Below are 65,554 nucleotides of genomic sequence, written 5' to 3'. Positions count from 1 at the left end.
AATGTTTACACTTCATTTCCTCAGTAGTCACAGTGAGTTGCATAATGCACCAACAATTTCATCCAAACTGAGTTTACCAAGTTTTACCAATTCCGAAAACAAGCTTGCTGGCTCCAAATGAAAAGAGTACGTACAATGAGAAAGACAAAATGCTTGCCTTGCAGTTAATATGTTATATGTGACATTGCTTTTTATCTGACCCTGAGTGGAAAAACTTACATGAGATTTCCTACTTTTACATGATTATCCTGCCAAGAACAACACTACGTGCATCTACTTCAATCATATTGAACACATATTGCACCATTTAGCAGAATACATTGAATAGTTTTAAAACAATGAAAGGTATGATTTTAAATGAAAATAGTGTAGTCGTGCCAAACAGCAGTGATGAATCATATGGTGGAAATAGTTGTATAAAGTACTGAAAACCACACTGAGCTTGCACCTCTGCAGATCTGAATGTCCAGTCATTTAAATGTGAGTGGCTGAGGAGCAAACGACCTCACAAACAGATGAGGGGGAAGAGAGGGTGAATGGAGAAAAAAGTAAAACGCAGCTCACATAGACAATGTCACAACTCAAGTGGAAAGAGCCAGAAAAATCAATGACGCCTGCTGCCATACAAGCCACTCTGCATGTGGCAAGTTCGAGTAAGTGTGTGTGTGTGTGTGTGTGTGTGTGTGTGTAAAAGAGAGAGGGGGGGATATGTGAGTCAGTTTTGAATGTGTGTGTGTGTGTGTGTGTGTGTGTGTGTGTGTGTGTGTGTGTGTATGTGTGTGTGTGTGTGTGTGTGTGTGTGTGTGTGTGTGTGTGTGTGTGTGTGTGTGTGTGTGTGTGTGTGTGTGTGTGTGTGTGTCTTTGACATTCATTCAGTGGAACCCCCTTCAGCGATGGCCTGATGGCATGAGACCTGGGGCGAGGGGCGGGTGAGAGTGAGTGTGTGTGCTGCGCGAGCTGGTGCAGGCGGCTGTGTTATTGATTCCAGTCAACAAATGAGAGAGAGAGAGAGAAAGAGAGAGAGCGAGTGAGAGAGAGAAAAAGCGAACTAATGAGAACAAGAGGAAGAGAGAGAGAGAGAAAGCAAGAGAGTGGAAAGAAAGAGAGTAAACAAATGAAAGCAAGAGAGAGAGACAATGAGAGACCGAGAGTGAATGATAAAGAGAGAAAGCCAGAGAGACTGAGAGAGAATGAGTGGACGGGCGAGCGAGCCTGGGAGGGAGAGAGAGCGAGCGGAGCGTAATCCGTCTGCCTCTGTTCCGTTCGCCCGGCGGCAGGCACTCATTAGCCTCCCAGTGAACGGTCAAGCTGTCAGCGGATTGGCCCGCCGCTCTGCTCACCCCTGACTCCGAACCATTCCTGGACAAATTAAATCTCGCAAGATGACAAATCCCGGGCATGCGTTGCGCCCAGTCGCGTTAGCGCCAGTGCCCATTAAGTCAGGGAGGCAGAAAGGAACCCCCCCCCCCCCCCCATTCACACCCCACCCCACCCAACCCCAATTCAACCTCAAATCAACCCCCACCACCATCACCCCCAGCCCACTCCACCTCACCTCCTTTATCAGGGTGGGGGTAGCGGGAGGGTGGTGTGTAAGTCTGCTGGCAGCACCACAGCGCCTGTTCTCTTAATGCTCATTCCTCCTGACAGCAAGCAGAGGTCCCTGGCCAAACGGATGCCTGAGCCACAGCGTTTCAGTCCTGCCTGCTTTGTTTCGGCCCCAATGAGGGTGCCATGCAGTGAGGGGAGAATGGCCGGTGCCCAGGAGGCCTACATCTGGCTTTTTACACTTCACCTGATACAGCCACATGTGGATTCACATCACAATGGGTTACCTTGGGTTTGTGAAGCCATTTATCGTTTATCAGAAATACACTGCCTTGGCAATAGTTGCTTTGGCAACAGGTGCAGGTGGAGAACAAAGGATTTGAGAGCAAACAATATGTTTTCCATCCAACCCTACATGCTGAAATGAACTGTACAAGCCATACAGTCACACAAAAAGATAACCTGGATAAATGGTAGTGAAGCAGAACTAAAAAACTGATATACTTAAGTCTTAGGTTCTATCAGGTTCAAGCCTAACTTTGTATCAGTAAAGGTTTGAAATGCACTGCTTGGGAACTGGTGTAGTAAGAACTGATCCTCCTCTTAATTCCACACAGTTTCAGCGGCTGTGTGTGGCACGTGGAGCTTTCTCTTGACACCTCTACTAATCACACAAAGATGGCCATCAGTGATACTGAACTATTGTATGGCTTTGTCTTGTCAGAAAGGCTTGATTGAGAATACAGGCGAGGCGGTAATCTCCTAATCCAAGTAGAAATCTGGCCCTTGTTTTCCCTCTATCCTGGGGCTTGAGGGAGGAAACAGACATGGTTTCCTGCCTCGGTCTCACAGCCAGTCTGCGATCCCTTTTCAGCGGGCCCTTTCTTAATCAGCAGGTCTCTGTTATTCCACCGACACAGGAAGTATTGCTGTTTGCCTGAAAGGTTGTTCTGTCACCCTTGTTCAGGGGAGGCACTCTTGGTTTTTGAACAGCATTGTGGACCTTTTTTTTTCAAAAGCATAGAGGTTGCATAGATACAAATGGATTTTCCAAAGCCGGTGCTGGGTTACTCCTGTCTCTTGCAGTCCAAAGGGGAGAGCAAATATTTAGTTTCATGTTTAAAGACTTATGATCTTTTAACCCCAAGGGGGGGAAGGCATTGTTATGGTAAATGTAGTTTTAATTACCTTAATTAGCCTTTGGTCAAAGTATGGCTTGGCCAGCTTGATATGTTTGGCATGTACGTGTTTCATTTTACAAATACCGACCCTTTTACATTCAAATGTTTTATGTTTTAGCACTGATAATATGATTACTTATTTCATTTTCACCTGTGTTACCTAATAGATCGATTCTGCTGTAGTGCAGATACACAGTTGCCGTTAGAGCACTGAGTGGGCCAATTAAATCGCAGTGCCACTGAGTCAGAGTGGGTGAGTAAGTATCGAGCAAGTCTTGGGCACCCACGAGTCATGTTGACAAACTGCACATGGGTTGCCCTTTCTGTTAGTGAGACAGTATCTGTCTGTGTCTCACTGATCAATACAGATTCACATGGAAAGAGCCTTGCAGCCTTCTGCCGACTTCTGTTAGATGTGGAGTTTGAGCTGTGAGATAAGACATGGCTCTCTACCAATTCTACAAACTCTAGTGAAATAGAAATGCTGAAACTACACAGTATCAGCTTGTGACACACAATATAATATCCTGTGGTTTTGGTGTTCTTGGCACAACTTAAAGGAACATGCAGATTTGGTAACACTTTACAATAAGGGTACACAATTAAGCATTAGTTAAGTATTAGTTAAACATTAACAAACACTTCATTCATCCGTATTCAGTATGTTTTCAACATCACTTAAGGATTAACAAATATCCTTTTTCTCAATAATAGAATCTTGCTTAATTGTGTACCTATTGTAAAGTGTTACCACAAATTTTGGGGAGAAATTAGCCTATTTGCTGTCTACCCTAGAGTTAGATAAGAGAATACCTTCTCCTGTCTGTGTGTGCAATAACCCAGTGTGACATTGTTAGCTCAGCATAATTCACTGGAAGCTCACTTTTAGCATACTGCATATCTGTAAGCATGGGTACCACTCTAGTCCCACTTTCTGCTCGAGGTAAATGACATGCTGTAGTCCGCCTGATTCCTGCTTTAGCGTTTTGGTAGCAACATCTTTATTTTTACAAGACAAGATAACAGATTGTTACAAAAGACTGAATGATAAATGCATTTCAAATCACCAAACTGAATGTCTGTTTTCTACTGCCTTTGTTTTGCTCACACCTTTTTGCTTAATAAAAAAAAAAACATTAATTTTCCCATAAAGATTTTTGCCAAGTTGCCTACTTCTATCTGATAAATCAGCCAAAACCAAGCATGTCAGAAAATCTAAATTGTATGGACAAATTATTTTGCTGTATAAATTACTGTAAAATAACACAAGGTATGTTGTCGCAGTTGCCTGGAATATGTCATCGATTTTTCTGGTACAAAATGAATCCTATTTTACCTGAACACACAGATATTGGGCAACCTAGTTTATCTTTAATAAGCCTAATGCATCCATCTAGCCCAGTATTTCTCAAACTTTTTCAGACCAAGGACCACTTAACCAATAAAAAAAAAATCAGAGACCACCTAGCTAAAAAAACAGTAGACCTACTTCAACGGTATATTACACAATAGGCCAGTGAATCACCTTGCTTATTGTTTGGCGTAGCTTACATAGTACATAGGCAATGTTGCAGAATTGTTTGGATTTACAGGTTGGTTCAGTATTGCAAAGAACTCATCTATATTATATTTTACCACGTCTGCTCACGGACCACTTAGGAAAGTTTGCGGACCACCAGTGATCCCGGACCACACTTTGAGAAACACTGATCTAGCCTGACATAGCCAGACTCAATTCTATTCAGAATTTGAGTCTGGTACAGTTCCCATAGAACATGATTATGGGGCATGTTGCAACCGATACTTGGGGACAAAAAGCATGCGATTGGATCAATATCATATACCCTGTCAATATCATATACCCTGCAGCGGACTTGATGGCGAAATCTAAACATCTAGTTCCTTTAGCAAAAGGCTTTTTCAAACAATATCAACTCAAGCGTGCTCAGGTGATGAATGATTAGGCAGTGTCACTCATCTGTGCATCATTTGTATGAAGCCCAAACCACTCTGGTGCGGGCATAGAGGCTTCTCAAATGAACAAGTCCAGACGGAATTTCACAACCCCAGATTTTGTGGGCTGGTTTCCAGGCTATCATCCATCATATTCTCACAACCAAACTGTTTTTATTTTTTCAAAAAGCTAGATAAATGGTCTCAGTAGTCAGTACAGTTTACAGTTTTACTTTCACAGTGAAGAATTACTCTTGTGTGTGTGTGTGTGTGTGTGTGTGTGTGTGTGTGTGTGTGTGTGTGTGTGTGTGTGTGTGTGTGTGTGGTGTGTGTGTTTGTGTGTGTGTGTGGTGTGTGTGTGTGTGTGTGGGTGTGTATGTGTGTGTGTGGTGTGTGTGTGTGTGTGTGTGTGTGTGTGTGTGTGTGTGTGTGTGTGTGTGTGTACCTTATGGGTTGGTTTGTGTATGTCCTAGGAGGAAACCTGTGGCATTTGTTTGTGTTCCACTAATCCATCTCCTGCTCTAACTGTCTGTTTCCTACGCTTGTCTGGGTTGACGCTTTTTGACCCTTTTGTCTCCATGTCAACTCACTAGGGTCAAGAGGGAAATCAGACTGGCATCTATCACTGACATGTGTTTGACGTTGCCACTTTTTATACCCGGCTCAAAACAACCATCCGACTGCCATTGGCATTAACATTCCTACAGATGCCGAATACTTCATCAGGGCACCGTCAAACCAGCCTTCAAATCAGGATCCCACTGGGTGAACTGTGTGCTATCAACAGCCAAAACAGCAATTATTATTTTTTCTCCTCCACCAAACAGAAAGGGGGAAAAGCCAGAGTGAAACAATAGAGGACATGTCATTGTTTTAATCGCCGCAATTGTGTCTGTCTTGTCTGAGTTTTGTTTTTATAATGAAGACTTTTGGGGCGAGGAGTGGGGGCGGGACAGGACGGGACGGGGGGGGGGGGCAGATGAGACAGGAGGGATGGGTGGGTTGGATACTCCCCCCCCCCTCAATCTCTCTCTCACCCATTTACCTTTCTTCCTTCTTCTTTTCCCCCCAGTTCAACTATCCTGCCTCCAATTCTCTCTCTCTCTCTCTCTCTCTCTCTCTTTTATGTTTCTTTTGTCTGTCTTTCTTTTTCTGTGCATTTATTTTTCTCTTTTCTCACTGTACCTCTCTCTCACCCTCTTCCACGCTCACTCACTCTCCCTCCTTCCCTCCCTCTCAGCCTCCTCCTCCTCCTCTTTCTCTATTCATATTCAGATGGGAAGCAGGCTCACTCTGTCTGCTTATTTGCATATTCAGGATAAGTTGTTTGTGTGTGTGTGTGTGTGTGTGTGTGTGTGTGTGTGTGTGTGTGTGTGTGTGTGTGTGTGTGTGTGTGTTAAAATGGGGAGGGGGTGAGTATGCATGTGCACATGTGCCTTTGTGTCAGTGTGTGTTCATCAGTATATCAGAATGGCTGAGTGTGTGTGTATGTGTGTGTGAGTGTGTGAGTGTGTGTGTGTGTGTGTGTGTGTGTGTGTGTGTGTGTATGTGTGTGTGTATGTACAAGGGAGGGTGTATGGGGTGTATATGTATGGTTGGTAATGGTCTATGGGAGTGTGTGTGTGTGTGTGTGTGTGTGTGTGTGTGTGTGTGTGTGTGTGTGTGTGTGTGTGTGTGTGTGTTTGTGTGTGTGCGTGCGCGTGTGTGTGTGGCTATGCTGGATGAGAGGATGCCAGCACAGGGCGGTTGTTACCAGGGCATGAGCTCAACTATGCAGGCTGGTCATTAAAGGCTGCTACTGGTGCTTGCCATCTGTTCGCCTGGGGCTACCGCTCGGCTAACCGACTCCTCTACTCCACTCTATGGGCCAGCCTGGAGCCTCACACACCATCTATCATATACAAACACACACACACACACACACACACACACACACACACACACACACACACACACACACACACAATCACATTAAACACACACACACACACACACACACACATACACACACAGAGACAAAAAAGAAGGACAATGTGGTTGGGGGAGGGGTGGGGGCTGAGGCCGGACACTGCTAATGTACACTTCCCTTTGAGTGACGGGGAAGCACACACTGGTGGAATTAGCAGTGGTCACGACACCCCAGCCCACGCGCGGCCTGTCACCTCTGGGCTGAAAGCACAACTGAAGCGGAGCGTACTCACAGTGCAAGTACTGCGCAAAAGAAAATAAAAAATTGAAATAGAAGATGGGTTGTTTTTCTTTGAATTTCCACAGCACTTACATGCCGCTATCACGTCTGGTGTCATTAGTTCCACTGAATACAGTGGAAGCTGATTGTTGCAGCATACCCTCCACAAACATTCTGTGTCATTTTCACGTCCGGTGTAGCCCCGCTGTCAGATGCTGGGTCATACACTCACAGCCAGAACCAGTCAGCAGAACCACACAGTAGAATCAGAAGCAGAATTTGGCTTACAGTGAACATGCATCAACATTCCAATTTAGAATAAAAAAATAGATTAATTGGGTACAACAAAGTTTCCCAAAAGTAACCACTTTTCAAAGACAACTAAGAAAATGATTCTACCTTCCCCTAAACCTATGACATATTTAACATAAAAAGATAATAATTATAGAGCTTAGTATTGCATGATAAAGAAGTGAATTAACATTTGTTGGTTAAAAGCTAATACCTCAATCAAGCATAAGAATCACTATAAGGAAAGATTTATTAGCAATGAAATCATCAGACAGAACAGTCGAGGGAAAGGAACAGAAAGGGGCAAGAAAAGGGTTAGAGAGAGACAGACAGGCAGATGATGCCATTGGAGAGACATGTTGTTATGTGCATTGGGAAATAATATTACTGAAAAGTGATGCAGTTGAGATGTTTAACCGAGCATTAGTCAGGGGCATATAACATCACATTCGCCAAATCCCAGAATGAGTCTCGTCATTGTCATCAGTCAGGACTTCCTCCTAGTGCCACTGTTCATGCCACTAAGTCCTGAGTTGATGGCCAAAGAAGGACTCCACAAAATGCCTGCTCCTCAGTGAGTGCAGGACAGTTCACTGACCCGGGCAAAAATGTCTCCTTCAAATGTTTTATCAAAGCATCATGTCAATATTTATTCTAGAACCCTGGTGGAATGCAAACACCCTCACATCACCGAAACAAGGACTGTGTTCTCTGTGTTTGTGCGAACAAGGGTCAGGATGGGATGTTGCAACACCATACACACGCTCACATAAACACACAAACACACACACACACACACACACACACACACACACACACACACACCCTCGGATGTTCATTCACAGGCTCTCGGTTTGGGCCCGAGTGCTGAACTCTTCCCCATCTGCTGTCAGGGTGGGGATTGGGGGGTGGCAGGGGAATTATCATGTGAACAGAATGGTGGCATTCAGTGCTGGCTGTCATTAATCAGGTGTCAGTGCTCTCGCTCATTCCCACACACACCCCACTAGACGACAAGTCACACAGCGGCCTGCACTCCAACCCAACCCAGTCAAACCAATGTTCTCGTTCTCACTCTTACCCCCTCTCTGTCCGTTTATCTGTCTGTCTGTATTTTGCTCTCAGTCCCTGTCTCTCTGGTTGTTGCACTGTCTCTCTCTATCTTTGGGTCTCTCTTGTGCCCTCACTGTCTAAGGTAGTTCATTTATTTCTATAGTTTCCTTATCTTTCCCACATTGTTTTCTCTCTCTTTCTTTATTAATTTCTTGACTCTTTCACTTTCTTTTTTCTCATGTTGTGTCATTGTCTTTGTCTTCTCTCTCTCTCTCTCTCTCTCTCTCTCTCTCTCTCTCTCTCTCTCTCTGTGTTTGTGTGTGTGTACTTTTATTCTTTTCTGAATCATCTTTCTGTCCCGTTTTTATTTCTCTGTAATTGACAGTGTCCGAAACAGAAGTGACTGGCATTTTGAGACACTGAGACAGTGAGTGATAGAGAAGTGGGGGACAAGAGCCGGCCAATGTGCCCCACATCCCCACGAGGGCTTTCAAGGGACCCTTTTCTGGGGGTGACCCGGCCAGCCTTTCATTTGCTGCGCAGTGCAGTCCTCTCTTTCTCTTCTCGTTCTTTTCCGCGGCGCTCTTGATTAAGGCTCGTGGGATCAAGGTCCGCTGTCCCGTGACCTCTCCAGGTCACCAAAGGGCCCCCGGCCCTTTCACACCGAGCCCAGGAGCTGCAGCTCACGTCAGAACCAGCAGCTGTTGGCTGTGGCCCCATCTCACCACCCAACCCCCCCCACCCCCCCCCCCACACACACACACACACACACACACACTCTCTCACATACACACACCCCTCCACCTCTGTGTCCAGCTGACCACAGTCACCACAGCCACGGGCCAGTGGGAACTAAAAGGGCCAAAACAAGAGGAGAGAAAGCACCATTGACCACTGCCTGTTGGTGGGTGGTGGTGGTGGTGGTGGGAGTGTGTGTGTGTGTGTGTGTGTGTGTGTGTGTGTGTGTGTGTGTGTGTGTGTGTGTGTGTGTGTGTGTGTGTGTGTGTGTCTGCATGTGTGTGTGTGTGTATGTGTGTGCAAGGGGGTTGGTTGGGTTATATAGAAGAACAGCAATTCATGGATAGGGCTAGTGTTATGCTTACAGAGCACTCTTTTTGGTGGGGGTGTGTGAGGTGGTGGGAATGGTGGGGACAGAAATTACGTTTTGGCATTGATGCAGCACAATGAGTGTTGAGACAACAATGCTTGTGAATGCATATTTACATTTTAAGCACTGGTGGACAGATTGATGTGATTCTGCCCCTGAAGTCATGGATGTCTGACACTGTGAGAGTTGCCCTATATCCCCGCCTTGATGCGTGACAGAACATTTGAAAAGCCTGCTTTTTGAGCGTCCGCTTCAAAATAACCTCTGCTAGAGAAGGATCAGTGGCTTGAAACTGTGTCTTTTTTTCTCTCCTAAACTTCTAAAACTTCCTTCTATTCTCAAAGGAAACACTTCAGGAGTCAAAGAAGTGCCTTTACATTTCTATTTTTTTGAGGGGGGGACTAAATAATCAGTGAAGTTGGTTAAGCTGCTCACACAAAACAGGAGTAAAGTCTAAATGACATTATTGTTTTGCTTCAGGAGAAAATCCAGCCCCCTACTCAACCTCAAAGAGGTTTTAGAGACCATTGAGAAAACGTGTGTGCGTTTGTGTGTGTGTGTGTGTATGTGTGTGTGTGTGTGTGTGTGTGTGTGTGTGAGGGAGGTGTTTTCTTTTTGTTTAGCTAACTTTTGTTTGTCCCCAAATGTTCACTGACAAAGTCCACGGCAAAGCTCCCTCCTCAATCAGCCCAGTCAGAGCATCAGCATGCACACACATCACGTCAAAATGTACAGCTCCCCTTTCTCTCTCTCTCTCTCTCTCTCTCTCTCTCTCTCTCTCTCTCTCTCTCTCTCTCTCACACACACACACACAAACACTCGCTCACTCCCTGCCTCCAACTTTTCTAACATTATTTGTGTGCTTCACAATCCTTTCTCAAACCCCCCTCCAACACTCCACCACGTCCCTCTACCCACCCTTTCTCCTCTTCCACTGCACTCCTTTTTGGCCAGGACTGACTGTGCGATCAGCTTGCCCCAGGCCTGAATGCTTTCGCTAGAAGGCATCTGTTGCTGATGGTTCTGACAACATCTGCTGCTATTGCGGCCCTTTCCCAGAATGCAGTGGGATATGGTTTCTCCCAAAGGTGGCCTTTGTGTGTGCCATTGTGAATTCAATCATTGTCTGCCACGGGCGGTTCCCACGATGTAGAGGAAGTTATTGCCATGCTAGAAGAGACCTGTTGCCATCACCCCATCTAAAAGAGATCCCCCCTTCTTTTCTCCTGCCTCTTATTCATGTACGTTACATCCGATAGGCTGGCTACGTCATGGCATCTGGGATCCAAAGACAAAAAAGGAAAAACAGATTTATTTCAAAAGTCACGGAGGGATTTCTGTACTGAGAAATTAGGGTGTGTGAGAATAAGTGAGAGTTAATTTATCTCAAGCAATTGTACAGTGAATATAAATAGTTATACTGGTGAGGCTGTATTGAAATTGCATGACAGTCAGATCCCTATTGCAGAAGCCATCAATAGGTGTCTATTTTGGGGTAATGAAGTAGACTTGGGACATCTCTTGGGGCATCTCTTGGGGAGCTTGTGTCATCCCTTGTGTGTTTATCTGTCAGCTGGTGGGATTTCCATGAGAGTGGGAGCCTCTCCTGGAAGTGAGGTGGAATAAGGGACGTGGACTAACTCATAAAGGGGAGGGGGCGGGCAGAGATATACTTTTAACTCCTGACAATGTCCACAGTGGGACAAGAGAAAAACCCACCATGGGGCTTGCAGGGAGGACCTGGCAGATGTTAATAATAAACTTTGTCTCTGAGTGTGTCCTCTTTTGCGATTGGTCTCTCCCTCAGATGGGCGGCAGTCTTGTAAGCAACCGTACCCCTCCCTTACACCCCCACACCCCAATCCTCCTACAACATAAAAGACTTTGCATAATATTTCTGTCACACCACAAAAGAATCCTGCCCAACCACACTTAAGAGCTGTGTTTGGCAAGGAGTCGAACGTTCGCTGTCAAACCCAATGAAATATGCCCCTTCAACCAAAAAAGTGTGACTGGAAGAAAAGGGCTTAAATCACAAAATCACAATGCAATACGGACCGACCGTCTGAGTTGCCTTGTAGAGGGTTAAAGTTTTTTTGTCATTATAAAGAAGCTTATAAATACCATATAACTTGGTTAGTTTTATTTTACTGCTGTGTAAACTTTTGACCTTTTGATGGAAGGCAGCATGCTCATCTGATGTTTAGGATCGAGGGCACTTTATTACTGAGAATAAAATGAAACAAGGAAAAAAAAAGAAGTGCTATAATTTTGTGTAAGAGTTGTGTAATGTTCAAAGTACTTAACCCCCACCCCCCTCAAAATATCAAACCTAAACTACACACTATTCATAAAAAGCTTATTCTTTATTTGCATATATGTACAGAATAACAGACAACAGTTCTTTGGAAAGCCTTTTTGAGAACAGGGCTGAGGGTTCTTCTTGAGTCACTGCACTGCCCATCACGGTGAAGACCTTATACTGTGTCTGTGTGTGTGGTGTGTGTGTGTGTGTGTGTGTGTGTGTGTGTGTGTGTGTGTGTGTGTGTGTATGTAGTTAGTGTACAGCTAGGCAGGGCTCACCCTAGACAGGAACGCTATGAGCTGTGTTCCGAATGGTACGCCAGGAGTGATTGATGAGTTTGGAGGTCTGAGGTGCACTGTCACCTCCCGACTGGGTGGTCCTTCCTTGGCAAGGTCAAGGGGCACTTCTGGGACAAAATGGGGAAGGTTAAGAAGTATTTCCCCTCTACCTGTGTGTGGCACAGAACACCAACCACCTCTCCACCTCTTGATTGGTCAAAGAAAAACATGGTGGCAGAAAACCTTTCATCTCTTCCAAACAAAGGGTTAATTTCCTTTTTCATTTGTGTACTCTTTGCTCTGTATTTCTTTGATGATCAGTCAATACTTCATCCCTAAAGTGTATAGAAAATGTAGACATGCATGACAAGTCTTGCTCTGAATGAAGGACATTTGCTTGTAAGTCTTAAACACGAGAATTATAATATTTTTTTTTTTTTTTTACATTTTACTTTACTACATTTTAGATCAAGGATGCCTTACTCACTTGAATACATTAAATCTAAAAGCCTGACCAGAGTGTGTGTGGCCAAACTGCTGAAGTAGGCTGGAGAGATCGTTAACATGACTTCCCCTCGCCTAGTGTTGTGTTGCAGCCCATTTGGCTAAGGTTGGTGTCGATTTAAAAGTCGTTCAGTGTCCAGATGGTGATGTCCACTTGGTAAAGTGTTTAATGGGAGAGCCACGTGTCTGATAGGAAGACTTTTCCATTCCTTTCTTCCCTATATCTAAGTGGTCTGCTGTCCCTGAAGTACAGCTCTGATTACAGAACAACAAGGTTTGCCACATTATACAGCAGATTGCCTGGTCATCACAAAACAAAGGGGAAATTTCCCTCCCAATTGGACTTGAAACTGTACAAAAGATAAAAGGTGAATCCTCATTTTTTGAGTTTGATGATTTACTATAATGCACCAGTATGTCTTCATGCCCTGAACTGTGTGAGTATTTTTTATGCTCTGAGCTTCCACACCAGAGGGAAGAAGGTGGTAGGCTAGTTCTCTCAACTGGGTATTCACTGGGGGATTGTCTGGAATCCTTTAGTTGAGTATCATATGGAGTGAGTCCCAGATATTTAATTCCAAAAGTGAGTGAGTAAAGGAGGGAAGAAGGTGATAACAGGGAAATGAGGAGCTGAGGTTTGATATCAGAAGCCAGAAGCCATAAGAGACTAATGCCAACACAGATTAAAGTCTGATTACATTTACATTTAAGCATTTACCAGAATATTTTTATCCAAAGATACTTACAATGTACCACTTGTACTTTTGTCATCAGCAAATCAGTGTCTGACCGTTGTATCCAAAATCTTTTTTGCTGTTAGCAAGTCGCATCCTGTCATTTCAAATATTAGACAGTCCATCCACATTAAAGGGCATCACACTCTAAATGACAGCCTTCAGACCACAGTGAATACAATGAAAGTCATTTTGGAGCAATGGCAGATTTCAGAGCAAAAACCCCATGAATGCCTCCCTAAGACACACCATCACTAAGTCTAATGGCTAAACCTATCATGAGAAAAAGAAATTGAGAATTCTTTCACATTTGTGTCTGTTTTGTGTTCAGTCACAAACAGAGCTGCCCTTTCAGACAACTTCTAAGGACCCCTTTTTTTCAGAAGGAGCATTTTTCGCCAGCAACATTTCTGAAAGCATCTGCCACCCTGATGCTCAGTCACAGCAGTTTTGTTTCAGTCCCGGCGTGCTCCCAGCGCAGTTGGGGGCATTGCTGCGCAAAGGCGCCAGTGTTTGCCACCAGTGGCTCCATGGCTGCGTTGATGGGCTGCTGCTTTTCACACTCTGAATGTCTTCCGCTGCCTGTCGAGCCTCGTGTGAATGTCGCTGCGCTCGTCCTGTTCAACGGCACACACAGTTAGGCCTGGCAGAGAGGGGAGCTGGTATTGTATCAATAGTATACCCCCTTTTGTGGGGGGTTAGGGTTAGGGGGGGCACTGTTTGTGTGTGTCTGTGTGTGTGTGTGTGTGTGTGTGTGTGTGAGAGAGAGATGGACAGAGAAGAGTGTGACGACATGTCAGCTTTTACACCCCTCTGTTCTCCCAACTTTTGTGTGTGTGTGTGTGTGTGTGTGTGTGTGTGTGTGTGTGTGTGTGTGTGTGTGTGTGTGTGTGTGTGTGTGTGTGTGTGTGTGTGTGTGTGTGTGCACTGCTGTAATTGTTCTGCCTGAAACAGTTTTGCTTTCCCAAGACTTCCCTGGCACGGCCCTAAATCCTATCTTTACCCTATGGAGGGAGATCTGAGGGCACAGGTTGCAGCGGTTGAAAAGGGGGCGGCCAGGGCATTGTGGGTAGTGACAGGTGACCACTATGGAGGAACAAAGGATGGGTCAGCGGCGGAGTGGGATCCCTTTTCTTCGCCCCGTGTTCTCCCCTCAACACAATCTGTCAAATTTTAACTCGCCATTGAAGGGCCTGGCAGCAGAAAACGGCTTTATAGCAACTAATCCATGCAGAAGTGAGGATGTGTGCATGCACAAAAACACACACACACAGACACACACACACAGACACACACACACACACCTAAGGCAAAGGGACTATTAGCTCTTTCCCCTTAGACAAAAAGAGGGGTAGAAAGAGAGGAAGAAAGAGGAGAAGGGGAGAAGGGTAACAATCTGTGACAAGATTAATAAGGCCATGAAGTTGAAACACTTAAACAAGCTATTTTTCTGTACCGCAATCGGGTCCCCGTCCTCCGTTGTCATGTTAATATGGATTAGAGCGAAGCTTATTGTATTGTCGTGGGGGATTGTAGTTTGGAACAAAACATGTAACCTAAACACAAGTCCTGTTCAAGTAGCCTCAACATTGTGACATTCAATCTTACAGGCAACAATGACAGCATGCAGAACACCAGAGTAACAATACTAGCATTATCTACAGGTGTGTGTTGTGTGTTGTGGGCTATGATGGACTTAGCATCTCACAATGACAGTCTTTTACAACTGAGAGGTTTATTTAAAAAAGAAATGCTATCTCAACACAGAAAAGGAAAGATGAGCCGTATACACAAATGGGCATAAAATGAAAAGAGAGCAAATTCAATTGGATTTCTATTTTTCAAAGAGGACAGACAAAAAGGAGATCTACATAAAGATCTTCTTCATTGAAAATGTTTTTACAACAGTGTTACAACAATGATTTTGGCTTTCTCCAGGGTTGGTAGTTTTCAAATGTTTACTGTCACTATCTGGTCTGTTTTATTCAGAAATGTAAAATAATGTTGATGGCATGTGAACCTTAACAAAAACAAAACTGAATGAGTTGGTCAGTATAGAGAATAGAGCCTATTCCCGTATCATCCTCTCAAATGAAGTGGCAGTGGTTAAAATGATAAAATGCATACAAAGCACCACAGTTCAGTGTTCGAGAGCTAATGCAACAGAGCTTTGAAACAAATGTCCATGTTTTTCCTTGACTATTCAAGATACATTCATTGATTTCTAATGTGTTCTGATTATGGTGTCATTAGATTCTTCTCTTGTAGTCTCTCTCTAAATTCCAAAGGTTACAAAGAACAAGGAACACAAGCAAACAGCTTCACATGTGGCTTTGGCCGAAATTGTATAAAAAATGTTTGTTATAATACTACAGCACTGTGTGGATTGAACAAACAACTCTCTATTATAAACATTCTCATGAAATGTATTATCTGGTGCATTTAAAGTTTGAGTCACCCATTCCTGATTTACTTTACAGTCATATAAAGAACTAGAGAAACACTGTACAATTAGTTTAGTCTGCAAACACATTTAACTGTTTTAAAATAGAAGCAATGTCTTTCCAAACTTCTACAAAGTTTTAAGAGACATCTGTCTTTACTGATCTGTGCCTATTGAAAATAGGTCTCAATACCAAATGAAATGCCAACGCCTACACATAATTATTTCACTGTTATCCAAAAGAGTTCAAAGAACATCCAAAACAGACACACATATTGAAATCAATTGCTTAGCTTTGTGCAATTACTGACAAATGACTGAAAAAAGAAGATATTCGCCATTGGATGCAGAGCAGTGCGACAGGCCTACGCCGAATCAAGAAACAAAAGGCAGCTCTAGGCCTGTCTCCTGATATTTTCCAACTCAGCGAAAATCTATTGTGTGAGTGAAAAAAGTTAAGTTAAAAGCTTAGCATGGTATGTGAAAACAACTGTCCAGCAGTTGTGTAATACAAGCAAATACTTTTCACTGTTGCCCATCGGACCTGTTATATTCTGTCTGCTTTCACGCACCACTTCTCTTGTGGCGAGAACTTCTGCGTTGCAAAAGCTGAGATCATTTTCAGCGTTTGCAAAAGAGCCTGCCGCCAGAGCTAAAGCTAAACTTGCCACGAGTTTCCCCGGTGCCTGTTCGAAAGATGCCACACATGTGTATAAAATGGCATCAAAAACAAATAATTGCATTTATTTTCTTTATTCTTGACTAAAAAACAATCAGTATTTATGTTGTTTTATTTTATTCATGTGAATTTGATTCTCTATTACTTTCAAATATATAATAGAACAAAAGATAAGATGACAACTTTTATGTAATCATTTGTCTTCATAGTGTGAAAGACATAGCAGATAATGGCTAACGATGAAAAGAGCATTCACGTTTTGTGTATGTCTGCTTTCAGCATGTCTGAAAAGAGTCTCTCCTCACATGTTACTTCAGTTGTTTGTTAACACGTTCACAGCTGCCATATAGGCTGGTCGGCATAAGGCACAGCTCTAAACACCACAGATCATTTGATACTCACAACATTGGAGAACCATGAACCACTGACATTAGTGTTGAGGGTGTGTGTGTGTGTGGGGGGGGGGGGGTCTCTAAGGGATTATTGACTAATGGCATTGGCATAGTGAGCGGGAGCATCATTGCAGGCTCTCTGCATCCCCTGTTTACAGTAAATAGTTTATGGTTAACACTTGAGTCATTCTCTGTCTGCCTGTATACTTTAATTGGTGTATTTATGAGTGAAAGAAAATGGCAAAACTGTAGTCTCTGGTCAGTTGCAGAGTCGGCATACTCTATGTCCACTAAGTCAGACTCAGAAAATCACATTTAGCAACATCCACATTGATTTCAAAACTGATGGGAATCAGTTATCCAGGTTATCCTCATTAGCACTTTCCGTCAATAGTGTGTGTGTGTGTGTGTAATGATGTGTGTGTACATGTGCATGTCTCTCATCACCATCCTGACAGCTGCAAATGAAAGTGTTAGCCAGGCCACCTCTCAGCTGTCTGACTCCATGCACAACAGACGTTTCCTCCACTGCTGAAGATTTGAGCGTAACTCGAGAGAGAGAGAAACAACTCTGGCAGCACGTTGAGGACCACAGCCATGACATCATCAGCCAGTCCAGCAACTGTTTCAGAGGGGAAGAAAAAACATTCCTCTCACATAAAATACACAGAGGATGCTTCCTTCCTGGATGCCTATATATTTGTTTGCTTAAATCCTATTTTTAACCTGTTGTTGACCCATCCAGTTTTTTGTGAATGGCTAAAGTCGTCAGAGAAGTCAAAAACAACAAGTGGAGTCTGCAAACTGCTTAACAATGCATTTTATTTAAAGGCACCTTTCATGATGCTTCACATACCACCTTATATCATCTGTCAACTAACTAGAGAAGAACATTATACTATGGGATAATAATATGGTGTACAGGAATCTCATCCAACAGCGTATGAGTTTGATTCCTACAAGTAATATACAAAACAATTGCATCTCTGTTCTCACAATCTTTGTCCAGACACAGACTGAGAAATAGACAACCATGACTCTCATCTCTCTATTTTGTAATGTAGTAATCATACACAGCCCTAAGGGATGATGGAGTGGGGCACTTTTGTGATCCTGTTATTATTTCTTAACAGAGGTTGTGCTCAAGAATGTTCTTCTGTCTATTGGCCCAGGGATTTCACCACAAATCTGCATTTGATAACTATGGTTGTCTATTTTCCTCCGGATCATCAGTGCTTGATGAGTTTGACCGTGGTTTTTAAACATCACGGGACCAACTTTGACCAACCCCCTTTCCACGGCGTGGTTTTCTTCTTCGTCTTTTTTTGACAGTGGGCCCTCGGGTCGCTAAAAATAAAGCTGCCATCAAGAGGAAGGTTGTAATTTGTGATTACCGGGTGTGTCTTTGTCTCACTTAGTGAGGTACTGAGGGGAGACAGTTCCCTGCTGCATCCGACCAAAACTACTTTGACATTGAGGAGTAGGCTACTAGCTGAGAGAATTGCAGCTACATACATGGAAACCTTGAAATGCTCACAGAATTAATTTACTGTCACTGAAGTGAGAATACTGTCAGACAGAGAACCAGGACAAGATGATTCCATTATTTCATACATTATTTATTTGGAAAAATATTTAGATGATTTCCTTCATGAGCAACAGTTATAAAACAATTCCCATAAGATCTGTACAATGCTTCTTAAATACATTTATGGAAAACAGTCACATTGACCCGAAGTGCCTTATATACATTATACATATTTGCAAGATGAGGGAGAAAATTAAATTATATCAAACTGAATTCCACAACACATTCACAAACATATAAAACACAAATAACAATTAAATAAAAAGTACAACTTCTTAAAAATAAAAAAACAACAAAAGCCTCAGTTGCTTTAGGATTCAAAGGCAGTGTCTTTTCTTCTCCGAACCAACACTCACTGATGTGAGGATATGAAACAGTACACACTGCAGTCAGTTTAAATACATTTTTGTCCTCTTTAACACAAAAAAGCCCTCTAGTGCAATGAGGTAACTCTTTTTCCAGGTCATGCAACAAGTCCATTTGCACCATATGCGCATTTCCTGGGCGACATGAACGGAAAGAAAACAAAAAAAACAATGCGGGGAGCAGGGAGCCAGTATGGCTCAACAACCAACTTCTGCAGTCACTGTGCTTACTTCAGTTGAGAACCAGCTCATTCTGAATATCATATTCAACATCTTAGTTCCACAGCAGCAGTTCACGTGAGGGAAACGTTCCCCCTGGTTTGAGCAGCATTTCGTCAGAGTAAAACCTCCAGCAGAGCGACTGAGCAACAGCTCCAATATAATGTTACACCTTAAGAAGGAGAAAGGAGGGAGAGATTGATTAATCATTAACTATTGTGGAGTAGACATTTAAAAAAGAAAAAAAAAAGATTGGGAAAAGCTTTAAGGAAAATCCGCCTTGATAACTCAACTCACCTCAGTTGCAATAATACATTCATCTTTTTCATCTGATATCACGTACACGGACTGATACTTTGTGTCCTTGCACGATGAATCTGGACGTTTCTTTTCTGAGGCATCACTGTGAACGGAAATAAAGCAAAATTAATACCAAAGCATTTTCTAATATCTTGGATCAACACTTCTACTGCACATGCACCATTCAAAATCAAAGCATTTAATCTGTATTCACCTCTTTAAGCGATTTCTGCGTTTCTCGTCTAAGTCACAGTCCAGTGGTTCGCACGCAGCCTCACATGCAGCCTCGCACTTGGAGTCGCCTTTAGCTTCACATTTTGGGTCGCCTTTTTCCAAGTCGTCTTTCCCGCATGCCTCATCCTGCTTCAGCTCGTGCACCAGATTGTAATCCACAGACAGGTAGCGCGACTTGTAGCCGTTCTTTTCCGAGTTGCCCCCGAGGCCAGCCGAGCTGTCGCTATGAAAGTCCACCTTCTTGTTGGTGTTCTTCACCTGGGTTGGGCCGAGGACACTGACGCTCACCGTCAGGTCCTTGTCACGGCTGCAGTTGTTGGCCAGGTTGTTCATGGTCTCTCTCTCACTGCGGGCCTCTAACAGCTGGCTCCGCCGCTGGAGCTTGACCCGCACAAACGCCACCAGAATGGCACTGCCCAGCAGCAGCAGCAGCACCAGTATAATCCCTGCGCACACCGCCATCCAAGGGAAGTAATCGGTCTGCTCCTCTCCGTCGTCACCCCCCTCGGAGTAGCGCCTGTCATGCCCTTCAACGACAGGCTGTCCGTTGGTCTCGGGGAGAAGAAACTGGCAGTTGCGCCCTCCGTATCCAGGCACGCACGCACAGATGTAGCGCCCCTCCCTCTCATGGCAGGTGGCACCGTTGTGGCAGGGGTTATGGGCACACCTGCTCACTGGGTGGGTGCAGTTTTTTCCAGTGTAGCCAGGAGGACACGTGCAGGTGTAGTCGTTGAGTCCATCCTGGCAGGAGCCACCATTCTGACATGGGAAGCCGGCACACTCGTCAACATTGTCGTTGCAGTTGTCTCCCACGTAACCATCCGGACATTGGCACAGGTAGGAATCCACCAGGTCCAAACACTGAGCACCTAAAGTGTAAAAATATTGTCAGCTCATTTGAAAACATAGATTTGAGAGATGTTCTAGTCCATAGTCCAAGCAGATAGATGGTTTTGGATGCTGAGAGAGAAAAAAAATTAAACTTACCATTCGAGCAGGGGTTGGAGCTGCAGTGGTCAATTTTCTTCTCACAGTTGAAACCAGCATAACTTGCTGGACACTGGCAATAGTATCCTCCATCTGGGTTGTTGACGCAGCGACCCTCGTTGAAACATGGCCCATCAGCACAGTCCATAGCGCTCAACTCACAGTTCTTGCCATAGTATCCAGGAGGACAAGCACAGGTGTAGGTGTTCAGCATATCCTGTTAATAGAGAGTAACATGATTTAGGGAGGAAAACCCATACACCAAACTTAAAAAATAGCAATGTATAGCACTGCATAATACAATGAAAGGTGAAGAAAGGTACACTTACAGTGCAGCTTCCCCCATTTCTGCAGGGACTGTCTGAACACTCGTTGACCTCAATCTCACAGTTGTCCCCAGTGAAGCCAGGCTTGCAGGTACAGGTATAGCTGCCTTGCCCAGTGTTGGTACAAGTTGCTCCATTCATGCATGGTTTGTGGTGAGTGCAGTAGTTCAAATCTGAAACATGCAGAAACAGCTGAGAAGTTAGTCTAACGCCACACATCTTATTTCATATTTCAATATTTCAGATTGAAGAATACAGGCATCTCATTTAGAACTGATCCAGAAGTGATTGATTAAAAATGTTTCGAGAAATAATTGCTCACCTTGGTTGCAAAACAGTCCACCCCAGCCTTCCTGGCAGTTGCACTGCCAAGGCTGCTGGCAGGTGCCGTGAAGGCATCCTGGATAACGGATGCAGTCATCACAGTACTTTCCACTGAAGCCAACTCTGCACCTGAGGAAAAACAAATAAAGGAGAGGTCAGTGAATGATTACCATGAACTGATGTTTTATGTCATGTCTATCAGGAGTTTAACCCAAAGTAATCTTCTTTTACGTCAGTTCATATCATCAGGGATGAACTGGTGTACTTACTTGCATTCATCTGGCTTGTCACAAAACCCATGTTCCTCGTCACATCCAGGGAGGCAGATTGCTGTAAAGACACAGACATCCATTGAGTGATTCAAGCATATGTTTCATCAGACAAAGATTTACTCAACTCTCCCTAAACACTTGTTCAGTCATTTCAGAGGGCACTCACTGGCAGGCCCTACTATCTGTGTGAAAAAATTCTGCTCCCTCATCACGGGCAAGGACGTTCTGCTTAACACAGTTGCTCCCCACACAAAAGCCTCACAGCACAAAAGCTTCTTTTTCTTCTAACTGTGGGTCAGAAGTCCCCTTTTTTCATGGTGCTCATACAACCCCTCCCCTCGGTGTCCCCGAGTCGGCGTGGATAAGAGTGGACAGCTGGTATACATGGTGCCAGTGCAGGACAGCTGCTCTATTGTCCTTTCACTCGGCAGCTGCCCGCTTCCAACAATACCTCACTGCGCTAAGCCAATCAACACGGAGCGCACTGCCAAGTAGCCAATCAGGCATTACATTTAATCTATGGCACGCGTGTGATTATTCGGCAAACGTCTCTCATTTGCATTCGCATAAAAAACGCCTGTTGAAACCAAAGCATTTCTGTACTGTAAAATGAAATTTGAGAACAACTTTTGGAAACTCCAAAAATAACAGATCTAGTCAAAACTACTACATCACAAATAGGTAAAAGTGTTTTAAAACATTTTTAACATCCCAGATGGGCAAAATACTTACGCTCTGTGCAGTATTGGCCTTTCCATCCAGAGTTGCAGATGATCTCTCCACGCTCGCCACAGGTGAAATGTCCAAAGGCATCATCGCGGGGGCGGCAGAAGACAGAGCAGCCCTCGCCGTAGTAATGTTCATCACACAGAAATCTGTAGGAGTATTTCAGCTCCGTCCTTCCACCAATTTGTAAATCCTGAGACCACCCCTCCCCCACTGTGAGGTGCCTCTGTGTTGTCATCCGACTGATGAGACGTTCTGGGTGTTCTGTTAACGAAATACAACTAATTAAAAAACAATAATAATAAAAAATGCATAAAAAAAACAGGTGGGGCTGTTATTAGTTGACAACCTAGGAACTGGAAACTGTTTTTACCTGTTGAAAGATCATCGATGGAATCTGTGTGAAGCGCTTCAATAATCAGCGAGAAAGTCCCCTGTAAGACAATGAGAGTATTACGATTAGTGGGCCTATGTTCTCGATTACAACTTATCTCTCAAGACCTCATGGCAACCGGTGTCTCATTAGTCGCACAAGGTGGGCCTCGTATTTAACATATGACGGAAGAGGCTGATAAACAGAGGTGTGATGCCACTGGGCTTCACGGTCAATTTCCCCGCTTTCACACTTACTTACTGCTGTAAAATGAAGCTTTCGGAATTTCACGCAGAGCTGACAATAATACACCAACTCTGGGGATGTGAAGTTTCCCACCCCTGTAACATCTGTTAAATGCTCTAAGCTAAAATACCACCCTTCCAAAGTCGTTTCTACTTGGTAATCTCTTTTGACGTTATCGATAAAGCCACATGCGCGTGATAAAATCCATTACACTCTATTACTCGTAAAGATATCTGTCGGTAAAACAATCAACCAACTCACCGGCCAAGTAAAGCCAAAGGAGAATCGTATTGGATTGGTGAATGAATCCTTAGACGTCATCTCGGGAACTTGGAAGGAGTTGGATCCTAACACAGGGGTAACCGCACCTCCGTAGGTGCATGGAGGTTCCGGCGATACATTTGTCTGGTAGTGCTTCAAACAGATCCTAAAAAAAGTTTTGCATTCACATTGCTGGAGGCTTGATGCGGTCCCCGCTTTGCAGCAGTTCGTATTTCCCGTCACTCCTTTCTTGTTGAGAAACTCTTGCAACTTCAGTTCGAATACCCCAGAGCAGAACCCCTGTTGAAAGAACGAACCTCATGTAAACCAGCATATTTGCAGACACATTTTACAGTAAACACTGACTATAGGTAAGCTAATAGGTTATATGGATCTGGACGTCACTATGAATCAATATTGAAATCAAGACCGAAATGAAAATATGTCTTACCTGGCATGTCAACACACAAAGGATGGCAGCTATCAGAATTGACTGGTGTCCCATTGTGTTGTATTGGGTCTTGATCAAATTTCAACTTCCAGGAGCCCAACGAAATTTGACTGTGTCCCTCAAACAAGCATTGAGATGAATTTTGAAAACGTCCAGATATAGTCTCTTATTCAACAGACACTTCAGTGTAAAGAGACTACTTCGGTGGATTTGTTTTAGTCTCTTCCCACAACGTGTTCTTCCTACTTTCTTCTGTGTCCCATTTAAGTCCTTCTTGGAATGGAAAAAATAACCAAAGTCAATTTAATCCTTAATGTAGTGTAAGAGAAAGCGGACGAAAAAATCCAAGGTGATAAAAAAAATCCCTTGTTAGGTCGTAAATTCCAATCCAGATATTAATATTTGAAGATCAATACAGCCTCAGGCTCGTGGGTGCAAACAAGAGGACAACCCCGTAGCAGGGTTTGCTCGTGTGTTGTTTACTCTCCCTTTGATTTATTAAGCGCAAAGATGGTACTGGTCCAAAGCACTTCCCCTCTGCGCTCTCGTTCCTTCTGCACTGTATAAAACTATGCGTGTGTCTGATGTCCCGGCCAGTCTGCCGCCGGTTATATACAGACTGCGACTGCTAGGATAATGACATGCAAATGAGCTACTCCCCCAATCTGGCTCGAGCTGTCACAAAGGGACACTTTTCAAACCCCCTCTCAAAAGATCGCCAAATGGTCACTGAGCTGTAAAATGTGCAACCCTTCCCCATGGCCAGAGAGAGAGAAAAAACTTCTCATTTACATACTAGAGAAAAATTTAACCTCAAGAATCCTTTACATCCTTTGCTGACAGAAAACCTCAAATTACATCACACTCCGTCTGCTCATAGTTAAACCTGCTCAAATGACTCGACATTCTTCACTGAGGCGCACGGACGTCATACGAAATGCAACGAATAGTCCCCCCTCCTATAGCCGATTTGACAATTGTTTTGACATGCAACAACCGATTAATAGAGGCTGGGCAATAATTATTTTATAAATACTTCATTAATCATCGACTATAAAGATATGAACAACCGAAGCACTCCTACATTTTCTTTATCTATGTTTTCTTTATTTACACAGCAAAACGTGCCATCAAGAAATATTTGTTTATTTATTTATGAAACACCGCAATTGTTTTGCAACTTTTGGGTTATTTGGCATTGTTTATCCAATCGTGTTTGGTCCTGTACTTTATTCAACCGTGTTTTTATTTCTCAGTGTCCCCAAATGGCATGTTGAACTTTCACTGAATGAAATGTATGTTATTTTCAGACTGAAAAGTGTTTTGATGGAAAAAATAGGTCATATATAGTACAAGTTTCCATTTTGTATAAAGTTTTCACAAACTTCTGGAACCCTCATAAAACCTGTTCCAAGATGCTGACAAGTTCTCCAACTGTTAAGTATTGATTACTATGCATAGTATGGATATTCCATATAATATCTGAACGCTGATAGGCAGTAAAAACTGCTGGTGTGTGTCGTTCGCGTGGCTGTCATTAAGGCACTTTGTTATTGTGTGAGGGAAGAATAAGTTTGTTCTTTGTGCTCTCAGCTGTATGGTAATTCAGGCAACACCTGCTCCCCCTCACAATATAGCAGGGAGAAAGAGCTCCCCTCGGCGCACGCTGCCGTCTCTACAACAATGTACAAAATGTAGGGGCTCTCACAGGGATAAAAACATGTATAAACAGTCATCCTAACTTTAATCCGCTGAGGAATTTTATTTATTTTATGTGCGTCATAGTACTTTTTTCTTCATTTTCGGAATCTTTTAACGAGCTCTCTCTCTCTCTGTCGACTTTCACTCGTGGGCTTGTCGCTAGGGTGGTACTAAAGTTAATTTACATAGCCCCCCTCCTCTTTCACTCTGTACGTGTATGTGTGTGCGTGCGTGCCGGCAGTGTGTGCGTGTGTAGGATATGTGTGTGTCGGGGTGGTCTTCATTAGGACGTTAATTGAAACGGTACTTGCATTTCAGAGGAATGCAAGGACATTTGAATTTCTGGAGTGGCATGCATGCCAGAGGAGGGTCAGCTTCTAGATTATGCCTGATTTGAAAAACACAACGTTTGTCAAACTCAGCTGAGTGTGTATTTCGCTCAAGCACATCGTCAGTGTTCGCATAAAATGACATTGCCAAAGGAGCTTAGACGCGTGTGCGCAGTTTATTCATAATGTTCACTGTTGCCAGCGCCGGAAAAATCCACCTGTTGGTGCGTTGATGTCCGGATAACAGACCGCAGTCTATATTTTCATAATGTGATGCTAAGTGTATTGATTATTGTGTTGCTGTTATATGACAGGTCGCGTATGCTTATCTCGGGCACTAAGCACTTGCTCAGAGTCAGCCACATGAAATATCAAGTCTTCCATCACCATACACCTCAGTCACGCGGTTCTTTACATTGACGTGGCACACATTTCTCCATTACTGCAGCAAAGCGTAACCGAAAGGCATGGTGAAATCCTTCAGAATCATGCCCACTACACTTATTCTTTTCAAACTTAATTTATGCCACGCAATTCTGTCTTGGTTAAATCAAGCAGAAAGCTCCTTTTTCGCACTCCTCCTTCTTTCAGAAGGTGAACTATGGAGAGACTGTTTAACTTAAGTGTTTCTATAGGGGGCTGTTGTACTTTAACTCCTGCCCACCAGTAGCTGCTATGAACAAAGAAGGGACTCGAGGTCTGACTATTCATCTTTTCTTTGCGCTTTAATTTTCATTGATTTGGAATACAAGAGGGAGCCCTTGGGGATTCTCTCTGAAGGGCACGACACGCCTTTAGACGCGGACAGCCCCCCAAGCCAACCATCTGCTCCCAACCAAATGGCGTTTTCCCCCCCTACCTCCACATTTCAACTGCATGTCTCCACTGTTCGTCCACGCATTACACAGTCTTCAGCCAAATTAAACTGGAAGCATGTAAAGGACCTGCAACGGTATGGCACTGGCCATATGGTTAGGGAAGCTGAAAGTGCAGTTTCGCGGATAAACTGTTCGTGGGAACGTCGACATTGCCTGTCCATGACAGGACTCTTTTTAATTATGAAGTCCCTTGCTCAAAACAATTTGTTCTGCGAAGGTAACGTGTATCCTGCCAAGTGATCCCCTAAATGGACAAAGCAAAAAAGCAACAGGTCACTTTGAAATCCCCTTCTCACGATTTTAAGCTCGATCAGAATTTATAAAATTAGATTTAGGATTCAATTATTAACCTCTCTCAACGTTAGTGGCGCTGATCAAGACCACAAAAATATTCTTCAGATTATTATGCCTAATATTAATAGTGTTGTCGGAAGGGCTCATATCTGTGAAGTTACATTCATCACATCTGTTCAGTCGGAAGACAGATACGTGCGAAAGTAGCCCAATATAACTTTCCACGCGTACTGATGGAGGGACGTGTGCTGATTACAATAATAAAGGATGTGTCGCGTGGCCCCGATGGTACGGATGATGGGTGCGGAACACTGAGTCAATCCCGATACACAGAGAAAGAAAGAAAAAGCATGCCATAATAAGCGCACTGGTATTTATGTGATTTCATAGCAAACAAGGGTATGTGCCTTTGTAGTTGGTTGTGTTCGCCTCACTTGCAAGGAGCGACCAGTGAGCGTATTTAAAGTGCTGTGTTTGTTGATAGGGACATTGGAGAAAAGTTTGGGCAGTGCGTTGTTGTGTTTCTGTGTATGTGTGTCCGTGTGCGCGCGCGCCCTCCAGGATGGGGTGAGGTGAATGCTTCAGCAGAGCTGAGGTCAGTCGCGTGCCGACGTCCTCCAGAGAACATCTGCCCCTTCCCCTGGGTGCTTTTGTTCGTATGTAAAACCTTCGCCTCAAGGGGACAGAGAAATCAATACAGTGATCCGCAAGCACTATAATTGGGGGACAAAAACGTTACACGCAGCGCAGGCAGCGTGTCGACGAGAGCCATGTTTTTGGCAGTGGCCTGAGGTTCTCGAGATTTCACTCTTTTTAAACTAAAAAGTCAAGTAAACGGATAGTATACTTTGCTTACCTATTCTTCTTCACAGCTTTGGCAAAAAATAAACAACCCTGTTTTAGTATATGAAGGCTACTGCCATTGCCATCTCATACAAGCACCAAAACGTAGTTTCTCTGAACTAGGAATACAGGTGGCTTGGTTGTCACGTTAAATTATTTCTGCTGAATTCCGGTGCGCAGAGTGGGCTACAACCCAACCCCCTAAATCTGGTCAATCATCTGGTAGGAATGGAGACGCTTGCAGGCTAAGCACTGTTTCAAATAATGTAGAGGGATGAGGAATCGTGTCATAAATTACTTTAAATTAATCATGAGCTACTGGTAACACGTTAACAGACCACACGATTTACCAGCCCAACGATCCCTTTTTGCCTGATTGTGTGTTCCGTCCGATGTTGGGTTGAGTCCATTGACGTTAGGCTGTCTGGAAGTCCCAGAGTCCCAGGCAAGATCTATGATTTGTTCCTAAAATTCGGCTATTGAATGGGATCGGCTATTGAATAGAGTAAGCCTTAGCCAAGGGAATTACAATATGCCTATCAAATCCCACTTATTTTTAGAGTCTTTTAAAAAAGCAAGCCTAGTCAAATTTGCCCAATTAAATAAGTTAGCCAACATTATTAATCTTGTGTAGATTTACAGCCATACATTTTAGGCTGTCCTACAATATGGGACCTGGATTCTAATTCAGATAATGACAGCAAAGGATACGAATGCATTTTCGTAACAGTGAAGGGATACTTTGTATCAAGCCATAGCTGTAACCATAGACATGGCTGTAACTGCAACACCATCGCTGTCAGCCATCGAATTCTCCGGACTCATTTTAGTGATGGAACAACTTCCGGAATAAACAAGACTGATATCGGTTGAGCGTGTGTGGAGATTTTGGGCAAACATTGTTTCATAGTAATGCTGCACTTTATTTTTGTCACTAGGTAAATATTTTGGAGTGCATGTTTTCACTGATGGAGAAATAATGTTGTAGGAGTTGGTTTGTTAACTAAGCTTCGTAGAAATGAAATAAAGCCTAGCCTGTCTTAGCTAGACAGAAGAATGCAACGAATTATTGAATTTGAGTAGGCTAATAGTCGACAGTAGGCTAGCCTTGTAGTTATATAATAGACTTTTGCAACCATAACCCGTTTGAACAATTAGAGTATAAAATGGGTGTCCAGGGACTTAACCACTTCATGGAGGACTGTTGCCCGGAGACATGCATAAAAGTGGACTTAAAAAAGATGGCAGTGGATCATATGAATGCATACCCAGGCAGCAGTCCCACACTGGTAGTGGATGGAATGGCATGTGTGAGACAGTGGTACAGCTGTCAAGCATGGGTTCACGGAGGACAGTGGAAAGAGTACTTGCACATATTGAATGAGTTTGTGTCTGCATTCTCTACAGCAGGTATTAGGCTGGTGTTTTACTTTGATGGGGTAGTGGAGGAACGCAAGCGAGCCGAATGGGTACGACGCCGGCTCAGGTCAAACAAGGACATTGCTAAGTTATTCCATGTCATTAAGGGCCATGGCCAGCAGCCTGGCAGGGACATGTTCACTCTCCCGTCCGGCCTGGCCACCTTCTCCCGGTTTGCCCTCAAGTCACTGGGACAAGAGACCAAGTGCTCCACCCGAGATGGTGACTATGAAATCGCCAGCTATGCCAACAATCAGAACTGCATGGGCATTCTTGGTCAGGACTCAGACTATGTCATATATGATACTGTCCCGTACCTGTCAGCAGGTAAGCTGTGTTTGCAGAGCATGACCACTGTGCTGTTTTCCAGAGAAAGGCTGTGCCATGCTCTGGGGCTGGAGAAAACAGACCTCCCACTGATGGCTTGTCTTTTGGGGAATGATGTAGTTCCAGACACTTGTATTAGGCACATCCGATACAGATTGGTAAATGAGTATCGCAGCAGACATGGGCGACGTCAAGGGGAAAAGGTCCTTGCTGTTGCTGATTTCATTAGCAATTATCATCCCCTCAGAGATGGGTCTGAGGGCATTGCCTCTCTATCACTTCCGGTTGGAGACAAACATCTCCTAGAAAATGGAATGCACTCCTATGTGCTTCCAGGTCAAAGATTCCCATGGACAAACCAAAAGTTGTGTGATGCTTATACAATCTGTGCAATGGAGAAGTTTGTTGATGCAGATATATTGCAGGTAATAACTGTTCATATCTTGTAAAAATAACTAAATTGCGTTATTTGTGTTGTGTTAATCATGTAAATAGTTTGCTATATTAATGTAATCCCTTTTACACTGCAGGCTGCCAAAGAGAAGCATTCAAGAGCTGAGTGCTTTATGCTATATAATATCCTGTATGATGGAGTTGTTGAATGCAGCAACACTCTTGAAGATGAAGAGAACATCGAACTCCCCTCTCAGGCCTCTGTGTTTGAACCTGTCAGAGAGAGTATATATGGCCTTCTTCTCCCAACACAACCAGGTACTGTGCTTGCCACTGTATGTGGGATGGGGAAATCTTGAAAATGAAACTTCTGTGTCAAGATCTGAGGGTTTGTACAAGACCTGAGGGTTCATACACAGAAGTTCAACTTTATAACAGTTTCTTTCACACAGGTTATATACTGTAAAGTTATCCTGTCCCTTTGACCTTATCATAAGTCAATACCTCACTATTTGTATATTCCTCTGAAGTTATTATCTGGCCATGAGTGTACCACCACCAGCTGTATACATTTCTATATCTGAACATAAAATGTACTGATAATGCCTGAACTGGAAAAAGTGTTTGATATGATTGTCTTTCTAAGGTCATGCTGTGCCGGTGCCTGTAGTGAAGGAGTGGTTTGTCTTTCCTGGAAACACACTGAAGGAGCCCAAACTGGTGTCACCTAAGCAGTTCAGTGATTCAGGTATTAAGGTTGTATATGCCATGTAGAGATTATTACAGTACACCGTATGTTACATTGTGGCCTGTTATTTTTCCAGATCTGGGTATGGATCACATGAGCCAATGCTTTACAAAAAGCAAATATTGTCTTTTTCATATGTGATATGTGTCTGTTCAACAGAAATAAAACTGGATTTAAGAGACCTGTGGTTTAGGAAAGACACCGAAGTAAGACATCAGCAGTTTTCTACTTTCCTTGCTCTTCTTGGCCTAAAGGAGTATGCTGAGGTGTTGGATAGCCTTGAAGTCCCACTCGTGGTTGTCCTGTGCCTGGTCACATACATTGTCCTACAGGTGAAGCATCAACAACCTGTAAAAATGACTAATGATCTAAAACATTTCTTATTAAAGCAACATCATTAAAACATTCTGCAAAAATATAACAATATAATGTATAGGCAAACAATTTCTTAAATTGTACCAGTTTAGCAAGCTAGGTAACTTACAGTAAGTCTCCACCGTTTTTGCAACTCAATGATAGTGATCATAGTCAAACACCCAGTAAACAGCAGCACTCTATGTGAAGATTCTTGAAGTATTATTAGTGTTTGCAAAGTAGGGACCTTTTACTACGAAGCAAGTTCAACATGGGCAGGGTGTCTTTTGTTAGCTCACTGGACAAAATCTAACAAGAAATCGATGTAAATATAGATTTAATTTTCTTTTCGACTTTTTTTCTTTCTTTTTTTTATCTTTCATCTGTAAATTGCCTTTGCCTTTTTGACATGGCGGGTTTTGTATACAGGTCAGTGCTGATAGAATAGCACATCTGACACGCCCACCATACGAGAAAAAACTATCCCAGGTTAGGAGTTCAGCATAAGTTACCATGGCGATGTACCGTACCTCAGTTAAAAGAGAACCACCTTCATATCAGTTGAAACAAGTTAAAACCCTAAGTTACATCGCTAACCACCAAGTCCTGCTTCTCAAGTGGGTCTGGAAAAGGTTCATTGACTTACGACTTCCAGCAGGGGCGTAACTAACAGTGAAATTAAACGTACATTGGTGCATTAAACTCCAATTTAAGTTCAACAATCAAATCATGTGTAGCAATCTTGTAAATTAAGGTTTTAAATGCAATTGTTTACTCAATTCCAAGGAAATACACGTCCATGCCGGATTAGCGATTATATCTGCGTGCCCGTGTTTTAGGGACATTGGAAATGGGCTTCAATGGCCTCTTGACCAGACGAACCTGCAGAAACTTTGTATGGGTATTCCCAGGCTACACTCACATACTAGTTGATAACTAATTTCTGTTGAATTTTATGCACCCCAACTTCTCCTTAAAATTATAAACTTTATGTTGTTATAATCTTTATGAAGTTGTTTGCTCTCTTCCCCTTGCCATTTATTATTGAGAGATTCTATCTTATTGCTTTGTCTTTCTCATACAGCCATATTATTTGTGTGGTTGGGTAACTTTTATACTGCTGTACTTCAAAACCAATAGTATGATTTACAGATAAGTCGAGGGTTTCAAAGGAAAGGAGGCTTGCTTTTGCATTGTGCAGCTGATGAGAAGGAATCTGGATCTGATCTGTTGTGGATCTGCCACAAAATCAGCTGTGATCTCTGTATTGTTTATTTCAGTGGTTTGGGGAGACATATGTGTGCAATTCATATTTTACGACGGTCAAACCCGTTGAGTGACAAAAAGCATTCTCCGAGCAGATATATTGAGTCAGCTTTACTCTTCAAGCTTTTCAATTTGTTGCCAAGCCAGACAAAAAAAAAAAAAAAAAAAAATATATATATATATATATATATATATTGAAGTTGTACATACATCTAGCACGACTGCGCGTGATGTGTGTTTTTCATTATTTAAATGAAATAGAGATGTGTGTATGAGAAGTTGTTTGCCATGAATCAGACTTTTCAATTCGGTTATGTGTCAACACTGTCCCTGCCAGCCTTTAAAATAAATAGTCCTGTCAGAGTTTTAACTGGTAATGTGCTAGCTTAAGTGACACTTTTGATTTAAGCAGAGAATGAAGTAAGAACTTAACCTGACTTCTGACCATCTTTTTACTGTTCTTTTTTAGTATAGCAAATAGAAAATATTCAGAAGTGAACCACAATGTCATCAGCAGTAACGTTCTTCAAATTACAGTTAGCCCTGTCTTGTACACTTTTGACTGTAATTAGTGTGAAACACATGAAGGTATTATTAAAAAAATATGTTGAAGTCACAAACAGCCTGATCAACAGTCAGCAGACTCGCACATAAGTCGCTCACAGACTCGCACACAAGGTCTACAGAGATGTGCTTTTGTTAAAGACCTATTATGGACTGTTGGTCTAGGAGCCCTAATTTGAATGACGAGCAAAGAGAGTAACTAAAGCCAATTTAATAACTAGGTAAAATCTATTTGCCACTTCAATGCCATGAGCAAGATCCTAACCACAAACATTGGTGAGACGACTCAATTTTCCCACAGACCACACAATAGCTTTATTTCATGCACGAGATACTTTGCTCACTGACAGACTGTGTGCTTTGCTCTAGGGCCCAAAAACTATAATGCAAACTATCTAACAATAAAAAAAACCTTGCTTGGGAAGCACCATCCACATTTCAGTTTAGACCAATAAAAGCTACCTTTCCTTTTAATCAGTGTATTTTAGATATTGTGATCATGTGCTGCTGTTAAAGCTGTTCTTTCATTTTCACTGGGTTTAAGACAGGAGGCACAAAACTACATAATAAATTGCCTGGATAGTTAGCGGAAAGGACTATATGTTAGTCTCTCTTTGACATGACCCTATATTGCCAAAGGTGTATATGCAAACATATATGCAAATGGTAAATATCTGCATGATGCATTAAATGTCCATAACTCCAGTGTCTCCAGTTACTATATTATGAAGGCATCATGCTGCCTTTCACTGTTTCATATCAGTAAATAGTAATCTTATGGTGAAGCAAAGTTGTATTCTTATGAAAACACAGGTATATGACTGACGTGGAGTAGGAAATGAAGCGCCATGCGTTGTCTTTTGGAACACTTTAGGAACTTTACATGGTACTGGAATAGTAAAGTTACGTTTGCTTGGGCCATGGCTGGACCGCACCTACCAAGCAGTTTCCCCAGCCCCCATTGAAGCGTGTCCTTATCAGAGTCTGCTGAACAGTCAGCAGCTTCTCTCAGTGTGCATCTCCCATCTCTTTTCAGTTGTCACATTTTCATGTCTTACGATGCATTAGAATGCAAGATGTACATTCTCTCCGTTCGTTTGAAAGAGATGCGGTCGTCAAGATGAAGCCAAGCTTTCCACATAGTCTTGAGGCAAATCAGTGACCGTAGCCATGAAAGACATGCTCCAGGCATTTTTTTGCTGGCCACATAATCGTGTTATTGTGCCACAAACTATCATGTTACTCCTATGACTGTTTTGACTGCTCCCTCACTTTCATTTTGCTTCATGTTTGCATTTGTGCTGAGGTTCCTCTTTATCTCTGTTTGTTGTGTTAAACAGACTGTCCCAGACTCCATAGCCACTACTTAGGGGTGCCGTTCATGGTTTTCTCGTGATAATCACCTTTGACTCGTGGGAGCTGTGTATATCCCTGACCATATTGTTTTCCAGCATTGCCAGTGTTGTGATGTGATTTACGCCTTGTGTTTTCTTATTTGTGATTGTTTGTAATTGTTTTCAGGTGACACACCTCTCTTTGGAAGATTTAGATGCTTATCTAAGCCAGGCCGTCTGTGTCAGATTGAAGACGTACACAGACTTGTGCCATACAAAGGTGAGTCCCATCAACCTCTATTAAGTTGTTGTCGTTATCCACTCTGTTCGTAGTTAGCATGACAACAGCAACACCCACTGTCTGTTTGTTTCCCACATTGAGGTTGGAGTGGGTTAGAAAAGAGAATTTGCAAACCCAAACAGTTCTTTTCTTTCCAGACAGTGGGTTTGTTTACACTTGACATATTACCCATTTTGTTACTTCATTCCACGTTTACATTTGAGGGTTTTATCTTTAGCAACATACAGATGGAGGTATGCAGTTTTTTTTAAGATTCCTGGATTACTGTTTGTCAACATTATGGTGCAGGAGCCTATATTGTCTGCCTTAGAAAGTGAATGTCTCTTGTCTGCCGCCATGGAGACACCAGAGCTATTGCCATTTCGGTGGCCATCTTTTGTGAAACAACTTGGTCTCAGGCCAAACCAGCACTACAACAAAGAAGGGTTAGTGTGTGGATATAAAGGCCACCATTAAAACAAGTCTTGAATGTTTTTCTTTTTTGGATGGGAAAAATGATTTTACTCTCCTATTTTTTCCTCAGCTCAGTTAGTCAAGTCAGTGTGGAAAAAAGAAAGTTGAAAAAGTAAAAAAAAATGTTTGTGGGGATAATTCGGGGCAAAAATTGTGACATTCCTGTCTCCCACCCCATTCCTCCACCACCACCACCACCATCAGCACCCACACCCACACCCTCCCCTTCCTGGGCTGAACCTGAGGAGTGCGATGCGCTGGCAGGCTGACGGGCTCCGGCGCTGACCACAGCTTCGTTTCGCCGCCCACCCCTAATTTAAACCTGCCATGCGCGCTATTTCAGACCCCGCCGCCACTGAGGGCGGCCCACGGTTCTCTCCCAGCCTGCTCCTCATGGCCTCCAGAGCACAGCGCAGTCCAGTCCAGTGCAGTGCTCCCATTGCAGCCTGCAGATAATAGATGGTGCTGGAAGGGCCTTAGGACCCCAGCAGAGACATTTAGGAAGTCACCTCGTGATTTACAAAGGCTTCCTATATAGCTTTGGTCTCAGAGCGGCACTAGAGGCTTTGTTAGAAACCCCCTGTGCACTATACATAGATACCCAGATGCATACATGCGCACACACACACACACACACACACACACACACACACACACACACAAAAACCTCCACCAACCCTACAATTCTAGGGTTACTCGGAGGATCCTAGACCTGGATACTCGCCGTGCATCTTTTGTTTATACAACCGTGGATGTGGTGGCTTCCTGTGGGTGCGTGTTTGAGCCTTGTGGCGAAACTTGAGACACTCAGTCTGCCACAAAAGACTGATAAGCTTTGATTATTGTCATTTTGGGTTGATCATGTAACATTGCACTTTAATAGGATAAATACTAGAGCATAATGTTTAATGTAAATATCATTATTGGGTAAATGTTCATTATAGTTTTCTGATAGTAGAAATGTGTTTTGGTTCATAGGTTGCTATTGTGGAATAAGGCAGGAACTGGCAGTCCCCCAAAGTAGACAATAGAGTCAGTTTTTCCTTTTGTTTTGAGTTGGGCAGACCATTGATGATAGTGATGAAGTGGGACAACAGGCAAGGCGGTGTGTTTGTGTCTCTGCCCAGATGAAGTCATGTGAGTGTTGTTTTCATGCCTGCGATTGAGTTCTGAATGATCTTGTGTGTGTGTGCGTGTGTGTGTGTGCGTGTGCGTGTGTGAGAGAGAGAGTGCACACTCTCAATGAGCGCACAGCAGCAGCAGGTGTCAAATGGTGGTAGGCGGGAGGGGTCGGGGGACGTGTGTGTGTGTGCGTGCAGTGGCGACAGCCTGCTGTTGGCCAGATTAAAGCGCGCAAGGCTGTCCTGCCTCCCGGGAAAAATAAGGGGGGGGGGTCTCTCACGGGGGAGCACCTGTCGCACGCGCCATTGTTCCCTCCCCCATCAGGAGCGATACTGTCACATCTGCCTGAAATCTCAGAAGGGGTGGAGAAGGGGAGGGGAGAGGTGGAGGAGAAGATAGAGGAGGAGGAGAGGAGTGGAGAAGAGAAGAGAAGAGGAGTGGAGAAGGGGGGGTGGGGGGGCACAGAGAGGCGGTTGAGCCTGGGAGAGACAGATGGTAGAGGGACTCGGGCTGGGGCACTGTCCGAGTCCTCGCTCCAAACTCCCTCAACAGCCATCCCGAGGCCCACGCTTTTGGCACACTGAGGGAATGTGCTTAACAGAAAGGGATTGGGGATTCCACTGCATCAGAATGCTGGGGGAATGATAAACACACACACACACACACACACACACACTTACTCTAACTTGCCACATGCAGAGTGGCTTGCATGGCAGCACACACACACACACACAAACACACACACACTCACACGCTTCTCATACACACATATGCAATCAGTCTCTCACACACAGATCACAAAACAAACAAAACCACAGACAAAATACATACAATTAAACATGATATTTTTGGAAAGTGCAATCCAACACTACAGCAAGTCTTATCACCACAGAAACATGTCCTAAATAAATATTTACACCATTAGAAATATATTTCACCCTTAATATTATAAATAGCTTGAGAGTATGTAAGTGGTTTTAATCCTTCCCTAACAAAACTAAATGAAGCTGGGAAATTTGCATTTTACAAGTCCCATAGTACCTCTCACCGACCCGCGCTGTGTTTTTGTATCTTGTTTTTTTTTGTCTTGCCGGTCTCTGTGGCACAGACGCCAGGGGTTACCCAGAATCTCCAGGCTCTGCCCTGAGGGTCTGTGAGCCTTGCTGGCATCTGGCTTGAGGAGTGGTTCTTTGTTTATGTTTTGGGGAGCCGCAAGTGCCTCCCTCCTCAGGACAGCTTTCACTGTTTCCAGTTAGCCGACTGGTTTACTCAGCCCCTCTCCTCTGATGGGGCTGAAGAATATATACTAGTTGAGCTGTAAAAGTAGTTTAGCGATAGGGAGGTGTCTTCAAAAGGCTCGCTGTACACCATGGCTTCTATCACAGTTAATTGGAATTGATCACAGGCAAAATTACTCTCTGTTTTCTCAATTCATTTTATTTAGACCAGGACTTCTTACATCATCAACAAAAGTAAGCGTATAATGTATAGACGACAAACTAAAGACTAATGCTAGGGCCTGCAGTAAACACACACACACATACACACACACACACACACACACACACACACACACACACACACAGTCTCATTCTGAAGGTTTGGCATCTCATCACATCACTCAAACAGCAGCAGACCACTAGGCAAACAGAGGAGGACATAGGGATGCCAGCTGAGGGACTGTGTGTGTGTGTGTGTGTGTGTGTGTGTGTGTGTGTGCGTGTGTGTGTGTGCGCGCGCGTGCGTGTGCGTGTGTGTGTGTGTGTGTGTGTTCTGTTTGTGTGCGTGTGTGCGCGCGTGTGTGTGTGTGTGCGCGTGTGTGTGTGTGTTCTGTGTGTGTGTGTTTGTGTGTGTGTGTGTGTGTGTGTGTGTGCATGGCCGTCCGCCTGGGAGGTGCAAGCCGCTGTCTGCACAAGGGCCTTTATCTACTGCGCCTGCCCTTTGTTTGCTTTAGGTTAAGCTGTGTTTGAGTGGCGAGCAGGTGGTAGGCCCACAATCTTCCCTCACTTGTGTGTGTGTGTGTGTGTGTGTGTGTGTGTGTGTGTGTGTGTGTGTGTGTGTGTGTGTGAGATCAGTCTAATCAGGCATGTCTCTTATCTCCAGTCTGGTGCAGGCGAAGGGTGGGGGGAGGGTGGTGTGTGTGTGTGTGTAGAGGTGGGGAGGGGGTGCAGGTGAGGCTGGAGGGTAAACATTGCTAGCGGAACATCTGCCCCATGCGTCCCTGTACCTCTTCAACAGGTGAGCAGCCCCAGGGCTGTGTGTGTGTGTGTGTGTGTGTGTGTGTGTGTGTGTGTGTGTCCACGTATGTCCGCCCAGTCTAGGAAATAACGACTCTTGCTCTTTCTTCTGCCACACTTCTCTTGTTGCCTTTTTTGTGCATTTGAGGTGTGGGCTACTTGTTTGAAATAACATCTCTCTGAAACAAGAGCTTAAAACCGCTGTTGCACAATGAGGCTAGTTATACATCTTAACCCCCACCGAGTGAGTGCAGATGGTGTTGGAGAGGTGTATTGTACTCAATTGAGGCCTCTCAGTCCCTTTGTTAATTTGCCAGGTACAGTATAGTGCGAGGATCCCACAGATGTCCCACAACATCTGTAGATCTCTATCATTTAAATCAAAGATTAAATAATTTGCCAAGCGGCCAATGATGACAAGTATATGTCAATGATATCGACATTGCTTTATATATGATATAACATTATATACATGATATTATAGAAATAGAAAATATAGTTATCTTCCCCACCATTTAGTTGTAGATGTGATCTAACAGCCATATATATTCCTGCACTCCCTTCGGCAGGTTCCATGTGTGGACGCCAGGGCTGTTCAGCTGGGCTCCCTGTTTGTGCGGGGGCTCACCTACATGGTGGCAGCCAACAGCGCCTGTGGCTCTCCCCTCAGCATGGAGGACCTGATGCCCTGGAGGACGTTTGATGGCCTGCTCTTTCACCAAAAGTATCTGCTGGCACAGTCTGGACGGGCCACTGAGGAACTCCTGGAGGGCAATGTGAGTAATGAGATGCATTCATACTCATTTGAACGCATATATTAGTGGCAACATGAGGAAATCATCCTAATGCGTTAACATTCAGTTGGTAAAAGTGAAACACTGTATCCAACAAAGATAAACAATGAGAAAAATGTTGATTCTAAGGATTTAAATAGTTTCTGAGTAACCCTATATGGCAGTTGGTTCAGAAGAGAGAAGGTTCAAGATAACACAGTAAGAGGAATGTGTCTGCTAGGTTTTAAACTGCGGCTAAATATAACCAGATTAAAAGATGAGAAACCCTTGAGGGATCCATATAAACCAATTCTTTTCCACCATGAATGGGGATTTATTGCATGTGTAACAACCATAAATGGTGCATAGCAAAACCAACACTAATTATATGCCCAATTGTTTGCAGAGCTCCTGGATCTCACAGTTCTACTCTCTCAGAGAACTGGTTCTTGATACCTGCAGGAAACGTGGTAGAACAATACAGGCAGCTCCAAGGAGAACTCAGCAAGAACTTGGTGAGATTTGTTTGGTGCCTTATGTTAGAGCCGTATGTCTCTGTCTTTTTTCCCCTCCTTTCTTTAACTGACAGTGCTCAGAACTCTTTGTGCCCATAATGCTGTGTTTACACAGACACAGTCTGTTTGAGAATGTTAATGTTGACCTTGCTGCTTTACAGCATCAAAGATGCAGCCATGGAATCAGTTTATGACAGTTGAAGCCTTTGAAATGTTTCGCAACATTTGATCAGCTTTGGTTTGTAATATTGCGGCGCATCAGCGCTGTTTTACAGCCAACAGAAAGCGCGTGCAGACATGGTTAAAAGATTCTGTCTCCACTGCGATTCCAGCGGCAGAGACCATTACCCACACACTCCGGCGCTTTCTAAAGACAGCCTATCATTATTATCCATATGTTGTAAATCAAAAAGTAAAGAATAATACAGGAGGGTATGCAACCAAACAATGTAAGGCAGTTGGTGCCCCTCCAGCATCACAATACCCAATAGTCCACCTAATCGCATCCAGCTGGGCCCTGGCATAGCCAGTGTTCCGGTGGCAGACAGTTCTGGATCCACAGGATGCTTTGTCATAACAGAAATAATTCAGGGTTGCTTTTTATAGGAAGTGTGCTATATTAAGTAACATAACAAGACAACAAAATTACAACGTGGGGGCCTTTTACGAAACCCCTCAAACTCCCTTTTCTTTCAAACGGCATCCAGTGCGCTGCGGTTCTGTTCGTGAGATTAAAAGAGCCCCAACTGCAAAATTGTATCCATCTGTTTTTTTTTCCCTCTACATCCTGACACTGAGCAGCACATGTGACATGGATTGCCTTGCGGCAGGGCAGATAGTAGCCAACTTCGGCCCTGGGCAGAGTCAGATCTACTGCTTCAGAATCAGGTGCTATATGGGGTTGCCATGGAGTAGTATTATTTATCTATGTGCAGCTTGCCAGGTTTTATGAACATAATGTGGTTGTAATGGTGTATTGATGTATTTTTCATCAATATTTCATTGTTATTTTATGTACCAGTACTTCATGTTTTATTTTTAGGGAAAAGGCCAGAGAGAAAGCCACACAGCATGAGAATAAAGTCAGTGTTTATGAGTGCCTGGTTTATGTGCAATAGCATGAGATTGATCCATGCAGAGGGAAGTAAAACAGATCAGATTAATGGCATTTTGGGGGATTTTCTTAAGACGGGGAAAACAGACGTATGTCAAGATCGAGAACATTCTGTTGTCTAGATGCTGCATTACTGTTCAATTTAAGTGTCTTTGTCTTTCCCGCATGGCAAGCAACCATCTACCACCCGCTTTCAAATCTGTTGTTTCAGTAAATATTGGAATCATGTGCTGACAATATGATTGGAAAATAGTAGGCCGGAGCCATAGTATTTAATTCCTTAGGGACAGGGAAAAAATATAATGCTGGGAGGAAAAAAACATCCTTCTGCAATTTCCAACCAAGAACGATCCAAAAAATATAGACAACAATCGGCTCCAAGTATTTGTGTTTAAGTGTGTGTTTTGCAGAAGTCAGTCATCTTTTTTTTCCGTACCCAGTCTCTTTTGTTATATTTTTTTTGGTTGTAAGATTGTTCAGTGCTCTAGACAGTAGAGACTGTCTGTGAAAAATGATACTCTTCTTTTAGTGGCCACTCTACAGCAGACTTATAAAAAGGTATGTCTTTAATTTATGCCTGAAACTCAACTAGTAATCACTGCGAGAGTCCTGTGGGGAGATGGTGGTGGGGTTCAGGCCACGAGGAATTGTATGGTATGCCTTTCCAGAATATTCTTAATGTTTGGGCTCCATAGTGAATATTTAGAGCGAGAGTGTCAAAACCTACAATTAAAACTGTGTCTAAATAATTTTTTTTCTCCTTCCTTCATTTCCATAGAGAGGTCTGTGAACCAGGAAGCATGCTATTGGGGAGACAGTACCCCAAGGCATTGTGGGTCTTCACTGCACAGCAATAGGCCACATGGCAGAGGGACTGGAGCCTACATGCAAGGTACTGCCGAGAGTAAAGATCTGACTCATCATCACAAACACCTATGCATGTTGAATGACCTCAATTATGACATTGGATCTTTGTTAAAGGCACAGTCAGGGATTTCGCAGGAAGTTTGTTTGTGTTTATATTAACATTTATTAGCAGATGCTTTTGTGCAAAAAAAAGTACATTATATTTTAACCAAGGACCAAACGAAACACGCCAGATAGGTAAGCCCAACCCTACCTTCAGTATTCCCAGAGTAATTCCAGACAGGGCTTCGTTTTTGTTTGGGGGCAGGCTGCCCCCACTTTGTTTGTTTCCAGTTTTCAGAGCCTGGACTGCCGATTTTTTAACAGTGTAGTCACAGAAAGGGCAGCTAGCGGTTGTGAGGAGATGATTGCTGAATGTGACCAAAAATGTTATGGGCTTGAAATCATGCAGAATCCCTGACTGCACCTTTAACATCTGTATCACTTTTCATTTAGGTTGTGGATCTCGATCAAGTGCACGCCGTCCGGAAAGGAGGAGATATCGGTTAGCTCCAAGGTGAAGACTTTTTGTCAAAGTTGTTATTCATAGTAACACTAACCATACATGTTCAAGCAAATCTGTGTGTATGTACTGAACCTATATGACCTGGTATTCATATATCAAATAGTACAGCTAAATTTTTACATGATCTTCCACTCAGTTTCTCTACCAGTTAGTAACTCAAGAATCAGTGTGAGAACACATCTGTGTGAGTAGAATATGTGAATATGACTCCTGCTCAGGACTCTGTTTGATGTGCAGTCATCAGTGAATTCTTGGCTGGTTTGTTTTTCTCCCAGGGTACTCTATTCTGTCTAACATGTCTTACCCATTTTCTTCTATTGTAGATGGCCCCAGCATAACCCCAGGCCCTACTGCCCATGAGCCACCACCAGGTTTAGAAGGTTTCACAGAATTTGCAGATTTGCAAACAATTTATTGTGCAATTGTATAAATATGTTTTGTCAACAGCAACGAAACAGCTCAATAAAGACAAGTTAAAACCAGAGGGTAAAAATCATCTCCTGTCACTGCATGGCACTTCTAGAACAGTATGGAAGGAGATGGGCGGAGTTGGCGTGTGGGGAGGGGAGGGGCTCTGAAGGCTGTGTGATAGGAATCGTGATGGAGGAAACCCCAGAGGACGCCACTTTCGGCAACATCCGTCTTCCCTCGCCACTTTGTTTTGACTTCACTCAGAGCTCTGTTGGGGCATCCGGTAGAAACGAAGGATAAGGACTGGGACTCGCAGAATGCCTGGCTGGAATTGCACTGAGGTGTGGAAGATTCATGGGGTCCCTTTGGGAAGACACGTGAGACCAGGAGGAACCCCTAAAACATGTCACCCTACCCCCCAACCCCCATCATGGTCCTATCAGAGTTCTTAACCCACAGAGAACCTGTTGTAAGTGCAGATTCACCCCTCAGTCTTCCCTATGTCTTCGTGCACATTATAACTGACATGGGTCTCAAAAGGTATTGTCAGATATATATGGGAAACAGAATATAATGGGTTGGACCATAGCTCGAATCAACAGCATGGAAAGGTGGAGTGTAATTTGATTGGCTGTTGAGCACAAATATGTCTAGCAAAAGTGAAATTGAATCATAGAGTGCATCTTTGATGTAAAACTAAGAAGCTGGAAGCGATCAAGTAAGCATATCTTTAAAAACATAAAAAAAGCTGTTGCTCATATCCTCTTGATTGAAATGCTTTTCAGAGCAGAGTTTCAGAGACCGTTAGTGGCACACAAAACATATTTTTGTTATCTATTTACTTAACCCCCTCATGTCTCTTTAGTTGACATGTGTCTTCCCTTCTTAACGGGTCATATGGATCGGTGACAATAAAGGGAAGATCCCTGCCACGCGGGCCAAGAAATCGCCCGCTGATGAATATTCAGCCTGCCATAATTAGTCCCAGATGAGCCCTTATCTATCCGCCCGTGCGGCTTGGAGGGGGTCCAGTTTCACTGGAGTCATGCAGACGTCTGTCAGGCACTGGCATATGGAACAGTCTCTAGATAGAAGGGGGGTGGGGGTTGACATGAGCTTGGATCAGTTCCCTTCGCTAGCTGTGAAAGAGTAAATGTGTTATGATAATGTACATCAGTGTGGTGATCACTGGGATTAGTCACATGCCATGAGGCAGCTGAGAGGATGGGGGGGGGGGGGGTTTGCCTTTTGCCACGTCGTGTTGACTGTGTGTGTGCTTGTATGTTTGTGTGTTTTAATAGATTGGGGATGCTGCTCTGGCTGCTGTGCTGACTTTGATTTGGAGGCTAATCAAATTTTACAGTGCGCTGTCAGGTCAGTTTTCAAAAAGCATCAAGGCAGAAGAGTATCTGTCACTATAGCTTTCATAATCCCTACTGTCTCTGTGTAAAGCATCCCACAGACAATAATGTATGCCCTCTAAAACATGTACATCTCTGTGAGCAGAAGTTCTTCATTCTCAGTTCTTAATGGATTTAACAGGAGCTGTTTTTGCCATGCCCACACATGATAAATATCAGTCAGATGCCTTCACAGAGCATCATAAAAAAGCAGGGATTTCTCTCTACCCATGCAGTGGTCAGACCCTCCTCTCACAGGCTGCCATGAGATGACTGCACAAGCGGAAATAGGATATGGAGAGAAAGTTCCACCGCTCAAGTGGTCAGAGAACAGCTCTTTCCCCTTATCTACAGAAAAACCAAGCGCTCGCTGACATGAAAAATAGCGCTAACACAAACACATGACTCACAGCAGAAAACTGTATAGGCTGTACAGGAAATGGAAGCGATTGATTTTTTATTTTTTTTTATAAAGTAAAAGAAAAGCTGTGAAAGATAAAGAATAAGCTGGCAAGCCACAATGGTGATGAGGTCATGGATGTACAGTACTCTCTGGGTTCAGTGCTGAGGTGGGTGAAAAGGTTTGAATATGAAGGGAGGGACTTGCTCCTATGTGAATGATGATTGGGAAATGGTTGGGTTTAGTGTGTATTTTCAGGGCTGTTTGTACAAAACAAATACTGAAAAATCTCAAGGTGGCTGCCCAGAAATAGATCTGCTTCTGAGCGAGAGCAAAAACACATGCCCTTACACCATGTCACATTTTAAACTCAGACAGAGGGGAAAAAATACTCAAGCAAATAAACTTCGAAGTTCACAGCAGCTTTTGGGCCCTCTGGTAACCAAAAAGAAGCCATTTGCTTCAAAAATACACCATGAGAGAGAGAAAAAAAAGAAGTAACAACAACAAAAAACGAACTGTTTTTCTTTTTTATTTTTCACATAATAGTCACAATTATCTGTTTAATTATGGTGCTGTGTGCCGTGCGTTGTAAATATAGCAGCCAGAGCGCGGTGCAGCACTGCAGCGAGCAAGCGGTGCGCTGTGGTGTGGTGTAGTGTGGTCTGGGACCGACGCCGGGGGCCAGGCTCGGAGAGGTACCGTGAGGGGGCCTGCGGTGCCCATGGTGCCTGGCTGTGGTGTGGCTCGGCGCGGCGCGGCAGGCCCAGTGTAGTGTGGCGGGACGGGGCTCAGTCATGCGTGTCTCTGAGGATGGAGGGGAGGGGGGCGGAGGTGGGTTTGCGGGAGAGACGGCTGTCTGTTCAGGCTGCACCAGGATGAGGGGAGCCGTGGGTGGCTGGTGGACAGGAGGGGGGTGGATGGTCAGAGGGGGTAGTTGTCTGCCACAGGAACCTAGGCTTTGGCACGCTGTCATCTCTGCTTCCTCACTGGTAGGAAAGGGGGCAGAGAGAGTGAGGGCTGGATAATCATTGGCTCTTGAACTACCCAAGAACCCCCACCCTCATACTCTCTCTGTCTCTCTGTCTCTTTCTCTCTCTCTCTGTCTCTTTCTCTCTCTTTCTTGTTCTCTCTCTCTTACTCTATCTGTCACTCCTTCACTCTCTCTCTCTCTCTCTCTCTCTGTCTCTCTCTCTCTCTCTCTCTCTCTCTCTCTGTCTCTCTCTCTCTCTCTTTCTTGTTCTCTCTCTCTTACTCTATCTGTCACTCCTTCACTCTCTCTCTCTCTCTCTCTCTCTGTCTCTCTCTCTCTCTTTCTTGTTCTCTCTCTCTTACTCTATCTGTCACTCCACTCTCTCTCTCTGTCTCGTCGGTCTCTGTCTGTCTTTCCTCTTGCCGTCTCCCCTAGAAATAAAATGAAAGCCTTTGCCGGCTGCTGGTTTGAGTTTGGGGTTAGTTGTTCTGGCTGGATGTGGGTAGAGGTCTTTAGGGGAAGTGAGGCAGGCTAGGCCCAGGGGTAAGCCAGAGGAGAAAAGAAAACAGAAGACAAGAAACCCTCCTATGCTGTAATTGTTTATTCTATGTGAGCATTATGGGGTGTTGATTGCCCGAGAGCTTACTCTGTGGCTTTGATCCGTCTTAATGTGCGTTCATTACAGTGATAAAAATGATGGCTGTAGAATGAATATAGACATGTTTACTTGGGATGATGGTGGCAATCATGATAATTACAGATTGTCAAAATCTGTTTTCTATAATGATCCTCCCTTTTTAGGAGCAAGAATTTGAATTCTTGAGTCAAAACACACAGTTTTCTAGTTAAAAATGATCCAGCACTGTTCAAGAGCTGCTTCCCAGCACACGACCAAATGAGCGACACAGACAGAGTGGAGTCCAAGGTGAAGATGTGAAGGTTGTGCAGACTTGCCATAATCCACAACACACTGCTTGCTGGAGTATTACATTAAACACAGTTATCTTAGTCATTCCTATGCACAAAGTGGCAATCAGAGCACCGATGACTATGCGCAACAAACAGAGCAACCAATATTTACTGCACCAGTCTAAAAATAAGTACCCAGTAAATGCTGCAAGCAACCCAGCTCCAGATTCTCTTTTCTCCCCCCTCCTGTAATTGCACATTGACTCACACCACGCCAGCAAAGAGGGGCAAACAAGAACATTGCACTCAAAAGGAGTCAGCAGTTCTGGGCCCTGGTTTCTCTTTTTTGTTGTTGTTTTCAAGGCACTTCAGTGGTTTGGAGGGGGGAGCGAGTGGGGCTAATAATATTAGCTTCCAAAGGGTCAGCTCCAAAGCCAAAGGGAAGCTTTGCCAGAGGGTGGTTTTCGCTGCACAAACGCAAGGGCAATTATCACTGCCGCTTCAAAATGAGTCGACACATGGGTAGCACTTTCTTTTTAAGGAGAGATCATCTGGAACTCTTGTCACAGATCTCTCATACAATGATGTGAGAAAGCCTTTGGCTATATGCGTGATAATAAATGTTTGTGGTTTTAACCTCTTTGATATGTGTTTATGAATTCCATTGAATTGGCAGTGAAAACGTATGCAGCCTGTGTCGATGTTGAAGCGTCATGCTGTTGCTTTTATGCACAGAAAGTTGGTTGTATATCTCAAAGAGGAGAAGAGCATTGACTCAAAGCCCTGACATCTCGGAATGTGTGTATGTGTGGTTTGTGGTATTAGACCTTAACAGATTTGGACAGATAACGTGGTTATGTTCCTGTTGTGAATGTGCATATTGAAGTGATAATTGAAGGGGAGCACTCTTTCTGTTGATTGTCAGAACTTCCTGGTTACTGCAAAAATAGATTTTTGTGCAACTTATCTGTGTTTCTGCTGTCAACATGCTTTTTACAAACAGCAGTGGTCATTTCACATGTCATGACAGTCAAATGTCTATATACTTTATCAGGAAAACAAATAGGAGATTTGCAGCATGGCCCTTAATGGCGGTTTAATTTGAAAAATAAGGCTTCATTTTCCCCTTAATAGTATCCTCATAGTCTCAAGAGACCTGTTGCTGTCTGTGTCAGTATGCTGGCCTGAGACTCATCCTATGACAACCTCCATCTCCTCTACACAGCCATAAAACACCTCTCAGAGAAGAGGCCAGCCTGTTGTAGAGGGGGACATATTTCAGTCAGCAGAGACAGTCCAGTCCTCCTCTTTTCCAGCCTCCCTGGTGATATATGGCCCCGGCCATCCCAGCTTGGTTAAGTTGGGACAGCAGAGAGATGCGCCGAACTGTTACTAATTTGCCTTATAAAAGACACATTCTTTTTTCCCCTTCTTCTTTTTCTATCATTCTCTCTGTCGCTATTCTCCTCTCTTACGAGGGGCTAATCTCTCTTTGTGGTGCGCGAGCAGGCTGTGTGGCGAAAGAGCAGGAAATGTCAGGTTATGTGTTGGTGCCAGCCTCCATTTTGTGGCCAGTGGGCCACTGCTCATTGGAACATATGCTGCCTGTTGCTCACCCGCCATCTGTTCACTCGGACGCTCAACTGATGAAGTGATCCTGTTGCCGTGGCAATTGGCCCATTCAAAGGGACAGCCCTACAAACATTTCCTGGGAGAGCCACCCCCACCACCCACCCCACACACACCCCATTCAGTCAGTGTTTTGTAGTTTCCCTCACCTCAACTTGCTTGCAACGGTTGTTCTTTATGTTGTTATTGTTGTTGTTTGTATATTAGATAATGGTAGGCTATCTTTGAGGGCATGTCTTGTGTGTTTGTATACAGTCTCAGGTCAGGAGATAATAGCTGGTTGTCTCCGGCATTTAACCACTGGATTTAACTTTGATTCAACCTACAAAAAGCAGGTGTAGATGTTTTGGTACGAGAAAACTGGAACTGTTGGTGACATGCCATGATCTGCATAGATATTGAATTCATTTTTGTCACTGTGAAGTTATTTTTCTTCACAAATTACTATGAATTTTCTTCATTAGCAACACAATGTCAGTATATACATCAATGGGCATCCTGTGTTGCCTCTTTCCCCATCTCCCCTCAGTAATTCTAAACATCTGTACGTAGTTATTTTTTTATTCAGGATCGTTGTTTATGTTGTCGAATGTTATAGAACTATCACAGTAATTGCTAGCAGTGTAATTACCCTTATAAAGTTCAGTTCCAGTCTACATATTGACTTTTTAGGTGAAATACAAGAAATCCATCTGGAATTGCTAAATGACATAATTTTTACGTTTCAAATGTCTCATTCCGAGGGCAGATCTTTGCTGACTTCCATTGTTGCACACCCACACACACACACACACACACACACACAAATGACTCTCAAGGGGAATAGTCACCAGTAGCCATGTCCCAACGGGTAGGTCTCTGCCATTGAAGGCCCCATTGTAGAGGACTACTGTACGTGGCTCCCAGGCTGTCGGTGTTCGGTGTCGCTGTTTGTAACTGCCACTGCCCGGTTAACCCGATCCACAAAGGGACGGGCCAGGAGTGCTCCGGCACAAAGGGGCGCGGACAGGACCAGTGAATGGCAGAGGAAACAGAATCCTGAAAGGGACTTTTGGATGCAGTCTGTTCGCTTCCTCTCAGGTCAACTCCAGCCGCCTGGCTGCAGTCGCTCCTCCAGAAGTCAAGTTTTTTTTTTTTCTTTTTTTTTTTTTTTCATTCCAGGAGGGGCTCCCCACGTGCCCCCACCCACCATGTCTCCCGTCCGCCTGTGTCTGCTGTTTCACAGTCCTGGTGACCATATGCCAAGGAGCGTGCATGAATTACTAGGCTTGGGGAGTCGAAAGTCAAGCATCTTTAAGTCTCTAAAACGTGGACCTCATTTGTTGTGTAATGGCATCTTACTGTAGATGTTTAAAGACATGGTGTGTCTGACATGGTGTCTTAAAATTGTCAGGTTGGCTGAGGTGATAATGATATTGGCTATGAAGCAAGCAAACCAATAAATTAGGAAAAGATTGGAAAGGCTGTAATTGGTTAAGTATATATACTCTTTTGATCCCGTGAGGGAAATTTGGTCTCTGCATTTATCCCAATCCGTGAATTAGTGAAACACACTCAGCACACAGTGAACACACAGTGAGGTGAAGCACACGCTAATCCCGGCGCAGTGAGCTGCCTACAACAACAGCGGCACTCTGGGAGCAGTGAGGGGTTAGGTGCCTTGCTCAAGGGCACTTCAGCCGTGCCTACTGGTCGGGGTTCGAACCGGCAACCCTCCGGTTACAAGTCCAAAACGCTAACCAGTAGGCCACGGCTGCCCCTGCTGTTTTTATTTATCCCAGGTGTGAATAATTAAGATTTGAATAACATGAAAGGTTTTATACTAAATACTGTCTTCATGTATCAATGTCTATAGCTTGTATCCAAATGTTAACCACAGACTGTTATCAGATGCTGGATAACATCTGGTGTAAAAGGAAACTAACTTTTACATGTTTTACCACACCCATAAGACCAAGTAAAACAATTCATTCATCAACTCTAAAATCTGAACTGATTGTAAACATCACAGACTGGGATAATCGAGTCTGAAGATGCTGAGCTGACTGTCACACACCATCTTTTTCCCGGAGCCTCAAATGCCTCCAGCCTCTCACAGTAGAGTTCAAACGCATGTGACATCACTGCAGTCCCGTGCGTCGCTTTGTGAAGTGGTGGGTGGTTTCACATCAAACCCCCTCGTAATGAAAAGCCCCAGTGAGACTGTAACAAGGAGCCCAAACCCCAACCCCAAACGCCCTTCCGCCCATCTTCGGCACAGTAGTTAGCACATTATGAAAACAACATGCTAACTAATCGCTGAGCAACATGCCACATGTAAGAGATAAAGGGAACTGTTGGGGAGCCTCAGGGTTAATAAGGCTAATTGCCTGAGGGGGATAGCCTAAGGGGGAGCAGAGGGAAGCAGAAGTTCAAGGAAACCCACATTATTTTGGGATATACCTGTACTTGCTTTTTGACCAAGCGTTCGAGAATGTTTGTGTACATAACTGGCTGCGTACCTTTCCCAAGTACTAGCAGCTACAGTTTGCATGTTACTGCTGCTCCACAAGAGAGCAGATCACAGAATTCAGAGTCATAAATGAAGCTGCTCTTGCATGCTCATGTATGTTTGTGTACTGTATTGTGCCCCTACAACTGCTCCTATTCTCCTATGTGAATATTGCACCTCGAGGATGCGTCGCATTCATTTTCGAGAACGTGCACAACCCACGTACTGAACTGACGCAGGTTACATGTGAATAATTCTTAGACTCTCCTAGTCTGTGCAACACTGCTTATGGCCTTCCTTGGTTGAGCTCGCAAAAAGAACCTCATTGAAGTCAGAGAGACCAGATTTACTGGTGGACTTCTGGCCGGCTGGAGACTGTTGGGACAGCAGCTGCGCCATCCCCGGGTGCCGAACAATGGCGGGACTCACAAACAGCGGCCTCTTTGGCACTGACCGTGGCCCGACTGGCCCTTGAGGCGTGCGGGCGCGCAATCTGCGAAGCTGTGCCAGCGACAGGACAACAGCACCACTCTGAATCCCATTTCATGATGCTCCGCAGAGCGTGGCTATGGCTATGGCTCGGGCGTCCCTGGCAGAGACCCTGTGCTGTTTTGAACACTTGCACTCTGCGTAATTGAGACATATGTTATGGGGGGCACCAGATGAGGGGAGTCTGAGAAGCGAGAGCCTCTTCGACACATGGCTCACAATTAAATGATTATGGAGTTAGGGTTTTTGTCATCAATGGAAGGACTCCCTGTTAGGCCCATGGCGTACGAACACTGCGTACACTGTGCTCCAGAACATGGATGCATATACAGTGTGTGGCTTTTATTTTCTGCAGTGCGCTGGTTAGACAGAGATGAAGGGGAAAAAAACTAAAACCCCACTCCCCTTGGTAAAGGGCAATTAGACGTTCTACCACAATGGGTGACTCGAGCTTCCCAGACAAGGCGAGTATTAAGGCAAATAGGCATATGATTTACTGGAGCCTGCAAGTCCAGTCAGACTCGTCGGCAAATCTCTCCCTCCACCAGAAAGAAGAAGAAAGAGTGAGTCTGTGTGTGTGTGTGTGTGTGTGAGTGTGTGTGTGTTTGTGTATGTGTTGTGGAGGGTAGGGAGGGTCAGTAAAGAGAGAGAGAAAGAGAGAGAAACCTCAAAGATTGCATGTAGTGGTCACCTCTCGAGGACCCGCAGTGCTTTGGTAGCAAACAAACCCAAACCAGTGCTCCGCCGTCGATTCAAATCTATTTTGCTGCGAGGCTCCTGGAGCTGCCCCAGCAGGACAATAAAAGTCAATAAAAGGCTACAGAGAGGGTAAATCGGTGTCACATTCAAAAAGTGGTCTCTCATTATGTAGTCTTTTCTCCCTGTTTTGTTTTGCAGTCTTGGCTCCCCCTCACAACTCACCCACCTCCCTCACCCTCCTCCCTTTCTTCTTCCTATTTTTCCCCTCTCACTCTTACTCTCTCCATCCGACACAGTGACATTTAAATAGCTCTTTTCCTAACAGGAAGACTTAGGAGAAAGCCGCCATCCCTTGGCTATATTTAGGTGGCAATGTTTATAAATGGCATCCTTTTTCACAGAAGCACTGACTCAAGGTCTGCCACACAAGAACAGCACAAGCCCATGCTGTGAGGGGGCCTTGTTGCACTCCCAGTCTTTTTACTGTGCTCAGGACATCCTCATGATGCTAGCCTCTTACACTCAAATTAAGCACCATAGCAGATTGACAGCCAGTGGTTGAGATCTAGCTAGCCTTGCTCAGCAGCAATTTGGTGCCAGCTTTTTGGTCATTATTCTAAATGAATCATATTATAATAACACATTATAGGCCATAATGCTGTATCCATCTTGCCTCAAAATGAACAACAGGAGAAAAGCATCTTTAGTTAATTGCTATTAAATATATATATATAGTATAAGTATACTCTTTTGGTCCCGTGAGGGAAATTTGGTCTCTGCATTTATCCCAATCCGTGAATTAGTGAAACACACTGCACACAGTGAGGTGAAGCACACACTAATCCCGGCGCAGTGAGCTGCTTGCAACAACAGCGGCGCTCGTGGAGCAGTGAGGGGTTAGGTGCCTTGCTCAAGGGCACTTTAGCCGTGGCCTACTGGTCGGGGTTCGAACTGGCAACCCTCCGGTTCCAAGTCCGAGGCACTAACCAGTAAGCCACGGCTGCACGAAACACTTATATATTATTTTAATTTATTAATTTTACTAATTCAATTATGGTGATTATCATATATAGGGAAATCCAATATTTTATCGTATAGACTGACTTATAGGCATTGTATAGTCAGGTGTCTCTTAAATATGCCATATTTCAAGGATTTAGTACATTTTTGTTGTTTTGAATGACATAGTTAAAGTATCCAGTCTCTTTCCACGAAAACCCAATGGCAGTTCAGCAGAATATCGCCGAACACATGGAATGCCGCTTCCCACCCCGAACCCCCCAATTACTCTTAATGACATAGGCAAATGATAGAAAAAAATGCTAGTTCTTTCATCTGCTTCAGATTTATGCTGTTACAAATAGGAATTGGTGGCCGTCTCCCTTGGTCATTATGCGTTATTATGTCTCTGGAGCTTTTTAAAGGGGACATTGCTGGCTGTTACGCAGCACATGAACACACACCCAAACAGTGCACACACACACGCATGCGTACACTCTTGCAAACACAAACTGTCTCTCACACATATACACAAAGGGCCTCGCAAGGACATCTGGAGTGCGCTGAGAGCGTCCGAGGTCCAGGCAGGGGTCCCGTGAACATTTTCGCACGTCTTAAGTTGACCCAGTGAGGAGCTGTGACACTGGCTTCTGCTGAGCTCAAGGGGCTTTGTAGTCGGGCCCCAGAGATACCCCCTCTGGAGCCAAACAACAGAGTTCAAAATAGTGCAAATTATGTAGTAAGGCTCCAACACCCCCCGCCCCAAACCCACACACACACACACACACACACACACACACACACACACACACACACACACACACCACAATCCTATCAATGCGTGGCACACGCGTTTCTCACCCTCACCGTGCCCCTTGGGCTTCTTTTTTCCCCTTTTAAATCCTCCTTTCTCTTACTTGTTTTTTTTTACTTCTCCTTTTTTTCCATGGAAACTTCTGTTCCTTCCATACCGGTGGCGGGGGTAGCACTTAACTGTGAATGCTTTAATTCCACACAGATGGCACCTGGAGATTTCCAGCTCACTTCCTCTGATCTTATGTCCGTCTCATGCATGGACTGTTGGGAGGGGGGGGGGGGGGGTTGGTGAGGGGTGGCGGATCCCGGGGTTACATGCCACTGTCTCCCCCATGACCCCTTTACCTCCCCAGAATGGAGGAAGGATGCCCAGAAAGAAAGCGGGGTGCCCCCCACAGCCCCTTCTTCCCTCAGGTGGCTCCCCATTCTCAGGGCACCCCCTTCAAACGATAAATCACTGGGGGAGGAAAATCACCGGCTGTTCCCCTGAGCAGTTGTGCCCTTTGATCCCGGCCCCGGGCACCAATAAATAGAGTCTTAGCACCAGCACTGTCCGCGATTCACATTGAAGGACGTGTTTCCACTCTGAATGTAGGTGTTGCCTTGATCTTTGAAGCACAGTGGTCAGGGAGATGAGATGCGACAGCGTTAAAAGTGAGAGCATGAAGATTAGTTGGGGGACTTTTTTCTCTCTTCAGATCCCCTATAGTCATGCTAATGTTAAACACCCTGTTTTATTTCAGGAGGCTTAGATCTGATCTTCGGACAGGAAACAATAAAAGGTTCATTTATGTGGCAGTACAGTTAGACTGTATGTAATGTGATATGTGTCCTGATGTTGTTGGGCTGTGTGGGACTGGGACCTGCTATAGAAGCAAACACGTGTTGTGTACATTTTAACTGGCTGCATGCCTATCCATTTTCTACCTTTAGCTAATTTTTTTGTCCGAGGTCATTTTTTGTGAACATAGACAAGAACTAGATAATGATTTCTTAATGAAAACCTATGTTCAAAAATGTCTCTTGTGCATTAGCTTGATAATATTATTTTATCAATAAAAAGTGTTATCCTTTTTTGACAAGATCCCAATTAAGTAGTCAAGGTATCCTGTGATTTTCACAAGGAAACAGCATAATTTGGGCACTTCTGAAAAGAATTTATCACCCCAACCAATGAAGAATGTCTCCCGACAGGGGAAATGGTGGTGAAATTACACGAGTCACAAATCACATTTTCCACAACTGCTCCTTGCCTTTCTGCACCAGGCCTCCTTTCTTTACGGAGGCCTGAGCTCTTAGGAGGGCTCCACCTCTGCGCTAATCCGCCGTGATGTGTCACAGGAAGTGCAGATCTTTTACAGGACATTACTGTCTCAGCAGACATAAAATATCACCGATAGGGGCTGGGGCCTCCAGGGGCCGCTGACGAAAAGTCGCCTCCCTCTCCTCCTCCTTCTGTTGTGCCCTTGCTTTATCCTCTCCCCCAGACAGATACAGAGGGAGAGAGAGTGTGTGTGTGTGAGAGAGAGGTGTTTGGGTAATATCTTATGTGAAATATTAACCCGGTCATGGATTCCCTCGTAAAACGTTTTTATTTGATTTGATGGAGAGAGAGAACATCTCGTGCAGGTCCCTAGGTAAAATTCATTCGCTATGTGATAGCTGGTGAATAAGCTATAACTCACCTCCCACACTAACTCCCCCCATGGGTCAATGGGGCAGGTAACTGCCCCCCTAACTCTCTCCCCTGCTTTGATTAGAGCTGTGGGCTTCCCTTCGCAGCCGAGTGTCAAACAGTATCCTGTGAGTGTCGATGCTCATTGTGCTTCCCTGGGGAGGACCTGGAGACCCAGAGTTGTTCTATAATAAAGACTCTAATTAAGCAGCCAGGTGATAATAGACAATCCGCACCTGCCGTGTAAAGACAAGGAGCCGCTGTGGTGTGGCACCTTTGTTTTAGGCCTATCCCACATTTGGATTGTATTTTAAGCAGAAGGATGCCAAATAAAGGTATCTCATAGATTCTCCTTCAAAAATGATTGGTATCCTTTATCCCTTAAAGATAGATAGATAGATAGATCTATCTATCTATCTGGAGGCATATGAAATAGTCACAGGGCAAGAGAGACAGTATAGAGATAGTCACAGTGCAATGCAAACTTTATAGGAGGTAATATGGTGAATGCATTTTAATTTGCCCTATGGGGTCTGCAGTCACTATGTGGATAACTAACTCCCTATTCTGCTCTATGGTACCCCCAGTATAGCATCTTTTGACTGGATTTGTTAGTTTTTCTCCATTGGTTTGGCTTATTTCTTGAAACAGAAATTACATTCTCAAAACACTAAGATAATTTGGCACAACAGTCTTACAGTTCAGCACAACACCATAGCTCACTTGCAAAAGCTCATATCTCTCCCAAAACCTTTCACTCATGCTTCAAAACTAAATTCCTTTTCCATATAAAGAGTCAGTGCCACGAAATTGCAAAGATCCTTCTTAATTGCTTTGGCTCATTTCTTGAAACAGACCGGACATTCTCAACACTCTTTTGCCAAAATAGCCTGGATGGTTCAGCACAACACCAAAAGCTCATATCTTTCCAAAAACAGTTCACTTGTGTCAAAACTAAATTTCTTTCTCATATAAATAGCCAGTGCCCCCAAAATGCATCGTCCCTTTGGCATTGTGTAAGCACTGCAAGTCAAAATGTTTAGATGTTTTGTCACTATGGCAAAGGACCATTGAAATATCCCTCATGTCCACCTCTCAGTCTTACTGTAGCCCAGTCCTTCATTGATAATGGTTACTTTACTTGTTTTTTGTCTAGGTAACAAAATACAATTGTGTATAAAACGGAAAAAGAAAAAAATAGGATTTTACGGTAAGAGTAGAGAGATGAGAAACTGCTTTTTTGATGTGCACAATTGACACAATGATGTGAAGATTGAACAGGTAGTTTTGAGAATTTCAATTCTGATCTGAGAAATGTACCAAACTCACTGAGAAAAACTGTAAAAAGAAAATATAGTGCATATATATATATATATATATGGTATTCATGGTATTATATGTTCTTGACTAATTTTGACAAATGAACAGACTATTGTGCATGTGATGACTTATACAATGAAATGATGCTGACATGTTTTGGAGAGAACATACATTAGACTGAGAATCAACAATCAGTTTAGACCAACAAGGTCTATTCACCTTGTCCGTGTTATTTTGAGAATGTAATTTCTGTTTCAAAAAATGAGCCAAACCAATGGAGAAAAACTGTAATACATTTTGTACATTTCATTATTATTTTTTGTCAATTCTGATTTAGCCTATTTAGTGTTCTTCTTTCAAGTGTAATAACAAGATGGGTACAAATAGAAATGACAGAGCTATGAAGATCCCTGAGATTGTGTTGGTCGGTGGTGAAAGTATTGGGTATTGGTATTGAAGGTCCCAGACCTGTGATGGGCCGTTAAACCTGGGAGGCGGGCAGGAGTGCGAGGTGTTCCTGTGGACGCCACCACCATCCTGGTGTGAATGAGCCCCATTCTCACCTCAGGACAACTCCCATACACCCTAATTGCCCACGAGGACTGTGTCACAAAGGCCCGAGTGGAACTGAGACAGAAATAACATCTCATTCAGAGAGAGGTGTATATTTGGGGGAGACAAGGAGATAATTCCCTTTTTAGGGTTTGGAGTGAAGGTGAATTGTCTCTGCTTCTGAAGTCTATTCGGGATGTGCAGACTACCTGTCTGAGGACAGTAGGCTTCAGATGAAAGGGATGCTACAGTATAATAATGAGCTGTCATTAGAAACCACAATGTCTGCACATTTTACAGTTGTCATAAATTATTTTTCCATATGGTACTATAACATTGTGAATTCAGTCATTTAAAAATACATTTCAGCCTTCAAGTACAATCTGTGTCACTTCTTATGAAGTTTATGCAATCATATATTGCAGTCGTTATGCAATTACATCTTTATCCATTATGCAATAATATAAAACAAATGTGTGTGGGGGAGAGAGAAAGAGAAAGAATGTCCTTTGTAAAGGAAACCAAGATGTGTCCCTGATTTTTCTGCCGCTTGGTAAGAGATACAGTACCTATTGTATCTGAGATTGTCTGATTACAGGCTGTTTTTAGACCCACTGCTTTCAGCTTACCCGTCTTCCATTTCCTCCTCTGATAATGTTGTCACCCCCGTCAGTCACTACAGGGGTTAAGTGGTGGAGATGTTGGCCTTATTATTACCCATGTACATGCTTGATAACAAAGTGACAGTTGATGGTGAGGAGAACGGCCTGTATTTGGGGCCCTGCTGAGTATCTCTCTGTGTTCCAACCCAGTGGCTACTCTATCTATTTATGGCAGTGCTTAAGAACTCAGCTACTGTGCAAATCAAAACATCAGGTATAGAATGTCACATGCATGCCCCATTTAGAAAGCATACCACCTGCATGCCTTAAAGCCATTGACCGTCATTCATCCAGCTATCATTTCACTGGCAAACCACAATAAACACGTAAAGTTTAAACATTCTTTGTGTTCTCATTGTTTGATTCACTTTGACTTGACTAACAGTGGAACAGATCCCCTATAGCAGCTGCTTTGGCCCAGCTCCGGGCCTGGTCGAGTACAGATCTGGCACGCACGGTCCAGATCAGGGAATAGTTCTGTCCCAGGCTCGGCTGTTGTTTGAGAGGTTTGCATTCGGTATTATCTTGCCCAGATTGTCTAAAAGCACAGTAGGCCCATGCGCATATGGACGCAATAATGACTTTCATTTTATCTTTGCTGACACAAATTTGTTGAGTGGCCCTCTATGTGTTTGCTTTGACGTCTTTTGTCCTTTTATTTGGTTTGCAGGCACCAGTTTATCCACCCTCAAATAAAGCCTGCTACCTTATAAAGTCCACATTTGCATATCCCCCCCCCCCCTCCTACCGTCACTCAATGCATTAACTTGTTTTATTTTGGTGGAACACTGCATGAGAAAAAAAAGACGCAGCATGGCCTCTTTTGGGCAATCTGATTAAATTATATCTCTTTTCCCACAAGCTGGTGTCTGCCCTCTGCACTTGGCTCCCCCACCCTTGTGGATGTATGGGAAAGCCATCTTCCACCAGGGGGATGTGTGCATTGTAATCGGGTAATTCAATTTTACACCATAGCAATCAGATGTTAAAGAGACAGAGAGAAAGACAGAGCATCAGTGAGACAGAGACAGAGACAGAGAGAATGAAACGGAGCGAGTGAAAGAGAAATAGACAGGGTTCACTAACCAGCTTTTTATTGCACATGTGTCTTTGCATGTGTCAGGAACATCTTTAGACATCTTTTGAAAACGGGAAGGAGTGGAGTGGAAAAAAAGGTCAAGTTTAGGGTTTTGGGGGGGAAACTGACACAACACACCGTCCTACGGAGCGATGCGTAGGCCACATGCCTCTCATTTTTCTTTAACATGTGGCTGCCAGCAGAGTAGTGAATGACTGTGACAACAGTCAAGTTACGTTTAAGTTACATTTCATTACACTATATTTATCAGTGCTTTGATTATATGATAAAGCGCTTTACAAATAGATGAAGATAACATTTTGATTATTTAGAAGATTTTTTTATTCAATGAATAAATCTACATTGGGACAGTTTACAAATTAGGTGGCATTTAAGTAGTGTCAGTGTCCCAAGGTGTACTACTCTTCCAACTTTTCAGAACATTGATTTTAAACTTTTTTTTCAAAAAGTGTTACATTAATGTAATTGAGAAGAGAATTTAAACAGATATTTATTTCAATATATATGTTTGCTGTTCCTAAGACTATTAAGAATTTCGCCTGTCCCATTGACCATTATAGAAATAGCATAACTCATTTTGAGTCCATATAGTGTTAAATAATAATGCATTTTTTTGTTGAATTTAATGAAGATGACCCCTTGTTATTCATAATAAATTTATTGGGAAAGGAGATTGAATTGAGAAATGTAGGCTTTTAACCTTGTCCCTGTTTCAATCAACCCTGTAACGCAACCATTTCCCCTCCTAATAATGGTAGTTTGATCCTTTTGACATCATTATGAGGGAAGTGGCATCATCAAAGTTTTCAGAACAGCATGGTATGACAAGTGGTTAGTATCTTATTTTGTATTAAATAATGTATGTGTTTTATGCACATGTGGACGTGGTCAATCTCAGGCTTCAACACTGTTATGGGGGAAACTCATAAGAAGGTTTTACTAAAAAGTGTTTTCATAGCTAGGAAGTACAGCAATATCTGAAATATCTGAATTGATATCTAAATTGACTTGTTCAATGTGGTACACTGCATCCAGAATTAACACAAAATCTTCAACCCCGTCACATTTTTTCAATGTTAATGGGTTGAATGGCTGAACATTGTTCATGTTAAGATGGAAAAAAGTATTTTCTATCAAGTACAGACATTACTTTGTCACATAAAATAAAAAAAGGTTAACATTTAATGTTCATTTTTTCATCCTCCTCAATCATAAATGTCAACGAGTCTGCAGAATGACACATAAACCTATTGTCCTGTTGGCTGGGAAGCGACACAACTATACTTTCTTTACACAAAGAGTTCCTTTCAGCCAAGGTTTGTCACTGTTGGGAAAAAGCAGAGAAATACACAAGAGAGTTTGGTAAAGTTCAACTTTCATCTTAACAGGAATGTGGTGTATATGTTTTGCTGGTTGCTACCCGTCTCTCTGGTAGCTGGCTAAGAGGTCAAAGTACATGCAAACTAAACTTTCATTCAGAAAGAAATAAAATGGAAAAAGCAAAAAAAAAAAGTTTTGGAGGTATTTCTGACTCTAGGAGCCATGAGGAGAAGCAGACAGAGGCACGAGAGTGTCCTTCTGCCGCCAAGCTGTGATAATGCAGTAGTCAGGAGAGGCAGGTAGCTGGCCTGTGTTAACATTAACGCTACTCTGTCCGCAGGTGTCGGGCCGTCCTGATAACAGGCAGCACTGAAGTGAGACCTGCCATTAAGACCAGAGAGGGCTGGGCCTCCGCTTCACACCCAAGTGCTGACACACACACACACACACACACACACACACACACACACACACACACACACACACACACACACACACACACACACACCTCCTGTGCCCCTTTTAATGAGCCCATGTGTCAAAATAGAGATGATGAATAGGAAGTGGGCCGTGTAGCCTAGCAGTGTGAGAGCAAAAGGGAGGGGTAGTGTGTGTGTGTGTGTGTGTGTTTGTGTGTGTGTTTCAGGTGAAGTGGCTTTAAAATGAAAGATCAAAGTGGTTCAGCTATATGGAAATGGATTAGAATTACAGAATTAGCACCTAACTGCAATCATAGACAGTGGTACTGACATTCTCTGAGCTTTTGTAAATGATGCAGAGCTGATTTCTTAGGTGAAAACTCAATTATAAATGGTGCCCAGCTATTTCATTTGTTGGGGCAACACAAGTTTCATTCTTAATGAAACAAAAGCAACAAACATATATTTGAGAACATACCAGTGCTGAGAGACACACTGTATAGGTGACAAGGACAAACTTTAGAATCTCTCACTCCATCTTTAACACTGTCATCTAGTCACTAACTTGCTCATTATACTTTTGCACCTCTCCGATCTGCTTTGACCAAGATCTAATGATGGATTAAAACTTCCCGGGACAAATATTTGTTCTCCTTTGATCTTGGAGAATTAGAGACTATTTGAGGCTCATTACCTCATATTATTACTGTTATCCTGATCATTATTCTGCAAATAATATTAAGGAGCGCTATCAAGAGGCAACATGCATAGACAACATGTAAGTGGTTTAATAAGTGTCTTCATTTTTTTTTAAAAATACTTTTTTTTCAGGTCAATCTGATTGTAGGTGGTCCTTATGATGGAGGTAAGATAAATAAGTAAATACTAGATTGATTCAACTGCATATCTTTTATTTCCAAATCAATTCTGACAGCAAAATTAATCTGAAGAGTTTTTAATGGGATTTTATTTCATACATTGACTGTAGCTGTGAAAAGCCCCTCTTAGCAATTCTCTAGCATTTCAAACTGGGTTTTGTCCTATGATGGTATATGGTATCATAAACAATATAATTTAATTGAAATCAGTAATTTATACGGTTTAATTTGGATTTAACCATATAACTTTACTGGGGATTACCCACAGAACATCACAAGCTGTGAGGAGAGGTAAAAATCCACAAAGCCTGTCTGCCCAAGACAAGTCCGAGAGAGGATATCCTGGAGAATGGGTTTGGCCTGTCAACCTTTCCTGTCAAAAACAACAATAAAAATTATAAATAACTCATCAAAAGAGTCCTGCTGAAGAAAAAACAGAAAAACAGTAAATTTCCAGACAAGGCGATAAAAAAGAGGAAAGAGGACCTGGAGTGCCACTGTTTTTTTTGCACTGTCTCATTCAAAAACTTTAGTCAAGCCTTCATAGAGTGCTGGAGATGAATGAGGAGTCCATAATATGTGGGAAACACCCTGTGTAATGGGACAGCAAAAGATGGATGAGACTTATTACATTTGCCTTAAGCGTCGCACACTGTTTGACTGTCTGCCGGTGTGAGTGGGTACCCTGTAATTGCGTTATATGACTGGAGAGCAGTAGAGGTTCACACAGGCCATGCAGGGCTGTTTTCAGACAGAAGAGTCCTCACCGTGCCTGTTGACCCCCCTCTCCACAAACAAAAGGGTGACTGGCTCGCAGAAAAAAACAAAAACACAACAAAACAAAAACAACAACAACAGCATTAGCAGCAGCAACAATAACATAGGAGTGGAAATGGGTGCGAGGACTCCTGGCAAGGAGCTCATAAATCCTCGCCGTGTCCACATCATTTGTTTACTCATCACCTCCCCGTGTCGACACGGTTCCGGTGAGAGGTTCTTTCCCAGGCCTGCACGCCTGTGCTTGCTGAGGCCCTGGACGCCTGGGCCTGGTCAGTGGCATCACCAGACGCAGCTGGGCCAGGCGCAAGGCGTCAAGGAATGTGGGCAGGTGACAGGTGAGCTGCAACTTTTCACAGTCACTTTCTTCTACCGCCACAAGCGACATCTGAGGTGAGAAAACAAACGTATTAAAGAGAAGAGATCACGAGACAGCTGAAAGAGTGGGAGTGAGAGTGAGAGAGAGGTTCACTTGCTATCCAGATTTGCTTTCCTCTGCTTATCCCCAAATGGTCTTCACACCCACGGTCAGCCATCTTGAGAGGCATCATTTGGTACATGCTGGCTAACAGTAACAGAGAGGTGCAACTGAGAAAGAGTCCACCACTGGTGACAGTCAGGCATCTTCTTTCTCTCTCCTCACCACGGCCGTGGCATTTCATTCGCAGGTTTGGACCGATAGCAGGGCACTCGTGCCTGTCACTTCCTAATCCCCCTCAAGACCTATTTGGCACGGCAGTGCTTACCAAAGACAGGCTGGCAGCAGCCAGAGTTGGGTTCCTGTCGTGGTCTCCAGATTCCAGCCATAATAACACACAACCAGGGAAACATGCAGGAAATGCTGTCATTTAATATCATTTTACTCTGGAAGAGAAAGAGAAAGAAAAGAATGAGAGGAAGGAAGGAAGGGTGGGTGGGTGGGAGGAAGACAGACTGAGAAGGAAAGGAATAATGAAAGTGACCAACGCAGATATAGACAAGCAACATTGACGTACACATACACATATACAGAAGATGTACATATCCATCTGTATACATATTTATGCATGTACAAATTCTCAGACATAGACACAGACACGTCCCTAGGTGGTCACTGGAAAGCGGACACTATAGACTGCCAAGGACTGCTGGACAGCAGCAATTAAAATTCCTCCAAGAGCTATGAAATTCAAAACACCTTTGTTTTATGACTCATTGAAAATCTGAGGTCAAGGACCCTTTGAAATATGGTTTCTTGTAGACATACACACACACATATATCCTAAGAAAAAATAAACACTTTGGGTATTTCCCTTTCTCATCGGTGTTTACTTATGGCCTGTATGGAGGATGCTCAAGCAATCAATTGCTTGAAACGGCCAAGACAGCTAAGGACAAACAATGAAAGTTTGGAAGGAACCAGACTTTACTATGCAGCAGATCCTAAACGAGGAAATGACTGAATACCTGACATGGGTTCGGAGTTTTAAAGTGGTAGAAAAGACCAGAAAAGATTTTCATGGTTTTGAGGGCACTGACTCTGCTTAGACAAACCCAGATTATGAAACGTTGTGCTTCTATGTGCCATTTTTTCCCCAGTTTTGCAACAGGTGTCTTGAGCAGGACCCCGAGGACCGAACTCCAGGGCCGTTCCCATCTTGATCACAGACTCTTGTCTATCTCCACTGATTTGCATTCACACACAGCTCACAGGACACCCTCACCATCGCCACACTCACCCCTCCACCCCCACCAGAGAATCCCACGGAACTCCCCTCCACACCCCTTGCCTCGGCTGCTACATTGTCCAGAGGATATCCATCATTGGGGTGGAAGCATGGATCGGCCACGGCTTACTTAAAATGCGTCTCGTTCCTTTGCATTGCCCCAGCGCGCAGTGCAGTGCGGCACGGCGCGGTGCAGCGCGGCAGACAGTATCGCACAAAGGATGGCCCGGCGGGGGTCATACTGTCCTGGGAAAGTTAAGTTCTCCATTTAAATAAACAAATGACGCAGCCTTCTGCCGGGCTCGGCTGAATGTGCCCGGTGGCAGATGGCAGCGTCCTCACAGCCACAGGGCCCGGAGAGCACTAATCCCCCAGGGGATCAGGCATCTCTGGGTCATCAGTTGCTCACATCAAGCAGAAAAAGGGGAAGAGAGAGTGTGAAGGGGTGAGAGAGAGAGGATCCGTGAGAGAGGAGAGGAATCCTTGTTCCCCTCTTAATCCCCCTCACCTACCCACATACCCCCCACCCAACAGCCCCTGCAAGTTTGGGGTGTGTGTGGGTATTATTAAAAGAGAGATAGATGGGAGTTAAGCCCTGCAAATCCAGTCTGATTAGCCCCCTGTGTTATGAGTCTAAATTGTCAGGGTGGGGTGGGGCAAATGAATATATGCAGGCCCCGAAACTTTGCCAGTTTTCATCAAGTTGGATTTCACTAACGCTTCTGGTGTTTACCAACACAGCGCAGGACACTTGGAGGCTTGAGGAGAACCTGAAGGCCACGCATCACAACATGGTGTGTGTATGTGTGTGGGGTCACGTGAAGCTCTGCTCCAGGATGTTGTGATTGTATTGTGCGAGCGGTGTGCGGCTGGACGGGCGGCCAGCCTCGAGGCTCCGCCATTGTTGCCTTTGCTGATTACTGAGCCGCGAAAGTGCCACGTCGGTCCCACGCAAGGGGCCGTGTGCGCGGCTGTGTTTATGCACATCAGCTGCTGCCCTCCATACAAAAGGCTTCATGTGACTCAGCAGTTGAAGAAGAGACTGCAGCACCCCCAACCCCCCCACAGCACACACACACACACACCCCATTCTCTCTTTCCCCTCTGCAGCCCTCTATTGCTGGGAGACTGGTTCTCACACCTCTCCATCTGGACAGGGTCCTTTCGAGATGTCAATCACAGCAGGGACCCCCATTTTTCAGGCAGTGTTAGGGGCAGCCCCCCTCCCCGGGAGACTTTCTGGGGAGGCCAGAGAAGTGGCAGCTTTTCTCTTTTTTCTCTCTCTCTCTCTCTCTCTTCTTTTCCTCTCAGCCGCAGGCCCTGTTCTCAGGGGAGGGGAGGTGGCTGCCAGTGCCCCCGAGTCAATTGCGACAAACGCGGCAGTGACATGTTCACAGCATGTGTATGGGTGTTCACAGCACAAGAGATCAGTTCAGATGACTCACAATATACTCACACGAGTTGCAACCGAGTGTTTCTCACACACACACACACACACACACACACACACAAAAGTCACACACAATCAATATGTTTGAAGAGAATTAGCCTGTAGACATTTTAGACATTTTGTGGTGTACATTCTTGTGAGACATTTATTGATTATAAGTTCTGATTTTAGAAATCTAACATTTTCAGACCAATAGGTAAAAAGTCAACAACGTAATTTGTTTCCTCTTGACACTTCCCCAGAAACTCCTGAACTCAGTCAAAGAACACACTAAGAATGACTGCCCCCCATCTGTTCAGGATGGAAATGATGTTGATGGGTAAGTCACAAACAGCTAAGGGATGTTCTCTGTTGAGTGGAAAACTAGGTTACGTCTTTCTTGAAGCAAATTTAGTGTGATTCAGATTTGTTGTAATGAGCTGTCCAGTGAACTCAGTGCTATTTCTCAAAGCTGAAGTTGAAATGATGATGCCCTCTTACTGACTTACAGATGTGTATTTCCATAATCATAAACACACCCTATCAATTCGGAAACAATGGGCAACATAAAAACAGCATTAATGAACTATTAATTTCACCTCAGTAGTACCCCCCCCCCCCTACCCACACACCAAAAAAAAAAAAAAAAAAAAAAAAACTAAGGATCACTGGGAGAAAACAAGACAGTGACACTTGGTCTCCATCTAGTGGCCAGTTAATGACCTCAATTGACAATTGTTCTCATACAGTGTGACAACACTCCAAATAACTTTCT

The 65,554-nt window shown here is 43.8% G+C and overlaps 2 protein-coding genes across 4 annotated transcripts; one reads left to right on the top strand and one right to left on the bottom strand.

Moving 5' to 3' along the window:
- Positions 1-18,255: 18,255 nt before the first annotated feature.
- On the bottom strand, positions 18,256-23,893 carry dldh (dihydrolipoamide dehydrogenase). 2 transcript variants are annotated; one of them, XM_076285541.1, is made up of 11 exons: positions 23,330-23,893; positions 22,879-23,178; positions 22,372-22,432; positions 22,005-22,262; positions 21,270-21,330; positions 20,999-21,129; positions 20,680-20,849; positions 20,351-20,567; positions 19,344-20,232; positions 19,127-19,232; positions 18,256-19,001 (listed from the first exon to the last, which is right to left on the bottom strand). In XM_076285541.1, the coding sequence occupies exons 1-11, from the start codon at positions 23,381-23,383 to the stop codon at positions 18,996-18,998; spliced, it is 2,253 nt and encodes a 750-aa protein (XP_076141656.1). In that variant the 5' UTR covers positions 23,384-23,893; the 3' UTR covers positions 18,256-18,995. The 2 variants fall into 2 exon arrangements, with proteins under 2 accessions (XP_076141656.1, XP_076141655.1); XM_076285540.1 differs by lacking the exon at positions 18,256-19,001 and having other exon boundaries at positions 19,118-19,232.
- Positions 23,894-28,216: 4,323 nt separating this feature from the next.
- Positions 28,217-42,204, top strand: fam120b (family with sequence similarity 120 member B). Of its 2 annotated transcripts, XM_076285539.1 has the most exons (11): positions 28,217-28,312; positions 28,782-29,545; positions 29,651-29,831; positions 30,160-30,261; positions 30,421-30,593; positions 33,967-34,059; positions 38,462-38,668; positions 39,072-39,180; positions 41,073-41,186; positions 41,657-41,717; positions 42,050-42,204. In XM_076285539.1, exons 2-11 carry the CDS (start codon positions 28,928-28,930, stop codon positions 42,084-42,086), a joined length of 1,695 nt encoding a protein of 564 aa, XP_076141654.1. In that variant the 5' UTR covers positions 28,217-28,312; positions 28,782-28,927; the 3' UTR covers positions 42,087-42,204. The 2 variants fall into 2 exon arrangements, with proteins under 2 accessions (XP_076141654.1, XP_076141653.1); XM_076285538.1 differs by having other exon boundaries at positions 28,217-29,545.
- Positions 42,205-65,554: the final 23,350 nt, after the last annotated feature.

Source organism: Alosa pseudoharengus, unplaced genomic scaffold (genome assembly GCF_046254945.1).
Source record: "Alosa pseudoharengus isolate Yale_2024_CS ecotype anadromous, Long Island Sound unplaced genomic scaffold, YU_APseudo_1.1 YU_APseudo_1.1_scf_15, whole genome shotgun sequence".
Taxonomy (NCBI): domain Eukaryota; kingdom Metazoa; phylum Chordata; class Actinopteri; order Clupeiformes; family Clupeidae; genus Alosa; species Alosa pseudoharengus.
Note: the sequence above shows the minus strand (reverse complement) of the source record. Positions and strands in the feature narration are given on the sequence as shown.

Excerpts from the sequence above, each read along its gene's own strand:
- fam120b (XM_076285538.1), top strand. The coding sequence starts at position 28,541 with ATGGGTGTCCAGGGACTTAACCACTTCATGGAGGACTGTTGCCCGGAG. Across the intron at positions 34,060-38,461 it reads CAGACTTGTGCCATACAAAG|GTTCCATGTGTGGACGCCAG; the intron begins GTGAGTCCCATC and ends TCCCTTCGGCAG. Across the intron at positions 41,718-42,049 it reads AGATATCGGTTAGCTCCAAG|ATGGCCCCAGCATAACCCCA; the intron begins GTGAAGACTTTT and ends CTTCTATTGTAG.
- dldh (XM_076285540.1), bottom strand. The coding sequence starts at position 23,383 with ATGGGACACCAGTCAATTCTGATAGCTGCCATCCTTTGTGTGTTGACA. Across the intron at positions 20,850-20,998 it reads TGGACTGTTTTGCAACCAAG|ATTTGAACTACTGCACTCAC; the intron begins GTGAGCAATTAT and ends TGCATGTTTCAG. Across the intron at positions 19,233-19,343 it reads CGCAGAAATCGCTTAAAGAG|TGATGCCTCAGAAAAGAAAC; the intron begins GTGAATACAGAT and ends TTCCGTTCACAG.